The sequence below is a fragment of the Mustela putorius genome, unplaced genomic scaffold (assembly GCF_011764305.1).
Source record: "Mustela putorius furo isolate JIRA1106 unplaced genomic scaffold, ASM1176430v1.1 tig00003866_pilon_pilon_pilon, whole genome shotgun sequence".
Classification (NCBI taxonomy): domain Eukaryota; kingdom Metazoa; phylum Chordata; class Mammalia; order Carnivora; family Mustelidae; genus Mustela; species Mustela putorius.
This window is the reverse complement of record NW_025422018.1, coordinates 3,451,309-3,523,397: the sequence shown is the minus strand read 5'-3', so window position 1 is coordinate 3,523,397 and position 72,089 is coordinate 3,451,309. Positions and strand designations below refer to the sequence as shown.

At 35.7% G+C, this 72,089-nt stretch overlaps 1 pseudogene; it reads right to left on the bottom strand.

Annotated features, from left to right (window-relative positions):
* LOC106005367 overlaps positions 1–457 on the bottom strand; it is a 1,859-nt pseudogene extending 1,402 nt beyond the window's left edge.
* Between the last annotated feature and the right edge of the window lie 71,632 nt (positions 458–72,089).

The window sequence follows — 72,089 nt, the reverse complement described above, 5'->3', positions numbered from 1 at the left end:
TGCTACTTTATGTTGGACTTTTATGTTATGGAGACAGTTTCTTACCCTAAACCTCATGAACCAAGCTCTCCTGGCTTCATTATTTCTGCAGCTTCCTCACCTCTCAGCCTTCATAAAATTGAAGATAGCGAGAGTCTTATTCTGGATTAGGCTTTGGCTTACTGGAATGCTGTTGCTGGTTTGATCTTCTATCCAGATCACCAAAGTTTCCTCCATATCAGCAACAAGGTTATTTTATTTTCTTATTATTTGTGTAGTCACTGGAGTAGCACTTTCAATTTACTTCAAAAACTTTACTTTGCATTCACAGCTTGATTCACTGTTTGAGACAAAAGGCCCAGCTTTCATCCTGTCTTGCCTTTGAAACACTTTGTTCTCTGATCTTAATTATTTCTAGCTTTTGATTTAAAGTGAGAGACCTGTGATTCTTTCTTTAATTTGAACACTTAGAGGCCATTTGGGGTTATTAACTGACCTAATTTCAATATTTCTATGTCTTGGGGAACAGAGAGACCCAACAAGAAGGAGAGAGGTAGGGAAACAGCCAGTTAGTGAAACGTTCAGAACACATGACATTTACTGACTAAGTTCACCATCTTACATGGGCTTGGTTCATGGTACCCCAAAATAAATACAAAGTAACATCAAAAATCACTAGTTATGGGACACCTGGGTGGCTCAGTGGGTTAAGCCTCTGCCTTCAGCTCAGGTCATGATCTCAGGGTCCTGGGATCAAGCCCCGAATGGGGCTTTCTGCTCAGCAGGGAGCCTGCTTCCCCCTCTTCTCTCTGCCTGCCTCTCTGCCTACTTGTGATCTCTCTGTCAAATAAATAAGATCTTTAAAAAAAAAAAATCACTAGTTACAAATTACCATAACAAATACACTAATAGTTTAAGTTTTAAAAAAAATAGTTTTGTTTAAAAAAAAAAACCTCAATTTTTTTTAGTGCAATAAAATAAAACATGATAAATCAAGGTATGGTTTTATGTGTTCACTGTGGTGAAATTAGCTGAGAGAGGCTGGGACACTTCAGAATGTAGTTTATGTCCTGAAATTTTCATACCTCGGGGTTCTGGTCCAGTTCTAGAGCAGAAAATGCTCTTTCATTTCTTCATGAGTAATAACTAAGTGATTAGCAAAAAACATGAGATCCTTCTATTTAATAAAATCCTGGGCTTTTGAAAGATGTGGTGTTTATATATAATGATATACAATATTACTCAATGGTCATAAATAAGAATGAAACCTTGCCACTTTCAACAACATGGATGGATCTAGATATAATGCTAAATGAAATCAGTCAGAGAAAGATAAATACCATATGATTTCACTCATATTTGGAATTAAGAAACGGATGAAGAATACAAAGAAAAAAGGGACAAACAAAAAACAGATACTTAAATACAGAGAACAAACTGATAGTTACCACAGGAGACATGGATGGAGGGGATGGGTCAAAAAGGTGAAGGATATTAATAGCACATTTATCATGATGAGCACTAAGTAATGTATAGAATTGTTGAGCCACTGGGGGCACCTGGGTGGCTCAGTATGTTAAAGCCTCTGCCTTTGCCTCAGGTAATGGTCTCAGGACCTCATATCAGGCTCTCTGCTCAGCAGGGAGCCTGCATCCCCCCTCCCCACCAGTTCTGCTTGCTTCTCTGCCTACTTGTGATCTCTCTCTCTCTCTCTGTGTCAAACAAATAAATAAAATCTTTAAATAAAAAAAAGAATTGCTGAGCCACTATATTCTATACATGAAATTAACATAACATTGTATGTTAATTATACAGAAATTAACAAATAAAATCCTGAGCTTTTGCCTCACAAAGTTTATCTCTATCTGTTCAAAAAATAAATAAATAAATAAAAATTAAAAAAAGAAAAAGAAAACCTTCTCCATGTTCGTGAAACTTCTGGAAAAATAAGAACTTTAAAAAAAGTCATTTCTGCACCAATAATGATCCAGCTACTATAATTCTATAATGCATCTGACAGGGAAGAGAGAAGACTTTACCATCTCCTTGTAGACAAATTCTTAGGGAAGTGAATTGTAATGCATGACCAATTATGTATATGTCACTTTGTCAAAATTGGACACAGTTATTTCCCAATACATGAGAGTTCTGGCAATTACTATGTGGTATAAAAGCTATTTATTCATAGGTGTTTATCATTTTAATTCTGTCTTTTGAAAAGAAATTTAAATCTTGCCACAAGTGCTAAACTTGCAAATTGTTCATTAATTTTGGCCCTGGCTCTAACCTTATAGCACTAAATATTTTAATGCTTCTTGATAAATGAATGAATTCCTTTTTACACTCAAGTATATGAACTACAGATTTTCTTGAGTAAGCCAAAGAGAATAGTGTTAAATGTCAACATTAAAATTTTACTTATTTGTTACAATTGATCCTACATTTTTTGGGGGTAATAATTACGTACTAATCCATATTGCATACTTGATGTACAAATAGAACTTTCTCCACAAAGCTTTAAAATAATGCATGAATATAATGCATGAATCATAATTGTGGTGTTGATCATTTTAGACTTAATGAATGAATCAGTGTTTAATATGTGAATGTCATAAACTTTTCTCTAGAATTTCATTCTCATTAAATTATACCTGCAATTTTATCATTTTTTAATTTCAATACTTTTCAATCATTTCCTTTTCATTTTTGCCAATATTTCCTCTACAGCTCATCTTTCCAATAAAATAAAACATGAAGTTTTCTCTGTGTATGCTCCTCATTTTTCCCTATTTTTTTTCAGATCATTTTCCATTATAGCCAAATTCTTGTTAATACTGAATACAAATATTTTTATTATTCTCACTTTACTTATTACAGACTAGTGAACCATCTGCTCAATACAATAGTTTTTCATTGATCGGCCTCTATTCATCAGTTACTACTTTTAATTTTCTATCAGCTGGATTTACCCAATACATTTCTCATTCCGTCAAGGGTGACAGAAACTATTCTCTGGTTTCATATTTAATGGGGCTGACACGACTTTACCCAGAGTTTCTTTGGCTATAATGCCATATATATGGCATTATTATTATTTAACACTCTTATTTACAGTAATTTTAACACTTTTATTTATTTAATACTCTTTAACACTCTTATTTATACTAATTTATGTTATTTTAATTTGTATGAATGATACTACTTCATTCATTCCTCTCATTTTATCCCTATGTAGGATTTTATTTTTTCTTGTGACCAAGTAACATGGCCTAACCTCTATGCTTGCAACAAAGAGACATAAGTATGGAGATAATAAATATAAAATAATACCTTCTAAATTATATTCTTATTATATATTGTAATAAAATGATCTTAAATGTCTTCTTAGGCTAGGATTTATAGTCAACAGTCATAAACTCTCAAATTACATTCAAACTTGGGACTTGATAGATATCACCTGATATAATGGAAATAAGGCCACTAATGAGTAGTTCTTTTACTCTAATTCTCAAAAAAAAAAAAAAAAAAAAAGAATCCTTATCTTTTTGGGGTGGGGGGAGGAAAGTCAAGAATTATTTCACCTTTTATCTCAAAATATAATTAACAGTGTCTAGAAGTTAATTTAAAGAATTTCTCCTTTACTTACTATTAGCAGTCAATTATTATATCCAAGGCTTAGCCACTCAATAAAAACCTTGCATAGGTTCTTTGTGCAAACTCTTCACCATTTTGGGAAAAGAAAGAAACAAAACGTTCATGCTGTTTGCTTAAAAGCCCTAGGATGATTAGGGTACAAAATCCCACAAAGATAGACAGCATTCTGACAACTTCAGTTGGACATTTACCTCCTTTATTCCTTACAAGTTTTCCTTGTCATGACTGTAGCCAATTCAATTCCCAGCTTATACATTCCAATTTCTGATCATCTCCTATCTGCCTTACAAACTAAACATTCTGTCACAGAATAAAGTAATTTTCGGCATTCCTGAATCTTGACTTGAATTTTCTGCTCCTTAATTTTGACCTTTGGTGATTCTTACTAAGTGCGGTGGGACCTAATTCTGGTCAGTCTCTGAATACTGGCTCTTCTGCAACTTGGTTTTCTCATTTGGGATTCCTATACTGATATGTTAACTGGTTTCAACCTCCTTGAACATAGGTTGTATCTCCATATGGACTCAGAATTTGCTTACTCTATATTCGGAATTTTTTTTTTAATTGAATGAGGAAAATGACCAATAGGGGAGGGTGGAGAGAGTGTCCCTTATGTGTAAAAATAGGAAATAAAGAACTATTACCTTAGGGAATGATATAATTATATTCCTAGAAAATCTAGCTATATGCACAAAAATACATACTAAAACCAATAAGAGAGTTCCGTAAGATGACCTGATAAAATATCAACTTACAAAACCCAATAGCTTGTATACCACATCTCCTACACACTCCCTAATGACTAGAAACTACAGAAGAAAAGCAGATCTCATGAACAAAGTGTATAAAAAAAAAAAACATGAACTATAAAATACACATAAACCTTAAGAAATGTAAGTAGGTAAAGTGAGAAAATAAGTAAATGACTACCATTGTACTAAGATCCAAAAAGAAACCCTGAAATGATTAATTCCTGAAGTTCAGTAAAGTTGTTATATATCCACAAACAAATATATAAATTCAATGTGATCTCAGTGATCTCAATAAAAAACCCCAAAGGGATTTTCTAATGGAATTTGAAAAGTTAATTTTAAAGTTTATATTGAACAGAATGTATACAAACATAGACAAAGCAATTGTGAAAAAAATGAATAAAGCACTGAAAGAAGAACTTGTTCAATCAGAAATCAAAATATATTATAAATAATTAAAACATTTAGGTATGAGCACAATGATATAAATATAGGCTAGTAAACCATAATAAATTTATGTAAGAATTATGTAAGAATAATAAAGTGACATTAAAAATCAATTTATAAGGAGAATGAACTATGAAAAAACATGGATAGATTAGTCCTTGACTATATTTATTAAATAGTAACACTAAATTCATATCCCATAAGATAGAAATAAATGATCAATAGTCAGACAATGCATTATAAAAACATTAAAAGGAAATATAGGCAAATATTTTCAGAATATTGAAGTAGCATAGGCCTTCATAAGCAAAAACCAACACACAGAAATCATAAAGAAAAAGAGTAACAGCTTTGAGTGTACAAAAATTCTTTGAATTTCAATATTTCAAAAGATACTATCTTAGTTTTAATTACTGGGAAGCAAAGTCTGAGTCAAGAATTTCAAAGCTGGTAATTTATTTTGGGAGTGATCAAAGAGAATAAAAATGAGGAAGAGGGAGACAAGAAATGAGGAAAAGTGAATATAAAGATATGAAATTTTTGAGGCTGATATGATAAGCAATGGAGTCTCAATTTCCCATAATGCCTCTCTGAATATTTTATGAAAATGATAGGAGATTGGGCATTTAAATACTGTTTCCTGCCACACTTGGTTGATCACCCTCAGACACTAAATTCCCTGCACTCTGGTTTTCATCTGCACCCTTGCTGAGTTCCCAAGGCTTCAGAAGGAAGCAGAGAAAAACACAACTTATATTTAAGACAGTACTATGGTGATATGAGTCTGAATGTGCACAGAATACTCTAGCACGCTGTGGCTGAAATCAGATGTGGGCCAATGGGATATGACAGCACACAAAATATTGACTATAGTCTATCTTTTGCACCATCTTATCTGTTAATGTCCCACACTGAAACCATTCTGTCACTAATTTTTCAAATCGGTGACTAGCCAGTCTTCAAAAAAGGCTCAATATAAAAGAGGTAGTGGAGTAAGTTACAGTATTAAGAACTATAGGTTAGTGCGAGTCATATATTTCTCCTCTCTCTACACCCAATTTTAGAGTCTCCAGTCAAATCTTAACAACTCCTGTAAGGCCCTAAGAAGGGATATTATCAATTGTCTATTGATATCAATAGCTTCAGTTAAGATAGAACTCTTACTGTATCACTGGTAGAAGTTTGGGAAACAGAAGCTCTAATCCACAGAGCCCAGAGCTATGGGGACAAATGCCTAGAGTGGGTAACCGAAGTCATATTAGAAAGAATCAATCATAGCTACTTCTCCTCCTTGGCCCTGAATCCATGTATTCTGGCTATTGAAGGATATGGCTTCAAATAGTGGACATTTTGTCAAACCATATAATGCATCCTGAAGAACAGCAGTTAGACTTTGTAGGATATCAAGCCCAAGGACTCATAGCTGAGATTTAAATAGACTACTTCAGTGAGTGGCATATCCACATCAGATTGGTTGTGTGATGAATAGATACTATGGTCATGTTTAAAGATTTATTTTGATGGATCCCACAACAGTAAATCTGATGTTCTCCAAACTCTTGTGTAGTGGTGCTACCAAAGCAGTGGTGAACACTGCAGATAGAAAGTGGGAGTGGATGTCAGTTTCAGTAAGGGTGAATCACTGCCCCACTAAGCTGGAAAGAATCCTATATAAAAATCTGACACTAAGTAGAGAGCTGGTCAGCTCAGTGATGTATGATATCAACTCCTGGATAGATCAGCATGTAATTGATAGATCAGCATGTAATAGTGACAGTAACTACATCATCTTGAGTAAAATAAAAGCCCATGCTATTGGGTCCATGAATAGCCTTATCAGTACTACTGGCTATTCAAACTCATGGTTTCTTGGGACAAGCGATAGGGTGCCTATGGACAGAGGATGTCCTACATCTTCCGAGTCAATCATCTTTTCCACTGATTGGTCAACATCTCCTCTGCAATGGATTTTTTGTTTTCCTGGTTATTGATATGAGCCACAAAAGGTTTGCATCCATCCCCATGAATCCATTCACAATGTTCTTTTAAAAATACACTTGCCTAAAATATCCTAACCATTCTTTTCCCACATTATTGATTGGGGAATCTACAAACTTCTGTAATGGGACATATGATAAATATTTTAGATTTGGTGGGCCATAAAATCTCTGTTGCAGCTATTCAAGTCTCCCTTTGTGGTACAAAAATAACCATAAATGCTACCTAAATGAATGTATTATTGATTTCAATAAAATGTTATTTACGGACACTGAAATTTGAGTTTTATATAAATTTCACACATCATAAAAATTGTTAGTCTTCTAAAATTTTTTCTAGCTGTTTAAAAATATAGAAACAATTTTTAATTGACTGTCTATATAAAAACATACAGTGGACCATATTTGGCTTTCAGGACATAGTTTATGCCAACCCCTGCTTAGGACAAACAATCCAAACCACACACTATTACATGGAAACCACACATACTCTTACTTCAAGCCACTTTTCTCTCCATATAAAAAGAAAGAAAGAAACAAACAAACAAACAAACAAAAAAAAAACCTAGATACATTGTTCACAATTCTGCCCCAAAATTTCCTCCCATCAATCATTTCCAGCTACCCTTAAATGTGACTACAGTGCATCAGTATTTCATACTTGGCTCACACTAACATATTAAGTCAGCCAGCATATACACTGGGCCCAATTTCACCCTTACTCCAAGCTGAAAGGAATGTTACATGAGGTATAAGCTGAGGAAGAGACATCAGAGTGTCTGTTTTTTTAACCTATTTGGGCCCAATCCCCACTATACATCATGTGATAAATTGCTGTTGTACCTGCCAGACCTTATGACTTTGTGGATCTGACAAACTCTTCTCCTCCTGGGCTGCTCCAGTCTCATGGTTGTTTGATGCATTATGATAAGGCACTCAGTCATTACAAGGACTCATTAGTCTCCCAGAAGCTGCTTTTCAAATGCTGAATAGCTTGCTGCTGCTGGAGGCATCACTTTCCTCAATGTTCTTAGGGTAACGTGTGGCAACTCTCCCACTGGGGCTCTCCACAACTACAACCATTGAATCTGCTGGGCCATACAACTTCAGTTGCAAGACAGTTTATACAATATCCTAAACCTGGTTAAAAACAAAACAAAATAAAACAAACAAACAAACAACAAAAAAAAAACAACTCTTTTCCTCTGGACCTCATACAATACTGGCATTCTTTCAAATCATCAAATAGCCATTAGACAGAATATTTCTATATATGGTATACATTGTCTTCAAATTTAAATAAGCTCCAGTGTACCAAGCAAGCACTACGCATCTTCTTAAGAGTTGAAAGGTACAATAATTTGTCCTTTACCTGGAGGGGATATTTCACAAGCTCCCAAATCATTCCCCCAAATTTTATCAATTTGACAAGTCCTTGAATCTTTACAGTTCCATCTCCCATCTTCTCTTACACATGTATTTTAAAGCACCCAGGGTACTAACCACTACCTTTCCATCAGGTCTGATTAGCACAATATAATTGTCATGACAATTTTATACAATGTCAAAATTATCAAGGACCCTTTAGACTATACTGTAGCAGAGAACCATAGATATAATAGCCCTGGAGAAAGAAAGTGAATGTATACTGCTGTCCTTTCCATAAAACAACTGTTTTTGATCCTCTTTAATATACAGATTGAAAAGAACACATTTACCAGATCAATAGTTACATATCAAGTACCAGAATCTCTGTTTCTGTTCCAATAAAATATATCTGGTGCAGCAGCAGCAACTACTGATACAATTTGGTAAAACTGATAGCAGTGTACCTGTATGTGATTCAACTAATTTTGTATAAACCATAGAGGTAAACTAAATAGGATTATGTTAAAACCATCACTCTTATATCTTTTAAGTTTGAAGGGAGTGCTAATCTCTGAATTTTTTCTGGGATCTGGGGATAGGATAGCTTCTAGACTCCTTTGGATTTACTATCAATGAGTCCACTTATTACCTCTAACCAGCAGGGTATGATAGTGTTCTGGATTTCAAATACAACTTTATATACCACATCCCTCAAAAATCTATGAATCTCTCCTTCCCCCTGAATACAGTTCACCTGTAATTGCTACAGGTCTCACTGGAGAATAATAGGAGAATGTTTTTTTGTATATAATGTTAATTTTGTTACAATATTCTCCTCAAAAGGACTTGGCCTTTTTTCCAACTGATTATATCTGGGAGCGAGAACTGGCTCATTTTTTTAACTAAAGTAAGAAACTGGAGTTTCCATTGCACTAACAACAAACAGATTTCTTTTATCCAGCTATTTATTTTATTTTACTATCATGTTTTCTTTCTGTACTTCCAGTTACACTAGTCAAGAAATAGCCTAGTTGACTACTCATCTCTCTCACCCTAAGAGCATCACGGTCTAACATTCATTGCCAGAGATCCATGTAGGTTAAGGTAATCTAATTGCCTTACACTGTTGTCCATTATGATAACTACATCCCATTCACCTCTGATTTCTTTTTTTTTTTTAAAGATTTTATTTATTTATTTGACAGAGAGAGATCACAAGCAGATGGAGAGAGAGGCAGGCAGAGAGAGAGAGGGAAGCAGACTCCCTGCTGAGCAGAGAGCCCGATATGGGACTTGATCCCAGGACCCTGAGATCGTGACCTGAGCCGAAGGCAGCGGCTTAAACCACTGAGCCACCCAGTCACCTCTGATTTCTAAGAATGTCCTCCTAGCCTCTAACTTCCCACTAATCTATCACTGCCAACCCAGTTGCTTCCATTGGTAGTCTACTCCACAATCAACACTAGCCGCTAGAGAATAGCAATTGCTGTTTCTCAACATATTAGTGTTCCCCCTCACAAGTTCATTCTTCATTACTTCATTGAAGGAACTGCCCTCTGGAATTTCTCAGAGAACTAATGGGTTTTCTAATCTCACATAAAAAAATGCATTTCTAACATTCCATCCTTCCTCTTCTCTGACCCTTTCATCAATATACTAACAAGACGGTTACTGCATCTACAACTCTTTTACTAAAGATCAGCATCCTGTCTAGGCTTCAAGGAGTCCTACTACAACGTAGTCATGTAAATGGACTTCAAGTGTCCTGGTGAGAGAGAATGTTCCTATGCCAATAAATTCTCCTTTGTCCAACCTTTATCTTCCACAGCCCCAGCTCTGCCTGGTTCAATACTGTAAATCCACTCCTGTTCATGCTCTGCTGTTTTCTGCCTCTGGATATTAGCCAAGTCTTATGATTCTGTCAATGAATAAGCCATTTCATCTAGGAATTGGAAGCAGTCAGAATAAATTTCCCCTTAGGCTAGACTTTACTGTGACTCTAGTTACTGGCTAAACACAACAAGGGCACCCAGATGGAATCTTGAATAGAAAAAGGATCAACTTAAGTATCTGCCTCAGATGATATCTTTGTATGGTAAAGGTTAGGGCATGGTACTCTTCTCTAGAAAGGGAAGGAGCTGAATAAACACTAGCAGTGAATTCAAGAAGTATTTGAGAGTTCAGAGTTCTCAGGCACATCCATCCACTCTCCCTCCCCTGATCCTAGGGTCTCAAAACCATCATATTTGTTTTCTGCTTTAATGAAATTGACTTACTGAGGTTGGCATACAATCTTCAGACAACGTCCTTTGCAATGTTGCTACCCTCAACAGAATTAAGTCATATCTTATATTCCCTCTGGCTAAGAAGATCATGGTCTGCTTAGAGAGGGTAGCCCATCATTTTCTTTTTATCCTCCAAAATTCTGAGGTTGTTAACAAAACCAGCAAATCTATAATCCTCATAACTGCTATTGTCCCTATTTCATTCAACTGCTAGTGGCAATACATAGTTCAGTCCTTCAACTTCTACTTTTAACTCATCCCAATAAACCAAAATGAGAGATTATGAAATTGCATCCACCATCATTACCCCACTTATCAAAAGCATCATCTCACCATTACCATCCTATTGAATTACCATCCCACTTATCAAATACAGTACAGTAATTGTTGACAGGTGAGTGACTCAGTTCTACTATCACATTTGACAATCTGATTTATAGGACCAACTCCAATATCAATTGTCTTAATTTGGGCTCCCATTAAAGGGTATAAGGCTCGGAGACAGTTAATTTATTTGGGTAATGAGCCTAGAAAGCAGGAATAAGATACTTTAGAAAGTAAGGAAGAGAATGAGGAAATGTAAGCATAAAGGTATGTACAGTGGTAATGGAAACTCAATGACTCTCAAATATTTAAGAAGCACATGTAATATTTCCTAGAATTGTCTACTGAAAGGAAAGGAGTCTGGGAATTTATTCTCTGGCTCTGTTAGTCATTGGTTTAGCAGTGCCTTTGGTGACTGGATCACTCTTTGATTTTGGTCTGCAATTATATATTAGCTGGGACACTCAGGTCTTTAGACAAAGTCCTGAGAGATGTGATGCTTGTTTAAGGTGGGACATTGTCTATCATGACTGCAACTGAAATCAGAGTTAGACCAAAGGATTGTACACCAAAGTTGTTCTCTGTAGATATTATTAAAAACTTATAAGACTGGTAGGAGTCAAGATGACAGAGAAGTAGCAGGCTGAGACTACTTCAGGTAGCAGGAGATCAGCTAGATAGCTTATCTAAAGATTGCAAACAACCACAAATCCAATGGGAGATCGAGGAGAAGAAGAACAGCAATTCTAGAAATAGAAAATCAACCACTTTCTGAAAGGTAGGACTGGTGGAGAAGTGAATCCAAAATGACAGGAAGATAGACTGCAGGGGGAGGGGCTGGCTCCCGGCAAGCCGCGGAGCTATGGAGCACAAAATCGGGACTTTTAAAAGTCTGTTCTGCTGAGAGACATCACTCCAGAGGCTAAGCCCACATGGGGTTAGCATGGCCTCAGGTCCTGCAGGGTCACAGAAGGATCAGGGTGTGTGAGTATCACAGAGCTTGCAGGTATTAAAATGAGGAAGCTGGCTACAGAGACAGAGCTGAGGAGTGAGTGCTCAGTTCTGGGTTACCTTGAACCGGTCGCAGGCTCGGTGAACTCGGAGCACGGCCAGAGGCCAGAGAGATGGGAGTAATTGGGCGCTATTCTCTGAGGGCACACTGAGGAGTGGGGCCCTGAGCTCTTGGCTCCTCTGGGCCGGAAACTGGGAGGCTGCCATTTTCATTCCCGTCCTCCAGAACTCTACAGAAAGCATTCAGGGAACAAAAGCTCCTGAAAGCAAACCCAAGTTGATTATTTAGCCCAGCCCCTGGTGAGAGCGGTGCAATTCCGCCTGGGGCAAAGACACTTGAGAATCACTACAACAGGCCCCTCCCCCAGGAGTTCAACAAGAAATCCAGCCAGGACCAAGTTTAACTACCAAGGAGTGCAGGTTCGATACCAAAGAGAGCGGCAGAATTTCAGAGGAGGACAAAGCAAAGCACCAAAGTCCTGGCTTTCTCCCCATGATTCTTTAGTTTTCAGTTAATTTAATTTTTTTTCAATTATTTTTTTCTTCTTCTGCTAAAGTATTTTTTTAACTTTTACCCTTTTATTTTTTAATGTTTTTTAACTAGTTTATCTAATATATATATATACTTTCTTTATTCATTTTCTTTTTTTAATCCCTTTTTTTTTTTCTGAACCTCTTTTTATCCCCTTTCTCCCCTCCACAATTTAGGATCTCTTCTGATTTGGTTAAAGCGTATTTTCCAGGAGTCTTTGCCACCCTTTTTGTATTTTACTTGCTCCTTCATATACTCTTATCTGGAAAAAATGACAAGGTGGAAAAATTCACCACAAAAAAAGGAACTAGAGGTACCAAAGGCTAGGGACCTAATCAATACAGACATTGGTAATATGTCAGATCTAGAGTTCAGAATGATGATTCTCAAGATTCTAGGGGGGCTCAAAAAAGGCATGGAAGATATTAAAGAAACCCTCTGGGAGATATAAAAGTGCTCTGTGGGGAAATAAAAGAACTAAAATCTAACCAAGTTGAAATCAAAAAAGCTATTAATGAGGTGCAATCAAAAATGGAGGCTCTCACTGCTAGGATAAATGAGGCAGAAGAAAGAATTATTGATATAGAAGACCAAATGACAGAGAATAAAGAAGCTGAGCAAAAGAGGGACAAACAGCTACTGGACCACGAGGGGAGAATTCAAGAGATAAGTGACACCATAAGACGAAACAACATTAGAATAATTGGGATTCCAGAAGAAGAAGAAAGAGAGAGGGGAGCAGAAGGTATATTGGAGAGAATTTCCCTAATATGGCAAAGGGAACAAGCATCAAAATCCAGGAGGTGCAGAGAACCCCCATCAAAATCAACAAGAATAGGCCCACACCCTGTCACCTAATAGTAAAATTTACAAGTCTTAGTGACAAAGAGAAAATTCTGAAAGCAGCCCGGGAAAAGAAGTCTGTAACATACAATGGTAAAAATATTAGATTGGCTGTAGACTTATCCACAGAGACCTGGCAGGCCAGAAAGAGCTGGCATGATATATTCAAAGCACTAAACAAGAAAAACATGCAGCCAAGAATACTATATCCAGCTAGGCTATCATTGAAAATAGAAGGGGAGATAAAAAGCTTCCAGGACAAACAAAAACTGAAAGAATTTGCAAACACCAAACCAGCTCTACAGGAAATATTGAAAAGGGTCCTCTAAGCAAAGAAAGAGCCTACAGATCAGAAAGGAACAGAGACAATATACAGTAACAGTCACCTTACAGGCAATACAATGGCACTAAATTCATATCTCTCAATAGTTACCCTGAATGTTAACAGGCTAAATGCCCCGATCAAAAGACACAGGGTATCAGAATGGATAAAAAAAACAAAACCCATCTATACGTTGCCTCCAAGAAACTCATTTTAGACCCAAAGACACCTCCAGATTTAAAGTGAGGGGGTGGAAAACAATTTATCATGCTAATGGACATCAGAAGAAAGCAGGGTTGGCAATCCTTATATCAGATCAATTAGATTTTAAGCCGAAGACTATAATAAGAGATGAGGAAGGACAGTATATCATACTCAAAGGATCTGTCCAAACAAGAAGATCTAACAATTTTAAATATCTATGCCCCTAAAGTGGGAGCAGCCAACTATATAAGCCAATTAATAACAAAATCAAAGAAACACATCAACAATAATAAAATAATAGTAAGGGACGTTAAAACTCCCCTCACTGAAATGGACAGATCCTCAAAGCAAAAGATCAGCAAGAAAATAAAAGCCTTAAATGACACACTGGACTAGATGGACATCACAGATATATTCAGAACATTTCATCCCAAAGCAAAAGAATACACATTCTTCTCTAGTGTACATAGAACATTCTCCAGAATAGATCACATCCTCGGTCCTAAATCAGGTCTCAACTGGTATCAAAAGATATGGATCATTCCCTGCATATTTTCAGACCACAGTGCTCCAAAGCTAGAACTCAATCATAAGAGAAAATTTGGTAAGAACCCAAATACATGGAGACTAAACAGCATCCTTCTAAAGAATGAATGGGTCAACCAGGAAATTAAAGAAGAATTGAAAAGATTCATGGAAAAAAATGATAATGAAAACACAACGATTCAAAATCTGTGGGACACAACAAAGGCAGTCCTGTGAGGAAAATAGATAGCGGTATAAGCCTTTCTCAAAAAACAAGAAAGGTTCAAGTACACAACCTAACCCTACACCTAAAGGAGTTGGAGAAAGAACAAGAAAGAAACCCTAAACCCAGCAGGAGAAGAGAAATCAAAAAAAAATCAGAGCAAAAATCAATGAAATAGAAACAAAAAAACAATAGAACAAATCAACAAAACTAGGAGCTGGTTCTTTGAAAGAATTAATAAGATTGATAAACACCTGGCCAGACTTATCAAAAAGAAAAGAGAAAGAACCCAAATAAATACAATCATGAATGAAAGAGGAGAGATCACAACTAACACCAAAGAAATACAGACAATTATAAGAACATACTATGAGCAACACTATGCCAACAAATTTGACAATCTGGAAGAAATGGATGCATTCCCAGAGACATATAAACTACCACAACTGAACCAGGAAGAAATAGAAAGCCTGAACAGACCCATAACCAGTAAGGAGACTGAAACAATCATCAAAAATCTCCAAACATACAAAAGTCCAGGGCCAGATGGCTTCCCAGGGGAATTCTACCAAACATTTAAAGAACTAATTTCTATTCTCCTGAAACTGTTCCAAAAAGTAGAAATGGAAGGAAAACTTCCAAACTCATTTTATGAGGCCAGCATCACCTGGATACCAAAACCAGACAAGGATCCCATCAAAAAAGAGAACTACAGACCAATATCCTTGATGAAAACAGATGTGAAAATTCTCACCAAAATACTAGCCAATAGGATTCAACAGTACATTAAAAGGATTACTCACCACAACCAAGTGGGATTTATTCCAGGGCTGCAAGGTTGGTTCAAAATCCACAAATCAATCAATATGATACAACACATTAATAAAAGAAAGAACAAGAACCATATGATACTCTCAAGAGATGCTGAAAAAGCATTTGACAAAGTACAGCATCCCTTCCTGATCAAAACTCTTAAAAATGTAGGGATAGAGGGCACATACCTCAATATTATCAAAGCCATCTATGAAAAACCCACCGCAAATATCATTCTCAATGGAGAAAAACTGAAAGCTTTTCCGCTAAGGTCAGGAACACGGCAGGGATGTCCATTATCACCGCTGCTATTCAATATAGTACTAGAAGTCTTAGCCTCAGCAATCAGACAACAAAAGGAAATTAAAGTCATGCAAGTTGGCAAAGAAGAAGTCAAACTATCACTCTTCACAGATAATGTGATACTATATGTGGAAAACCCAAAAGACTGCACTCCAAAACTGCTAGAACTTATACAGGAATTCAGTAAAGTGTCAGGATATAAAATCAATGCCCAGAAATCAGTTGCATTTCTCTACACCAACAACAAGACAGAAGAAAGAGAAATTAAGGAGTCAATCCCATTTACAGTTGCACCCAAAACCATAAGATACCCAGGAATAAACCTAACCAAAGAGGCACAGAATCTATACTCAGAAAACTATAAAGTACTCATGAAAGAAATTGAGGAAGACACAATGAAATGGAAAAATGTTCCATGCTCCTGGATTGGAAGAATAAATATTGTGAAAATGTCTATGCTACCTAAAGCAATCTACACATTTTTTTTAATTTAATTTTTTTTAATATTTATTTTTTATTTATTTATTTTATTTTATTTTTTTAGAGACATTATATAATTTTTTATTTTTTATAAACATATATTTTTATCCCCAGGGGTACAGGTCTGTGAATCACCAGGTTTACACACTTCACAGCACTCACCAAAGCACATACCCTCCCCAATGTCCATAATCCCATCCCCTTCTCCCAAACCCCCTCCCCCCAGCAACCCTCAGTTTGTTTTGTGAGATTAAGAGTCACTTATGGTTTGTCTACCTCCCAATCCCATCTTGTTTCATTTATTCTTCTCGTACCCACTTAAGCCCCCATGTTGCATCACCACTTCCTCATATTTCTTTTTTTAAAAGATTTTATTTATTTATTGGGGCACCTGGTGGCTCATTTAAGCATCTGTCTTTGGCTCAGGTCATGATCCCAGGATCCTGAGATCAAGCCCCATGTTGTGCTCCCTGTCCAGGTGAAGTCTGCTTATCCATCTCCCTCTGCCACTCCCCTTGCTTGTGTGTTAGGTTTATTTCTCTCTATCTCTATAAAATAAATAAATAAAAGATTTTTTAATCTTTTTAAAATATTGTATTTATTTATTTTGAGGGAGAGAGAGCATGAACAAGGAGAGGGGAAGACAGAGAAGGAGAAGCAGACTCCCCAGTGAGCAGAGAGCCTGATTTGGGGCTCAATCCCAGGATCCCAGGATCATGACCTGAGCTGAAGGCAGATGCTTAACCAACTGAGCCAACCAGATGCCCCATAAATATTTCAATGTTTTTTATACTTAAATATATCCACAATATATAGGACTACCCAAAATAATAAGAATTAATTATAAAGGATAATAACTGGTGGCTAGAGAAAATAAATTAAGAGAGATATTCAAGTTATTATTAATAAAGTTATTATTAATTAATAAAGAGAGATATTCAAAGTTATTATTAATCAGTGAAGGCATATAAAAGAGCAATATACCTTTATTTTCATTGATCAGATATGACAAAGAAGATTGGTATTGTCCAATGTTAGTTTGAGTGCTTACTAAATGCCAGGTACTCTCATAAGTGTTTTACACATATTAATTTACTCAACTCTCACAATATCCCTTGAAGGAAGGATTATAATTTTCATTATTTATTTCTAGTGATCTGAAATCCATAACTAGAGAGGTAGTTGAATACATTACGACATGTTAATACTACTGAATGCAATGCAGCCATTTAAAATGTAGTAGCTTCATATGGGTTGTCATAGAAATATCTATAAAATATATCACTAAATGAAAAGTTAAAGTTAAAAAATAGGCCTGTATTATTATCCCATTTATGTGAGAGGAGGAGGAAGAAGAAAAAGAGGAGGGAAAAGGGGAGGGGGAGGAGAGATGTGTTTACATGCACAGGTAGAAACAGACCAATGCATTAGAAAAGAAACTAAAAGGCTTGTGCAGAGGTAAACTTGGAAAACAGTTGATGTTTGGGAAGGAAGAGGAGAAAGGTAACTTTCACATTCTACATACAAATTTTTATATTGTCTGCATCTTTTGAAAAGAAAGATGTGTACATGTACTGTTTTTACAACCAGATTATTGAAAATATCAGTGATAATACACCTGCTGAGAACAAGCCCAGAGAGGAAAACATAGAATGAAAACCAACATGGATTGACCTAAAGGGTATTAGGCTAAGTGAAATTAAGCAGTCAAAGACAATACCATTTGATTACACTCATAGGTGGAATTTAAGCAATAAAACAAATAAACAAGATACAAACAAACAAACAAAAATACACTCTTAACTATAGAGAAGAAACTGGTGGTTATCTGAGGACAGTGGGTAGGGGGATGGGTAAAATAGGTGATAGGAATTAAAAGCACACTTAGTGTGATGGGCACAGAGTAATGTATAGAAATATTAGGGAAAAATTTTTTTAATTAAATTAAAGCTGGTTCTTGTCTGCCTATTCTGCCTTAATTTTTCTTCTCTTAAGAAAGAAACTCATAATGTTTCTTTTTATTTTTCAGAAAATTTATTCCTATAAACATACCTTAGACTTTTTTTTTTTACTTTTTTGAGCAGTTTCACTATATTGATACATGCATACAATTGTATGCATACCTATACCTGTATTAGGTTAAACAATAGAAATTACCATTTTAATAGGTTAAAGCTAGTTAAACATAAGGTCTAACAGTAAAATATCAAACTAACATCAGCATTAATTAAAGTGATATCACTTCCAGGTCTTCATTTCTAATTAAAAAAAAAAAAAGTCCAGAAATCCTATTTCTTTTCCTAAAGATGCTAACAGAAATGTTCAGCCTTTACTCCTTTAATTCATATGCCATATTTTTAAAATTTCTACTTCTTTTTTGTCGAGGGCAGATGCTCCAGGGGCCCGGAGATCCATCAACCGCAGAGCTTTGCAAAATGGCGCCTGGCGATTTGCCAGAAGGTGTGTCTAGAGTGACTGATCATAAACAGGAAGTACTACCTATCGGCTGTTGAACTATTGCTATGCTGTGGGTACTTGGTAACAAGCTTAAGATTGGTGGATGCATATCGCTGTCTATGCTAATTGGCTTAGCTCCCCTATATAAGTGATGGCCATATGAAATAAAGGAGCCCCCTTTTTTGAAACCCAACCAGACGGAGGATTGTTATTATCGCTGCTGGACGGTGATACTTTTTAAAATTAGAAGTTGATGAAATCATAAAAAAGAAAGTCAAACTTCAAGATATGTTTGGCTCTTTTCTCAGCTCCTTGAACTCATCTAATTGTCTTGGTTTCCACCCTAATTTAACCACTCACTCCCATAGTTACACTGGAGGCAACCATCCTCTATCTTTCCAATTCATTCCCTTACATATCCTGACTCCTACATATCCAGTCTTTATAACAACTGAAATTTCCAATCCATTCATTCTCTTTATCTCATTTACTGGGTATGCCTCCTTCTCTCCTTTCTCTGCTTAAATTCTATAGACATTCACTATGTTCTTTTCCTTGAATTCTCACCAAATTGTCTTGGCCATTTCTCTCTTCCTTATACTCCATTAACTAAAGCACAATCCAAGCTGAACCCAATTTTCAGCCTATTTCATGCCTATATCCAAGCAGCTGAAAGTGACATGGGAAAAACACATAGCCATGCTGCCAACTGGCCCCACTTAAAACTCATGACCACAAACCATTAAGGTAGACCCTTAATGCTGCTTGTCTTTCACATGTGTTTCCCTGGTCCATTCACTTCCGAAGTAGTTCTTCTTCAAGAGTTATTTATACATATTTATTTTAGAAAATCCTTAAAATACAGATAAGTATAAAGCAAAGACATAAACAGGATAAAAACTGTCCGTAGATGGGCTTACTTGTTTGTTACTTAAGAAATTAATTTGTTTACTTAACATATTACTGGCATTTTCCCATGCCATTAAATATTTTTAAAACATTTTTAAAATAATATATTGTATATCTTTTGGGATGAGGTTGAGCCACATTAAAAATAATAATAGTAACAATGGCTTAAACAAAATATGCTTCTCTAATACAAAAATACTCCAGAGGCTGATAACTTGGGGTTGTAGAGCCATTTCATAAATTCAACATTCTGAGCCCCTTTGAGCTCACTTCTTTGTCATTTTTGAGATGTGGCCATCAGCCTTATCAACCAAGATGGCTCCTAGAACACAAATCATCACGTTTATACACCAGAAAATAAGTTGGCAAAAGGCCAGAAGAGTGGCATGACCCTTCCTTTTTTTAAAAACACTTCCCAGAACCATCACATAACACTTTGTTTACATCTCATTGACAAGAACTTAGTCATAACAACTTTTTAAAGAATCTGAGAGATGTAATCTATTTAGGCATTTGTATCCACTTAGAATCAGGATTCTGTTACAAAGAGAAAAGAAGGAATCAATATACGTAAAGAACTAATAGTCTGTGCCTCAATAACTTTTTTTTTCTTTCTTTTTTAAGCAACGTGGAGCTCAATGTGTGGCTTGAACTCATGACTGTGAAATCAAGACCTGAGATCAGATCAAGATTCAGATGCTTCAACTGACTGAGCCACAGAGGCACCCAAAAGTGCCTCAAAAAGTTTTATATATAAGGAGTAATTTATTTAACAAAAGCCCTTATTTTGTAATATGTTGTTTTCTTCTAATTTTTTATAATAAAAATCTTACTATATAACAAATCCAATTTTCAAAAATGTGTTTTCATCTCTAAACCACGTGGTAATCCTAACAATACCAAAACCCTCAAAATTCAGTATAATATTAAATTTGTAGAGAGTTATATTCACTTTTTTTATTATTTTATGGAAAATGTGTATCAAAATATAGAACCAAATACATATTCCATACTCGGTAGCACTAGAGATATTTTAATTCTCTAAAGAATTATGAAACAATGAGTAAATGTAAAATAAATTTCTGCCCAAAATTGTTGTATATACATGCTTTGATCATAACATGTGTAATTATTTTTTTTTTTTTAATTCCAAGCTGTTTCTTTCCCACCTAAGCAAACTGGTTGACATTTCTACAAGCAGCTATTCTAATCATCTTCAATTTTCAGACCAATTTCTCATTCAGATATATCTGCACAATATAATAGTAAAAATGATTCTTGCACTAGTACAAAATATTTCCCAAAGACTGCATGTTAATATATTTAAAGATAAAGAAAAACAAAAGCTAACTAAAACATCAGAGCAAAATAATCTACAGAGTAAAAATGAAAACTTATCTTCTCCAAGTTTTTTTTTTTAAAGATTTTATTTACTTATTCGACAAAGATCACAAGTAAGCAGAGAGGCAGGCAGAGAGAGAGAGGGGAGCAGACTCCCTGCTGAGCAGAGAGCCTGATGCGGGGCTCGATCCCAGGACCCTGAGATCATGACCTGAGCCGAAGGCAGAGGTTTAACCCACTGAGCCACCCACGCACCCCCTCCAAGTTTTTGAACAGAAAAAAACTAAGCACAAACAACCTCACTCCCTTGCATACTAAAGGACATAATGCCATTAGGGAAATACTCATATCAAAACTATTATTTTTACCCTGTTGATAATATGAAAAAAATTTTTTTGATTGTAATTCTGGTTTAGTAGCTGAAATATTAATTTAGAGCTCATAGGAAAATTCCGTTATTCAAACTTCATACAAATGCCTAAATGTAATTGGTATTTTCCGCAATTCATTATCTACTGGTACAGCCTGTCAGAACCTAAACTGTCCATTTCCATGATGTATTGTTTCTTTGAAGCAATGTTTGATGCTTAAGGATATATGACATGAGTCACTGCCTTGATTTTGACCTAGTTTGAAGAAATATTGAGTTCTCATTATGCTCCTTTCATAGGTGAAATAGTAAATTATATTACTACTAACTCAACATCGCTTCTCTCAAGAACTATGATTTTATATATACATTTAGAGATTGGAATTTCTGATGATAAACATGAAGTCAACATATCACTGTATTTCTTTAGTACTGGCCACTTGGGAAAGTTCTCATTACAGAATGACAGCCACAGGCCATTTTCCCTGTTATACTCAGATGAAAACTAAGCTACTTTGATCCAATCCTTTTGAAAAGATAAGACTGGTATTATGGTTAAAACTTCAGCTGACAGATTTCAAATAGGACCACAGTTTGAAGCTATGGGGTTTAAGAGAAAGAATAAAAAACTTCTGAATCTTCTTACAATGAAGCAGCTTGTTTAACTGTACAGAACCTACACTTTTCTTATCAAATGAGGCATCCTTTACTTTTACTGGACAGTCTTAATTGCTCAAGCCACTTTTTAGAATATTTTTCAGGCTAATTACCTGTCAGCTATCATTAGAAACATTAATGGCACTTTAAAAATCACCTATTCCTCAAAGCTCCCTTTGTGGACTCACAAAATGACATACAATTGCTGCCACAATAAAACACTGTGGGTAATTGTTGAGGGGTAGGGTTAGTGTAAGCCAGCCATGAGAATTATAAATACTCGATGTTATACAAAAATGTGTGGTTTGGATGTTAGTGATGTCTCAGGCTCCACCGCTCCTTTGTCTGGCTGATACCTCTCTCACTGTGTGTGGGAGGAAATGTAAACCCTTCAGGAAAGTTCTCACTCCTTTTCTCCAGCCAGGATCCCCAGTGCTCTGATGATCTCAGACTCTATAAATGGATTAATCATGAAGCTAATAAAGCTTAAGCTTTAGGGCTTCTGACCTAATGGTTACTCATGATTTTACATTATTTTTAACAGTTCCCCCCCATCATATAATCTTAAAGTCATGCAAAATCTGGATAGGCGTGGGGATTCACATGCATGAAATTAAAATAAAAACAAACTGAATGTTTTGCTCCTTTAAGTGAAGTATGGATTAAAGAGAGCCATGAGAAGTCTGATCCATATCCACACATCTACATAGTACATTTGTTTTTCTTCTTCCCCATTTGAAATGTTTTCCCAAATGGGAAAGGGTAAATTTTGTATATTTTTACCACTGAATTCCCAGCATCTAGTGTAACGGTCACTACTTAGGCTAAAGTGACCAGATGACTTATCATCTAAACAAGGATACTTTTGAGAATAACGTGGAGCATTATTAATAATTACACCAGGATATCAACTGTAGACTGTGTCAGTTTTAGGAAACTAGAACTAAAGCTCCTTGCACTAAGCTTACATTGAATTATTGGCCCTAAGCAGAAAGAAGTGGGAGAAAATGCCTTAATATCCAATAAGCCTTGCTTACTATTTTACCCTATGGTCTGGCCTAAATCACCTTGTTCTTCTAAGACTGGGAGGAAACTCTTTAATTGGGAAACTCCCTTAGTCCAAACTATTATTCCAATAAGTCAGTGCTCTTACTGGGGGGCCATTGACCCCTGCCACCACCTCAGTCTCTCGTGGGATATTTGTCAATATCTAAAGATGTTTTTGATTGTTACAACTGAAAGATGCCATAGGCATCAAATGGATAAAGGCCAAAGATGTCGCTAAACATCCACACAAGACAACCCCCAACTCCACCAGAGAATTATCCAACCCAAAATGTCAGTAGTGCTGAGGTCAAGAAACTGTGAAGTACCGAAGAAGAAATGACCCAAGAAAATAATTGGAAAATAATTGTTCTCATTCAGTACCATTTTCTATCCCATTTTTCTTCCCAATAGATATTCTACTCTTTAATACTGTTAGATAATTAAGGATTCTTGCAGTCTCTTTTCTGATCTAGACCCAGGTCAGAGGGGCTTTTTTTTTTTTTTTTTTTTTTTGCATAGACTGCTGAAAGAATGGCTGAAAGTAGTACGGAAAGAGTCATTTGCAAAGATGGGAAAGGTTAGGATTATATCAAATTCAGTTGATTTCTTCAAGGAAACTGGATGAACATTGAAGAGAGTGTGACCAACACGTACCATATCATACCATATCATACTGCTATTTACCCAAAAATGGAAATACAGCAATTTTACCAAATAAAAAACTCTGGAATATTTATTATGCTTCAGATTTTTTTACTGTGCAAAGTCCCATTTGATCCTCAAAGAAACATTCAGGTATTATGATTCTTTGTAAAAGGGAAGAAATTGATTGACAAAGAAGTGTGATTTGCCCAAGATCACTTAACTAGAAAGAGTCAAATCAATGTAATGACTCAAAGAAAAAGAAAGGGGTGAGGAGTATAGGAGAATAAGTTAAAAAAACTTAACTTTTATCTGGTTGGTATCCAGTTTGTGCTACCCATTTCATGTTAGTTTACTTAATCCTTAGAACAGTTATATATGAGGTATCATTATCTCCACTTTATGAACTGTGGCTTGCTTATCCTGACCAACGTTTTAAAAGCCATATCTCATATATTATATCTAAGGCTCATTCTAGAAAACTATTTAGGTGAACTTTTTTTCAATTTTTATTCATTTATTCACTTATTTAATTCAACATGTATTTATTTTTAGCATATCCACAAAAGGCAAGACACAATCCTAGGTCCAGGGGAAAAAATCTTGAACAAAACAAAGTGTCTGCCTTAAGGGAATTTAATTGCACTGAAAAACAAAACAAAAAACTTACTTAGACATTCATTTCCTTCTCCCTGGGAACTGAGCCATTACCCAGCCATTCACCCTGAGAACACCAGCTGGCACATGGTGTTGAGAGGTGTTGGGAAATTACTCTGTAACTCTTTACAAATTATTTTTGCAATGTTATGTTGTTTTGAAAATGTTATGATGTTAAAAAAGTGAGGTAAACCCTTTTAGAATTTTTCTATAGAATCAAACTGGCTTAGAAAACAAAGTTACTGACAGTGCTGCTTCTCTTTCTTTATGCAAAGTAAACTTTAAGAAAGCCCTGATCTGGAAGAATAAGAGGAGTGAGCCCATCTAGCTAATAAGTATGAATAATCAGGGTAGCCTAGAGAAAAATGATGGGAAAAGACATGGAAAAACAGTCTAAATTTTCAGCAAATAGAGGAAATATATAACTCTATGATGTAATCAGTTGTCCTTAGAAGTCAACATATCACCTGAAGAAGCATTATGGAAAAGTTTCCAGTCTTTTGCTTTGCTTGAGTTGAGGAGAGGGAAACAGAACAGGTTTTCTGAATTTGGACCATGAATCTAAATTCTAAGTTAGAATTCTGATTAAATTTATTTCTGTGCCTATTATGTACTAAATAAAGAAAAAATATATTATTTACATAAATAAAGAAATATATTATGGTTAAGAGATGATAAGTGCTATGAATTTAAGGTTGGTGGGACAGTGATGGAAGATTCCATTTTCAATGAGATACTAATGGGTGGACTCAGATAAAGTAACATTTGAACAGAGACTTAAAAGAGGAGTGGGCCATGTTAAAACATCTGGCAAAGGAGTATTCCCAGCAAAAAAAGAGCAGACCACGTAAAGGGTTCAAAGTAGGAGTTCTCATGGAATACTAAAGGAAAGCAAAGAGCTCAATGTGACTGGAGTACTCTTTGCCAAGAAGGAAGACAGAATGAGATAAGAAACCATCAAAGGATTTTGGAAACAGAGGTAATATGATCTGGTAAGCTACTGTAAAATAAATAAATAAATAAATAAATTACTCTGGTTGCTGTGCAGAAACAGGCTTTGTGGGATGTGTATAGAATCAGGAAACAAGTGAGCCTATTTTCCCTGGGTGAATGTGGTGAGCAGTGGCTGAGTTTTAGACATATATCAAATCAGGGCATTTAGGATTGAGATAGAATGTGGAATGTTTGAATCAAGCAACGGCTGAACTACATTTACTGAGACAGAACTGACTTCTGGAGGAGTAGGTTACAGAAGAAGCTAAAATATCCAGTTTTTAATGTGTTACATTTGAGATGACTACTTAGTATTTACTAAGTACAGTATCAAGTTGAAAATTTGAATAGGTGAGTCTATGCTTCAGGATTTAGTTTAGGGCTACACATATCAAACTAGGACTCACTAGGCAATAGAAGCTTTGTAAGCCCTGAGATGATAAGAACACATAGATAGGTAAGAAGTGGGACTGAGCCCTAGGATCCCCCATATTTAATGTTTGGGAAGTGTAGGAGCTCTACCAAAAGGGTAAAGAGCAGTCAGGTGTGAAGAGAACTAAGAGGTCAAACAAGAAAATGTTTCCAGTCAGAGCTCCCAAGTAAGATGTAGAGGCCACTGGATTTGGAATAAATGGGCTATTAGAGACATTGATAACAGCAGGTCCCTTTGAGTGGTAGAGACAAAGCCTCATGATAGTGGATTAATGGAACATAGAGAAGTGGAGAAAAATACAGACACTACTTTGAGGTATTTTTCTGAAAGAACAGCAATAGAAATGATATGAGAGCTGAGGGAGAGTGTTGGAGATAAAGAAGTTTGTTTTTTATGAGAATATTTCAGATAAAGATTGTGACTTCTAAATTTAAATTCAAAGTTTCTCAAACTGATTCCAAAATCTTTGCCACATAAACCTGTCCATCACTATGGGTGGCACCCCTGAGTGATTACTGGGAAATTGGAAAACTGACTATGAGCCCTGATGGCTGCCTCTCTTTCAATATCCAATTCATTTTAATCATTTAGTCATTCGTTCATGCAACAAGTTTTTATTGGACACTTATGACAGGCATTGTACTAGGCACTGAGGATAGGAATTGAGGAAAAAAAATATCATCCACATTAGTCAAACTATGGAAAGAGCCAAGATGTCTATCAACTGATGAATAGATAAAGAAGATAGATGATAGATAGACTCTATGTGATGTACACACACACACACACACACACTGGAATACTACTCAGCCATCAGAAGGGATGGAACATCAAAGTGGATGGAGGATAGAACTGGAGGGGATTATGCTAAATGAAATAAGTCAATCAGAGAAAGACAATTATATGGTTTCACTCATATGTGGACTATAAGAAACAGCACAGAGGGGAAAGGAGGGAAAACTGAATGGGAAGTCATCAGAGAGGGAGACAAACCATGAGAGGCTCTTAACTATAGGAAAAAAATCTGAGGGTTGCTGGAGGGGAGGTGGGTGGGGGATGGGGTAATTGGGTGATGGGCTTTAAAGAGGGTACGTGATGTAATGAGCACTGGGTGTTGTACGCAACTGATGAATTACTGAAATCTACATCTGAAACTAATGATGTATTACAGGTTGGCTAACTGAATTTAAATAACATAAATAAATAAAACTGATATTTGACTAAAAAAATACAGACAGGATTCTTGTCCTCATCGTATCTCTACTCTAGTATGGAATAATGACACTAAACAAGAGCAAAGCTAGTTAAGACAGAGAAACATAGGGGCTTATGTGCGAGCGGGGCAGCTAGTCATGCAAGGCCCTTCTAAGAAGGCCTGAAAAATGAGTCTGTGCTAACCAGATAAGAGGGAGAATGCAATGAAATTATTCTCAGCAGTGAAGGAAAGTACTTGTGGGAGGGAAAGAGAGAGAGCTGTTACCTCCTGGGGTAACTGAAGGAAGTCTCCTGTACCATGAATAAAAAGATCAAAGAGCCAAAGCAAGATGGAGACTAGGAAAAGTCACAGGCACAATCCTGAAAAGCTTTATTAGCCACATTAAGCACTTAATGCTTACCATTAAATGCTTACCACTCTAAGTAAAAGGCTTAAGTAGAGAGATTTGTTTAAATATTACTTCCCTAAAAACCTTGTGGAATGTTAGACCCACAATTCTTTTATTCAGAGCATACCTTTTGAAATATCAATCACAACTTGCTATCTATGACTTATTATCACATTTGTTATCTGCTTCTCCAATTTAACTGTAGTCTCTAAGAAGTCAAGGATCTGCATATTTTACTTACTACTATACCCTGAGCATTTGGCACCAAGTAAGCACTCAATAAATACCCTGAAGTGTGTGTGAATTTATTGGATCTAGTCATAGAAGAAGAAGGGAAAGTCAATGATGTTGCCAAACTTTCTGGTATGAACAACAAGAAAGAAAGAAGATATCAATGAAGAAGAAAGTTTTATAAGAAAGATGATATGAATTTTTAAGATATGGGACTTGAAGCTGCTGTGAGAAAAATGAGGGAGAACTGAGATGGAAGCAAAGACTTCACAGAGTCTTTGACATATAAATAAAAACAGTCATGAAAGTACATAAGCATTACCCACGGAAAGTATAAAGTGTGAGAACAGGAAATGGCCTAGACCAAATCAATATCTGAGAAGAAGTGAAATGTCTGGCAGATGGTGATAATAATTAGAGAAACAAACTAGGAAAATACTGTGGTGTGGGAAGATGATTTTTTGAATAGTAGGAAATGTTCAATAGTGGCTGATGCTCTGAAACTGCCCAACAAAGTAAAGGATCAAAGTATCCATTGGATTTGGGGACAAAGAAGTCTTCAGTAACCATTGCTGGGAGGAGGGAGGAGTTTGTGTGGACAGAGGCAGAATGCTGCTGTTAGAGCAGTCAGTAAGTGGCAGCGTAATCAAGTCCTTTAAGGTGGCAATTGTAAGAGTTTTGTGGGAGCAGTGAAAATTCTTGAGTTGGTGGATTGGTGGGCTGCCTTTTAAGACTGGCAAGAATAGAGCGTATGTAATTTCTCTTGGGAAAGAACTTAAAAAAGAGGAAGATGACAAAGATTCAGAATACTCAATGCCATAAGTCCCTTGACAAGATGGAGGGTATGAGGGCTAGAGGACAGGTGGACACAATTAGCCTTACATAGAAAAAGAGGTACTTATGTCACAGAAAAAAAGAGAGGAAAGAAAAAAATTAATCAATATAGAAGTAGTTTTATAGATCAAATGGTGGAAATTGAAGGAGTTGCTATGTGATGGCTTCTAATTTCTAGGTGAAGTCAGTATAAATATCTGCCAACCTCCTGACCTCTTACCTTGAACTACTATAAAAGTCTCCTAAGCCCTTATGCGTCGTCCCCACCACCGGTCTCCCTGCAAAGCAGTCGTCCCCACTGCCACTGAATTGTCTATAGAACTGGTTGTCATTCTTCCACCTCCCTCCTACTCCCTCTGTTTTGTGTGTGTCTCTAAAAATATAATGACCTTATCACATTGTATGTTAACTACCCTTGTTTTGTGGGAGATTAGCTTATTAATTTGACCCTTCTTAGTAATTAGTCAATACCTGACACATAATAGTTGCTCAGTAGAGGTTTCTTGAATATATTAACATGGAAGAAATACCACAAAATTAAACACTTAGTTGATTACTAGGTATCAACCTGCATTCTTATGTTTCTTTAAATTTTGTTCTAAATTATATTTATATCTGTCTTTATCATCTAAGAACTGCTTATGAAAGTTACACATTTATAGTTTAATAAATTGAGAAGGTAAAATATCTACTTATGTAGTAAATTATCTAGGTCAATCAAGCCTGTTAAAAAGAGATTTAAGATCATCTCAGTTACCCAGTGATAACATTGACACCTAGTGGTTATTCATCTGGGCTTTGGCTACTTATTTCATTCCCTCAAAGGATGAAGGTAGTTTAAAAACTTTTTTAAAGTACTATATAAACATTAGATATATAAACATTAGATATATAAACCACATATCCCAGGTTTTATTAGTCAAATTCAGGAAACTATATTTAGAGTATAGGGCACTTATATTATTTTCTATAAAGAAACACAGATTATGAATTTGGAATGTAAGTTAGCTGCCCAAGGTTCCTGACTGAGGGTCCAACTCATTAGCAGTTCCCAAAGTGTTTTCTATAGAAAATATCAGGTCTACAAGCCTTAGTAGGTATTGCTTATGTAAATAAATACTCTGTGGTCCAATAAATATTCAACTTGTCCACACTTCTTTACCTTCTCTCTCTCTCTCTCTCTCTTTTTCTCTTTCTCTTTTTAGTGTCCATAGCATTTAGCACTATCTGACTTAACTATTTTCTTCTTTGTTTATTGTCTGTGGCCCTCATTGGAATGTGAGCTCCACAGGGGCAAGGATGCAAGGATTTTTACATGTGTTTGTTTTTGTTTTTTCCTCAAAGAACCACAAATGAAGATTTTGTGATTGAATGAAATGAATTTGATAGATATTGTATAAAACAAAGTTAAATAAAATTACCTACTGTAGGAATTCTTAGGGTCACTAATATGCTAACATACATTACAAATTCCAAAGAGAGACACACGGCATTTCTCAAGTATCCTTCCTCCTTCCGACTGCACCCAGCCGCTTCACAATACAGGATTAATGTTCTACAGAACACATCTTAGCGAAGGCTGATCTGATTCATGGGCCTAAGACTTGAAATTCATTCACATTAAATTCTGTGGTTCCTGCCATCTCCTGTGGTACTCATATTTCAAATTAACTTACCATATAATACTGAGAATACACTAAACTGAAGAGAAAACAGAGAACAAATTGCCCCATTGACAGCAAGTCAAATAACACAGAGAGGAAATAAAATCTATTCCAGTGAATGGTCCATGACTGACTCTATTTAAATGATATTTATCTGAATTCCATCTCCTTCTGACCTCAAGGATTATCAAAATGGAAGTCTGAATTACATGGGAAAGAAAAGAAAGAGCTTGTCATGTGGAGAAATAAAGGTTGCATGGAAAAACATGGCTAAATAATTGCTCACTTTCATCACAGAAAACAGGGGCACGATATGCAAGAAAGGCAAGTCATTTCAACTGCTGCTTATTTAAAGCAGAAAAAACCCTGTATGTTAACCTTTAGGGATAAGCCTGCAAAAATATATAAAGAAGAATATATAAAGAAGACCATGACCTCTTAGCATCTGAGTCACATTTTCCTTTAGCAAAGCCCTTTCTGTTCTACCCCATTCTTATTTTAGTTGCTGCATTGGGAATAGAAAAGATTCATCCTGAAAACTGATTGCATGGCACTGTCATCACAGCATGCCTGCCATCTTTCATGGGGAGAGTAGGTCGTTCACACAGCCATGCACAGTTTGTTAAATCCTTAGGAAGGTTGAGAAATGCAACATAAAATCTAAGGTGGTACTATCCATTATAACACAGAACCAGAGTCTACACAGTCAAGTGAAATTCCCTGTCATCTTTTCACATATTGAGCCAGCCATACAGACTTTGCATTACTATTAAAAGCACTGTATATTTAACAGGCAATTTCTTTAAAATAGAAATAATTTTGAAAAAAGAGAACTACAAAAAAAAAGAAAAAGAAAGAAAAAGAAACTGCAGGAACTTCTGAAAAATGTCTGCTCGATTGGCAAGAATTAATCACCATCAGTCTGGGCTTGATTTCAAAATCTTCCCAGGAATCCTAGAAAACAGATTGACCAAAAACAGTTCTTCTCTTCCTTAGGACTCTCTTCTACTATAATTGGGTGCGTGGCAATATGTTCTCACAGAGAGGACATGCTTTCAAGATTAGATTTCTGGATACCTGTGCTGAAGTCCAAGGTCAGCCATTAACTAGCCGCACGTCCTGCCCAATTCCTGTAACCTTCCTGACCTGTATCCTCATACATAAAATGGGGATTGTAATTCTGGCCCTATTTTTTCACAGGGTTGTGAAATAATGGAGATAAAAGTCTCTTTTGAAACTACAGATACTGTCCAAAGTTCTGTAATGATGAGAGGATAGAAAGGAAAGAGAGCCTGTTGTGGAGGAGAATATTAGCCTGGCTGCACAGGGATTGGGTACAGGGCTTCCTAACGGTATATGGCCGTTGGCCATTTCGAATTAATCTGTGAGCAGTCGCAACCGCTCTTAGAACTTTCCAATAGGAAGCTCATATCCCACCTGGAAAAATTAGTAGCTTAAATAAGTAACCAATGTTAATAAATGCACCTTAAGTTTTTCTCCCATCTCCGAATTATTAGCACACCTACCAACAATATTAGGGCATTGGTTTAAGGACTATCGAGCATGAAGCTACTCAATAATCTGGTTTCTAATTCACTGACAAAGCTAATTAGGTTCCTTGGGAAAATATTTAAAAAGAGAATGGCTATAACCTGAGCACATTTCAAGAACAAGGAAAATGTTCTCTTCTTATGACCTACTCTTCTTCATTCATCTTGCTCATTTGCAGAGAGCTCACCTCTTCCCCACCTAACACCAACTCCTTTCCCTTTCACACTAATCTTGAGTAAAAGAGACATACCACCTTTCCTCTATCGCTGTGCACAGAGATCCGGTTTGCCCTTACTCTTCCCTGCAATCTTGGTCGGATGGTATCTCTTGTCCTTGGCTTTCTGCAGCATTTCTGACTACGTGGAATTGCATTTGTTAGCTTCCAAAGCACTCTCCTTCTAACCACTTCCACATCTGGCTCACTGTCATGAAAGAATTTTCTCTGAGAAGCTCCACGTTGTCTTGAACTTCATGGCAATCTGCTCTTCTGTTTGCTGTTGGCAAACGTGCAGTGTTCCTGCTACACACAGACTCCTCCTCACAAAAGCAAACAACTGGTCAAAAGGAAAACCCTTTGCTTGGCATTTTTTCAATTCTCCTAAGGCCAATAGGGGTCTGGATGAGGGTGACCACGTGTGGGCGTCAGGGCTGTGGGTGACACAGAGCCATGGAGATCTCTGACAAGATTGTTCCTGGCGACTGCTTGTTGTGAGAAAGGACTGCAGTCAGTGGAAGTGTGGCAGCTCTCAGCAGGGGCTCAGTGTACTCAAGCCTCCATCATTCTTCTCTACCATCCTCATAATACCATTCCAATTGGGAGCAATATTAATATTTAATATGGATACCTGGCTTTTTTTTATCTTCCATACAGTAGAGTTCAAGGCAACCCTTAAAAACGGTTGCTACTTTTATTAATAAGCCAAATAAAAAAGAGTGGGCTTGCTCTGTGAAAACAGTTCCAAAACTTCAAACCAATTCTAATTTCCCTACTCCCCTAAATACATCCTGCCAAGTCCATTCTATCTATATATTCATTCTGGAGGTCCCTGTTGATACAGAACTAGCTGCAGAGGCGACCCTCAAGCTTTGACGAAGAATTGAGATAACCTTTCACTTTGTGTGGTGTGAGCAAGGTGTCGGGGATGTGATGCGTGCAGGAAAGATGTGACTTTACCTGCACTTGAAGCCAAGGTAACAAGTAGAAAAGCCATCAGGATGCCTTTCTCAGGTGTGACCATGCCAGCTCTCTGAATTCCCATCAAGAGAGGTGCAGATCAATCTCCGGGGCCCCCAGGTACCTTTCATATAAAAGAATAGAGGTTTTTTTCCTAAAATATAACAGTTGATGTATTAAAAGCTCAGTGAGTTTAGTCACTTTTTATCTTTCCCTTTAAATCTGAATGATTGTACTGAGCTTTTAAGGTCTGTGCCAGCTAACTAGGGCATTTTAGTAATCTATTTTTAATATGTACCAACTTCTGTTCTTTTTAGTTCTGCCTTAAGACATACTTTTATCTTTACTGGTATGCAGAGATCATCAAAAAATATAAGTTCTCTATTACATGACAACTCATAATGAGTCTTAATGAAGCTTGGGAACAGCTGTTTAAAAACTCCCGTTGAATAGCTTCCTAAGCAGCATTCACTTACGATAGCCTTTCTGCTGCAGCATTGCCTGAATCTCAGAACTCACCACACAGATGAGAAGGGTGAGAATAAAATCTTCCTCTAGTTTCATTAAGTATTTTATTTTAATCAGAATGCTAATACACTATTATGAATTGTGCGTTATGAACCATCAGCTCAATGCCTTTCACCCTGTTAATTATATTCCCTCATGGAGCAGAAAAGAAAGTAAATGTTACTATGCAAATTTTTAAAGAATTCATGTCCTCAGTGAAAATGAGGGTGGGAGAGAGACCACAGAACAAACTTACTTTTTAATTATATTGGAAACATGTTGCAACTGCAAATTGTTGAAAATTCAGCTAAGCCCAGATGATTTCAAATAAGATCCACAGTCTGAAATTTAAAAAATTTTAATTTCGCTGTGTAGGTTAATATGTGTGAAGAACAACTAAAACAAACTTCCAGTATACCTAATCTCGTTCTTTTTTTCATTTACACTTTCAAATGAACTCATCAAGTTATCCTAATTTTTCTCCCTCCATGTCAAGAACCTGAGAAGAAAAATTAATGGTCAGGATAGTTTCACTATCTTATTTACTCCCATGATCCTCATTACATCAAAGAGCCAGTTTTCCTGGATATGTGTGTTGGGTTTTTTTTTCTCTTTTCTTTCTTTCTTTCTTTCTTTTTTTTTTTTTTTTTAACATTTCACTTCAACTGATTCATTTTGTATCAGTTACATCTCTGGTTGAAACCATTTCCTCTTGCCTATGGTATACCAAAATGTAATGGTTTGCTTGATGTTAAGTATAGGAATAAACTGGCACCTAACACAGTGCCATATATAAATTAAATATGTGTGTGTGTGTGTGTACATACTGCTGATTTATTGAATAGGTCTCTTTATCTCTGATCTTTAGAATAGTCAAGTACTTGATCCTTCTGGTCGCTCAAGTCAGATGTGGAGTTTAATTAACCAACCACGCAGGGCTCTGAGGAATTGGCCCTGGTGTACAATCACGATGGTTCTGTGTCCTTGTTAGCCATTCATGAGGCAGTCTAGTGAGAATTTACTATTCATTCACAGATAGACAACTTGCACTTTTATTTCTATCATCTTTAATATTTTACTTCACTATCTTTATTCTAAAACTTTTCTGGCAACATATTGCAAAATAAGAACACAGGATTTTTATTAAAAGGGTAGATGCTTCATTTTAAATTTGGGACTAACATAGATGTTTTCCTCTTCTCCTTGGATCAATCAGAAAAATACAACTATGAGAACAAGAAACCCAATGTCCACCTTTGATGGAACTAAATGACATTTGTAAGTCAAATGAAAATATACGAGTAAAATCGGAAAAATGTGGGGAAAAAAATCAAAAGGAAATTTAGGGACAATCCATGAGAATATACCCATAGTTGCAGGTCTCAAAGAAAGGCATCAGAGCACTATCTTCCAAAGCAAATTCAACAATCGTTCATATGTATAAATGAAAATGGTATCTGTGCTGATAGCAGAATACTTCCCTGACCAATTTAGGCATTCTTTCTAGAAGCAGGAACTAGAGGGCTAAATGATAAATCCCACCCACACACACAAACGCACACGAACACACACACAGGGCCATACTTGAAGAAAACAGACTGTTTCTCAGGCAAACTAAAGAAGAGAGATTGGTGGTGAGGGCTTCTTTGCAGTGCTATCTCAGTTTTCTGAAATAAATAAAAGCTAACAAATTCATTAACACATTATTTTGTTTCATTAAAAAGAACTGCTGTTAGCATGAAACAGGGATTGCCAGGGGTTTTCTGTAATGGTCCAGGTAATAGTCTATGCTTTGTGGGCCACATGTAGTATCTGTGACATCTTCCTGCCCTCTTCCTCCTCCTTCTTCTTCCAGTCCATTAAAAATGTAAAAACTTTCTTAGTTCACAAGCTATTTGAAAAGCATATGGGCTATATTAGACCTACTGCTGGTTTGTAGACCCTGGATTAGAACATGGATCTGGTATCTCTCTCACTACTCCCACCCTCAAAAAATCATGTAAATACTTGATCTAGAAGGAATTAATGTTACTTAGAGATGAGCAATAACAGGACCTATAATAGACATTTTCATAAGATTGTACTATCAAAAATTTAAAAATAAAGGCAGAAAACAGGAAAAAACTGTACTCAAAAGAATAATTTTTTATGGATTGGATAAAAATATTTGATTGAATTTTGAATTCAATGAAGTAGCCACTTATATAAAACAGAATCACAGCAGAGATACAAAAACCAATTCTAATATAAACTCTACAAGAGAAAAAATTTTTGTCTCCTTTTATACTTCTGTATCATTAACACTGAGAATAATGCCTGGCACCTATCAAGTGCTTCATATATATTTTTGATTGACTACTAAAGAGAAAAAAATATAAGCTTGCACAATTTAGAAAAGAGGTTAATCAAAAACTATGTTTATGACAGAAATGAAGGCCACTTTGAGAGCAGCAGGAAAGATGTTATCTGTAAAATTAGTAGAAGACATAGAAGAGGCAAAAGATTAAGAAAATAATAAAAAAGAATATAAAAAATGAAATGTGGAGAAATAGGAAAAGATATAAAATAAAATATTTTAAATGGTAAAATGGACAAAAATAAAATCCAGGTAATTTTCTGAAGGAAAGGGGATTTAAATGTACAGGTTCAAAGAGTACGCCCTGTCAAAGTAAAAATAAACAAACAAGCAAATAAATAAATAATACAGAAGGATTTATTTAACATCAAAGACAAATAAACTTCCAACATTCAAAATTAAAGATTAAGTCAGTTAGGGTCAGAAATAAGTAAGGCTGATCCTTTCTTTATGACATTATTCAATGCCAAATCCCAGGGAGCAATTAAATCAGGAGAGAGGCAGAGTGTGATCCAATAATTTAATCACCATTCACACTATTATTCAAATATAAAGGTAAGAAGTAAATGAAATGAATGTACAATACCTCAGAGAATAGTTCTCAAGATGACTTCTCTTTTTTTTTTTCAAGATGACGTCTTGAAGAAATTTTTAGAGTAGCAACATCAGCCCACTACATTATGAGTGAAGAAACAATGGCAAAAAGATTTATGGTGACTTCCAAATCTGCTTAAATATAAGACTAAGATGAGAGCAAATGAGGGGTTATTATTACAGAAGAGAATTAAATATTATAAATTCAGTTTTGGGTAATGTTATAAATAACAAAAGCTGGAAAAGAGAGAAGAAGGTAGAAACTGTTGTAAACATACTAACTATATAGCTAGAGATACAAAAACTATAAGACACACATACAAAAATATTCAGTGCTACATTATTTGTAATGCAAAATATTGACAGCAACATAAACGAGCCAGTTGAAAACTGGCTGAAAGCATATCTACAAAAGAGAATACTGTACCCATTGAAAGAATGAGGTGACTTTATATACTGATAAACAATTCAGAGACATATGTTAAGCCAAACAAAAACAAGTTGCAGACTGCCATGTAGATAATGCTACCATAGATAGATGATGATGATGATAGATGATAGATAGATAGATAGATGATAGATGATAGATAAATAGATAGTCTCTAGAAAATTACACATGTAAGTCATGTCAATGACATATTAGTCTATAACAGAAACTATCCTAGTAGGGGAAATATGGGCAATTAGATTATAGGAATAAGAGAAAGTTATGTTCTTCATGTACACATTTAGATGCCCCTTTTAAAATCTGCATTAAATATGCATGGATTAGCTAGTAAAAAATGCATTAAATATCAAATAATGTTACATGTTTTGGCTTGCCTCAGATTAGGTGGACTAGAGGGTGACAAAGGTAACCCAGAGGTCCTCCCTGAACATAATAAGGTTCAAGGAGTCCTATTTGGATAAAATTGCATATTGGGGAGGAAGGGAATATGTAGACGTCCATGTTAGGACAACATGAAAAAGGTCAAGTTAATTTATCAGACAAATATAAGGCAAGAACAAAATCCGAAGGGACATAGTCAGAAGGTTTCTGACTCTAGGGTTTAGTGGGTAAACTGGCCAATTAAATATCTTGTTTCATTCTGTACACAGAGCCCAGGTGTGGAACTGAACAGCTTGAAGATAACTATGGAAAACTAAAGGTCAGGGGCATCTCTGATACTAAAATGAGAACTTTTTCTACTTTCATATATTTTCTGTTGGGAAATAACAATGGAAACCCATTCTGGTCAGGCAATCACAACTAGTCAAAGACAAATTCATTCAAATCTATTTGTTGTTTCCTTACAACAAACCTAACGACATTTCTCTGCTGTAAGAGGTATCTGAGTACTCTGGAACCCAGAAGGGATATCTCCCCTTTCCTGTTTTGATTGCTGTAATACAGTAAATGGTTTTTGCTTTAAGGGCTTCTGTGTCAAATATTTAATTTGACTGCCCCCCTAAAGGTTAGAATAAAACAATAAATGGGATTCAGTGCTAAATGCTTTAAGTTATTTTAGTAACTCAGACCTCACTAGCCATCTGTTGGAATTGCTGTAGTCATTTGGGCCCACTCCATCTTTAGAGGGCTGTCTGATTCAGGATTTTATGAAGATATGGTAGTGATTGAAATCCTTTTATGAAATGAAAACTATGTATAGTTTATTTTACACTTAGCCACTTAACTTTAGTATAATTACATACAACTAAATATAATGAATATGGAGTTATAAAAAAAATCCTATCTGTATTCATACAAACCTAATGAAACTCCTTAGTTTGGCTAGGGAATGGTCTTTTCTTTGGTTTGGTCTTGATTCTTTCACTGATACTTCTTTTCATGTTGTTTCTCAATATCTTTTTGTCCGATTTTTACCTATACTAGTATGTCATTTCACTAGTATACTACTGACCTTATTACTTTAAAAAATCCTTTTTCCAAAGATAATTGTTTGTATTCCACTTTAGGGTTTTAGTTTTTATCAACTGTATTTCTAAGGAGATTTTGGTTTCCTTCTTTCTGCTCTCAAAAATGACTGCTGCTAGTTACTAGTGACCAATACGTGACCTTGAAGCTTACTTCCTAGGCTACACTAGACTAGGCTACACATTCCACATGCATGCTACTTGTTTTGCTCTAGATGTAAAGAAATGAAATATTATGAGTCCAGAACAGAGCTGTCTAACTGAAGTCTGAACTAAAACATATTCCCCATAGAGATGAATCCCTGATTCCATGAGACTTGCTGTGTAAAAGTATGAAATGTCTTCACTGAGTAGTCAACATAAAGTATAATCTACTTATTTGTGGAGCATAACAAATAGTATGGAGGATATGGGGAAATAGAGAGGAGAAGGGAGTTGGGGGAAATTGGAAGGGGAGGTGAACATGAGAAACTAGGGACTCTGAAAAACAATCTGAGGGTTTTGAAGGGGCAGGGGGTGGGAGGTCAGGGTACCAGGTGGTGGGTATTATAGAGGGCACGGATTGCATGGAGCACTGGGTGTGGTACAAAAACAATGAATACTGTTATGCTGAAAATAAATAAATTTTTTTAAATTATAATCTATAAAAAGATACTATGACCATTCCTATTTAGTTATGCGTTATTTTTGCTTTAAAAATTTTTATTAAAATACCCATTTTAGTGTCGTAGTTGTGCATTTTACTCTATATAGATAGCTACCACACTAGTGAAGAACTTAACTTATGTATGTGCTAGGTAGTATATCATCTCAAAGAAAACCTTCAGTAACATATACTACATAAATACCAGGTACATACATATATTTACACATGTGTGCATGTGTATGTGTATTAGAAGCCAAACTAGGAAACTCATTTTAATTTTTGGTTATCGATAACTCTATACCATTATGGTTTCTATTTAGAAAGGATAAAATGGAAACTCAGAATGGAGATGGAAAACTCCACCCCACATTTAAGCAAGGTTACTAAGTTCCCTCAATGTACCCTTCACTTTAAAAAAGTTATCATAGAAATTACTCTCCCCATCTTCAATCTTTTAGTTGCAGGGAATAGTGGTCGTTTAAAAAAAAGAAAGAAAAGACCAAACATGTTCAAGCCTAGTTGCAAATTAAAACGTCTTCATGTCTTCTCATACTTAAAAAGAGCAAATTACTTCTGGGATGAAAGCACTGAATAATTCCTATATAACATGTTCAATCTTTGTGGTAACTTCTTAATATAAATCATACATTTGAAAATGTTACCTTAAATTTCTATGCTTTCTTTTATTCATTCGTGCTTGTTTTGTACAGTATAAGAAAAATATTTAGTTATAATAGTATATCTCACTGTAAATTATTGACATGATCAGCGTTCTTTACCATTTCAGTGTTCAAAAGTACGGCAGAGGAATGTTTGTGTGTGTGTGTATGTGTGTGTGTGAAAGAAATTTTAACTATTAATGTACAAAAAATATAAGATATCTTTAAAATCAAAATTCTACTGAAATTTAAATCTACTTTGAATTCTAAGAAAATTCCTTGAATGTCTTCAAAAAGGAATAGAAACACAAGAGTACAGTTTTCAGCCTCTACAAGGAAAATACAGATTGTGTTATTTCCATCATAAACCTATAGTTTTTTATAGCATCATTCACATTGGTATCTTTCCATAAGCAGTGTCTTGCACCTAATAGTCACAAAATATTTGGTAAATAGAACTAAATCTAAAATCTCTGATTCTAGAAGCAATCATTAAGGCAAACTCAGAAGAGTCTTTGCCTTTCTTTTTCTAATTCTAGTGACAATGACCACAAATATACTGACTCCCAAGAGAAGGAAGAAAAAAAAAAAAAAACAAAAAAGAGAGAGAGAAGGAAAATTACAAAACTATATAGAAAACTAAATCAGTGTAGGAGGGTGCCCCTTTCTCCACATCCTCGCCAGCATCTGTCATTTCCTGACTTGTTAGTTTTAGCCATTCTGACTGGTGTGAGGTGATATCTCATTGTGGTTTTGATTTGTATTTCCCTGATGCCGAGTGATATGGAGCACTTTTGCATGTGTCTGTTGGCCATCTGGATGTCTTCTTTGCAGAAATGTCTGTTCATGTCCTCTGCCCATTTCTTAATTGGATTATTTGTTCTTTGGGTGTTGAGTTTGCTAAGTTCTTTATAGATTTTGGACACTAGTCCTTTATCTGATATGTCATTTGCAAATATCTTCTCCCATTCTGTCAGTTGTCTTTTGATTTTGTTAACTGTTTCCTTTGCTGTGCAAAAGCTTTTGATCTTGATGAAATCCCATTAGTTCATTTTTGGCCTTGGTTCCCTTGCCTTTGGCGATGTTCCCAGGAAGATGTTGCTGCGGCTGAGGTCAAAGAGGTTGCTGCCTGTGTTCTCCTCAAGGATTTTGATGGATTCTTATCTCACATTGAGGTCCTTCATCCATTTTGAGTCTATTTTTGTGTGTGGTGTAAGGAAATGGTCCAATTTCATTTTTCTGCATGTGGCTGTGCAATTTTCCCAACACCATTTATTGAAGAGGCTGTCTTTTTTCCATTGGACATTCTTTCCTGCTTTGTCGAAGATTAGTATGGAAAGAACCTAGATGTCCATCAACAGATGAATGGATCAAGAAGATGTGGTATATATACACAATGGAATACTATGCAGCCATCAAAAGAAATGAAATCTTGCCATTTGCTACAACATGGATGGAACTAGAGTGTATCATGCTTAGCGAAATAAGTCAAGCAGAGAAAGACAACTATCACATGATCTCTCTGATATGAGGAAGTGGTGATGCAACATGGGGGCTTAAGTGGGTACGAGAAGAATAAATGAAACAAGATGGGATTGGGAGGGAGACAAACCATAAGTGACTCTTAATCTCACAAAACAAACTGAGGGTTGTTGGGGGGAGGGGGCTTGGGAGAACAGGGGTGGGGTTATGGACATTGTGCTTTGGTGAGTGCTGTGGGGTGTGTGGACCTGGCGATTCAAGGACCTGTACCCCTGGGGATAAAAATATATGTCTCTAAAAAAAAATTTAAAAAAAAAGAAAACTAAATCAGAAAGCAACTCCTAGAAGAAAATATTAATAGAAAAAAAGAAAATATTTTTAAAAAATATTAATAGAATCATAAGGATTAAACTTTAAAAGGTCACAAATGGATAAACAGAACAATAATAGCCATTACCAGTCATTTCAATGATTTGAGAAAAATATAAGGTTACTGTGTGTATTAAAGGAAAACAAAAATTATTAATAAAGCAATATAAAGACAACCTCTATTACAAAGGGAGTGTTCATTGGTTAAGACAAAAAAATGAGTCAACTCTGTGAGTATTAAAAATAAAATCAGAATTCAGAACCTTGTTGAGTTCTGCAATTTCATCATAGGCACAGAAAAAACTGACATTATCACATCCATGTGAGACCAGTTTGGCTCCCATACTTCTTGTAAAGGAGGCATAAGCTAATAGAAGTGACAATGAATAGACACTGTTGTTTACAAATTAAAATTTTTATAATTTTCAGCAATGTTTCTCCTTTCTTTTTCCAAATAATTGCATATTACAATGATGTACTCTGTACATATGTGTACACGTGTGCATGCACACACACACACAACCTGCCTTTGTGCATGTGTAGGAATGTTTCTAATTGTAGATACCATCATATTGTTGGGCAAAGAGAAAAGTAACAATGAATAATAAATTTATCTTTCTAACATGAAAGAACAGTCCTTGGAACAGTGGAGATTATTAGAAAACATCTGAAATTTTCTTTGTGCCTTCAGATTCTACTGAGGAATAATCTAAGGACCAGAAAACTAAGTTCCCATTAAGTCATTGTGCAACATTGAACCTCACCTCTTTACATTTCATCTTTGCTAAAATTGTGTGTTATACCCAAAAATTCTCCAAATATACTGGTATTATACAACTTTCACTACATAAATTCAGAGATGTGGAAATTACAGTAATCCTCCATGTGATCTGATTCGTGTAGTCCACCTGTCTAGGTGACCTGGATGAACATAATAACTCTTCTAATCTAAATAGAATTTTTAAATACCTGGGTTAGCCATTTATTTCTTGAAATTATCTTTTCAACTAATGCTAGGTATACAGCATTAGACACAGAGCTGTTCACCCCTTCAAGAGATTAAGCTCCTGTCCTGCCTGCAATGGTTAGAGAAATCTTTTTTTATAAATGTCTGGATTATGTGTCTTGTGGTATCTACAGTCTTAGCATTATACCCTACCCCAAATTGTTTACTCTTGCCATTGAAGTCAATGTGGAAATGATTATCTTCTATATGAATCATAATATGCCCAAACATGCATGATTCTCTCAAAAATAGAAATTTCATCTGTAAAAAATGCCCAAAGGAAAAACAAGCACCTGTCTTTGGTGAGTTCATTGCTAATTTTATGTTTAACACAGTGACAGAGAATGCATATATCTGTGAAAGTGAAAATAATTTAAAAAAAAAAAGAGCCATATATAATTCCTAGTTATAAAATGGAGTCTTAGCCATTCAATTAATTTTTTATCTGAACTGTGATTTACAAATGGTAGACTCTGGAAGTAATTTCAGTTTATCTGGAATAATTAAATGATATATCCACATAGGTTTTTTTATTCCTCAGCCCAAGAAAATTTCAAAGTGGAGGTAGGAAGTTACTGGAGCAACAGTGACAAGCCAAGTAAAAGAATATATTCTTGTCCAAGAGGCAAAGATGAAACTAGTGAATGTGTCTGAGCTAAATGGTCCATACCCTTACTCTTCGATGCCCAATAGAAATATAATGCAAGTCACACACACACAATTTTAAATTATCTAATATGGGAAAAAAAGATGAAACTACTTCTAACAATATATTTTATAAACCAATATATCCAACATATTATCATTTCAACATGTAATCAATATTTTAAAAATTGAGATAGTTTATACTTTTGTACACTTTGAAATCTCATGTACATTTTATACGCAGAGCGTATTTCCAGTTGGGTTAGATACCTATAAAGGACTCAACAGCCACAAGTGGCTAGCAGCAATTATAATGGACAGCAGAGGCCTAGATACCAAAGTCAAGATTACAAATACTAATTATACTCCCCCCTTATGGAACTATTACACACACATATTGTTCCTACCTCCACCACCAAACAAAGATATAATTTCAGGGATTTCTGTGTGTATAAGATAAATACATAGTTGAATTTGTAAAGATAGTTGTATTGTTGTTATATCTTCCTGAAGTAAATGGATTTTTTCCCAACAGTAAGTGGACAAAGATGCAAAAAAGTTTTCTGACTTCATTCACTAGCCCTGTCTTACTTTTGATACATAAAGGTAGTTTTATGACTCAATAGTATTATTTCACTACACAGCAGATAGTAAATTTCGAGCCACCAACTCAGATATAAAAAAAAATAATAGTATTTTTATTTTTATTTAATTCAGGTCTCTGTTTGTATAATCTCATTATTCCCACATCATTTGCTTCAAAAAGTATATACTGGGCACCTACTAAATGCTAGATTTTGTTATAAGTAATAGGAATTGTTGAAAATTCCCCACCCTCCAGGTCCTGGGTGGCTCAGTCAGTAGAGCCTTTGACTCTTGGTTTCAACTCAGATCATGAGCTCAGAGTCCTAAGATCAAGCCCGTTATGGGACTCTGTGCTCAGCATGGGGCTGGCTTGAGATTTTCTCCCTCACCTTCTCCCTTTGCCCCTCCCTCCACTTGTATGTGCTCTCTCTTGCTCTCTCTAAAAAATAAACAAATCTTTTAAAAATTCGTCACTCTCTTGGAGCACATATTCTAGTGGAAGGGACACAGATAATAGGAAACAAATATGTGCAATATATAGTATGCTGTGTGACGGAAAATTAATTCCTTCTGTCTAGGATGGCCTCAGAAGGCTTAAGTAAAGTCAGGCACTTTCTGACAGTGTCTAGGACAGTGCCTAGAACCTAGTAGGCACTAAATACATGTTTTCTGAATGAATAAATAATAATAGGGGGAGGCAGCTCATCCCCTATCAACACCTATCTGCAGAGCATCTACTGAAACATAACCTTTATCTCATCTGGATGTCTTCTGTTGTCATCCCTCTCTTCCCCATTGGCATCCACTAAGACACCTGCATCTCTGTCTACTCCCTGGCTATAAGGTCCATGTGACCATCCACCACCAAAACCCTATCTATGACAGCAGTCATCCACTTCTGGTCTACTGCCTCTCACTCAGTTTTAGCTTTCCTGGAGCACATGCATAGTTAGGTGTCCTTTCATGGTTATTTGAGGTCACAAGATATGACAGGGCACTTGAGTTGTCTTGAGACAACTCTACCCCCATGGTCACATATCTTGATCCCTAGGTTTCTAAGTGGAAACTGGAATACAGAACATTATTATTTGCGTAGCCACAGATAGAGTTGGGGTCACCTCTTTCTCTCTTCTCATGAGTATACCAGAAAGGGAGGGAGTACCAGAGCACAGATCTTCTTAGAAACCTCAACCATGTGTAATTTCTCGCCTTCCCATCTCACCTGGTGAAGATTTGTATCTCATCTTCCACGGGGTATGAAAGCAGGAATTATTGATAAGTGAATTGTGGAATGAAATATTTCAAACTTCTTTAAATGAAGCATGAACTTCTTATACAACCAATCACATTTACCTTGGAGAATCTTTTCCAATTAAAAATATTAAATAAATTAATCCAAATAAGATAAATAAATAAATATAAAAGAGCCTTAGATATTGAGGGGAAATCAAATTAATAAAACCTTTGCAAGAAATGAGAGCATGTGACCGCTCCAAAGGAACGATCTAATTCAAAAATCAATTAACTAATTTAATTAATTAAATTTAATTCTAATTCAAAAGAATTCTAAGAGAATCCATGGTGTGCACAATTAAAGACAAGTGATCATAACTGCAGTGAGAGATGGTTACACCATAGCTATCATTTTTTCTAAGGAGGACTAAAGTGGACTTGCAAAAGATTGAGGGTGTAGTAGACCATAATCCACAGAAATGGACTACCCAGCATCTAGTCTCAATCTGCAGGCACAAGAAACAGTCATGTGTATCAATTCTAGGCACATGATCTTTGCCTTCATAATTATGTTCTTCCTTCCATTTCTTCAGAACACCTCAAATATCACATTTCACCACACTCATTCATACCAAGCAAACTTAATGTATTTTCTTTTGCAAAATGAATTGCAACACTTAACTGTATTTACTGTAATACTATTGTATTTATTTGGAACCTAAGTAAGATGTGATTAGGATTTTATGTTTTTTAAAGCTTAAAGTGAGTAAAATGTCATAGGACTTTATGTTTTTTCAAGTCTATTTTCTATAAAATTAAATAGGACGAGTTCTATCCCAATGCTATATTTATAGCATGAAATTCTATAATATAATTAAATAATACACATACTACATGTTGGGAAAAATGACTCTATATTTAAAATTCCATTATATTTTTAATGATTTCCATTTTTTCAGCAGTATTCCCTTCAGTTCTATTCTGTTGGATTATTAAGTCATTTGTCAGTCTAAGGTAAAACTGCACAGTAAAACTGTGTTGTTTAAATAACAATCACCTCAGAAAATTCAGTTTGTATCAATAGGACACATGAAATATAGGCTTCAAAATGCTGGCTGTGCAGGGTGCCTGGGTGGCTCAGTTGGTTAAGTGCCCCTTCCTGTCCCTTGGCTCAGGTCATGATCTCAGGTCATGAGATACAGCTTTTAGAGGGGCTCTTCACTCAGAGCTCAGAGCCGAGTCTGGCTGTACCTCTTCTTCCCTTTCTGCCCCTTCCCCTTTGACTTTCCCAATAAATAACTTAATTCATTAATTAATTAAAAATAAATTTAATAAATAAAAGCTTTTTTTTAAATGTTGGGTATAGAACATTGAGAATCTATTCTTATTAATCTTTGTACCTTTATCTTTGTATCTACTCTGAAATGAGTCCCAAAGTTCTTGACGATGAAGAGACACATAAAGACTTTCCTAAAATCTTGAGGTTGTTGATACCATGAAAACTGGACTTAATCATGCAGTACCTCCACTATGGAGAGGTGATATAAAATAGGCAAGAAGAATGTGGAGGGAAAAGTAATAGTCATGGAGTGAGAAGAATAAGAAAAAAGTATCTGCAACAGTAAGAACAGAGATTATCACTGTTACCTAGCCAGAGCTGTTATCTACGTGAAGCATTAGCAAACTGGGAGAAACAATGGCGACTCCCATCAACTAAGTAATATATAAGCTAGTGTGTGAATATCATGTTAAAGTTTACAAAGTTTATTTGACACCCATCATCTGCTATAATCCTTCCTTAATTAGATATTATCATCATCCCCAATTCACTGATAAGGGTACTTGGTGAAGTTCACACAGGCCACACATGTCAAACAGGACTAACCCACATCCATGGACTCCAACCCATGTGCCTTCCCACACTATACTTTTAAATGGATATCAGTTGACTGACTATGAATTCTGTTCCATTATGAGTTACAGAGGACACTCCAGGAAAGCAAACAATATCTGAAGTCTAAGAACTTGAGTGGTAACTGACTTGGCTTGTTGCTCATTTTTTTCCAGAATTTTTTATGTAATATAAACTACTTTTTCTGCTGAGAAACTCTGCTATTCCCTTCATTCCAAATAAAGCAAGTGTTCTTTCAAACTAAGAGACACATAACCAGAACTTGGGGGCAGGGGGGAATACACACCTCAAATTACAATGTAAGAACTCCATCAGTGAAAAAAAAAAAAAAAAAAGATATATTCCTAAAATCTTTACTACCCTTTCTACTTAATGAAAGATATACAAATATGTATGTTAATTCAGTTTGTGCAGTTAATTCAGCTTTTTAGTTTTCATCCAGATATTTGGTATTGGCAAGGTTTACATATAACAAAACAGTTGATTCAGCCAACTCAGTAGCAAAAATAAGAAGTCACATCGGTCATGAGTTATGCACATGAAATAACTAATTTGAATTTTGCTAATCAACCAATTGTCAAGGAGCCTTGAAAATACAGCCTAATCAGCACACAGCAAAGTTCCTATATCATAGATGCACTTGCCTATTTCAAAGAATTCTATAGCAATTGTAGGAAAGAGAAGTCTATTTTTGAACTCTAGCATGTATTGGAAAAAAATCCAGAATGATTAAGTCTTCTGGCATGTATTTTAGCTATTACAGCTGTTTGCAATATATATGTGCTACATCTATATTTGAAATCTCTGCTGTTGCCATTCACCATCTGCCCAAAGATGGGTGAAAATGCCTATGTTTTTTGTTCATTGCTTATGAAACTGCACATAGCAATTTGCCAAACCTGTATTATTTTTCCTAGTCTTTTTCAAGCATCTAATCAATATCCTAGAAACATTAAAGTAAAAACCACAGTCTTGTAAAGCCACAAATGTAACTTGCTTTTTAAATTACAAGACGTGTAAAACAGCTCTTATAATAATTTTACCTATCTAATTATTATCAACTTCTTAATAATATTCTGATTATCCAGAAAATGGACTTCCAGATCCCAAACCTCTAGGAAAAAGTGGGGGGAAGGGTCTAGAAACACTAAGAATAACAAGTCCCATAGGACAAAATTCCTATGATCATTGCTACTTTTCTCCTAAGACAAAATTCTCACACTGTTGCTTCCCTGATATCTAGACTTCAGTAGACATCGGAAAGTCAGACAGAAAGGGAATGGTATTATCCTAGAGGAAAACATAATGATACAAGGGGACATGGCCAACCCATGATATTTCAGCAAACAGGGAGACTGAAAAGTTAAAAAAGATGTTATGAATTTTGCTGAGTATTATAACACCATATAATACTAAACCCTTATAACAATGTCCCCCAAACATTTATAAAGTTATTATATTCAAGAACTCTATTTAAAAATGAAAAAACAAATTATTTTAATGTAAATTTATTTCCATCAATATTGTTCAAAATTTATAAATGTGGGGGCATTTAAAGGTTAAACTCCAGTTAACAGTAAAATCATTCATTTATGTAAAAAGTGACCATTAAGGGTATAATATTAAAAGTCACTCTTATATTAATTCCGTAAAATAACCCATTATATCATTAATATCTACAATTTAAAACCATGTAGACTGAATAAGAGTCTAAAACTCCAATATCAAATAAAAATTCCCTACCCATGATCTAAAACAAAGTTCCACTCCACAAAATATGGCTCATATGTACTTTACATAAATCATATATTTTTTAAAATTTTTTGTTTATTTATTTGTGAGAGAGAGAGAGAGTTATGAGCAGCAGGGAGGGGCAGAGAGAGAGCAAGAAGCAGACTCACTGCTGAGCAGGGAAACCCAGGTAGGACTCAATCCCAGGACCTTGAGACCATGACCTGAGCCAAAGGCAAACTGAGCCACACAGGTGCCCCACAAATCATACCTTTATGAGACAGCTGAATACAAGTGAAATTTAAAAATTAGAATTTTGACTACTTAGCTTCTTATGTCTCTGTATAATTTTTTCTGACTAAATGTGGCAATGGCATAATTGCTCTACAACATCTTAAGTTGATTCTATATTCAGGATTACTTTCTTTCACAGCAGATGAATCATTCTTAAGAACCACTGGCAGATTGATCAGTAAACCTTTTTTCTATTTATCCTGTAATTATTATCCCCTTATTTAGATATTCCCATTCTCAGGTAACTTACAACCATAAATATTTCTTAGGTCTGCATTTGAAAAGAAATGCCAAGACTTGTAACTAAAGAGTCAATATGATTCGATTTAATTTTGTAAGTAGACAAGTGTCTTCCTGAGCATTATAAGCAGATAGTCATAAATTCCACCTCGCCTACAGTCAGAGATATAATCACACCTTCCAAAAGAAGAAAATCAACACTACAGACACATTTTTCTTCCTTGCCAATTTTTTGATGGTGGAAGGGCTTACTTGGCAATCCATTTACTGGCACCTATATCCATCTGATAAAATATATTAAAGCTTGTCCTCCGTTTCAAAATTGAAGGACTTTTTTCAAGGGTCAAAATATAGTTACCTTTAAATTTGCATTTGTTTGTAACCATATGGTATTTATGAACCTTTGTTTTGGAACTTTTCAAGATTTGACCAATAAATAAGAGAAAGTAAAAATACCACAATATTTTATTTAAGTGTGCATCAAGTCAAGTTAATAAAGAGTTTAGTTTCCTCATTCATATTCTAGTTGGGTCTTGCTAGATAACATATTAAAAGATTTGAGTCTCTCCTCTACAATAACTCAATGTTTATTATAGACCTCTAAGTCACTTAGCATATGATGTGGTGATGCTTGGTACAGTGACCACTTCACTAAAATGGCAACATAAATCTTCACTGGACTAAACTGAAACAAACTGTGATACACAGGTAAACAAATCAATGATAATACAGCATAATAACTGGTGAAATAAAGGTCAAATAGATTGTTATGGGGAAATAGAGGATGTGGCAACTCGTGCTGAATGGGGAGGTAAGAAGCTTTCACCAAAGAAGTTGCACTTGAACACATTCATAAAACAATTATATAGAACCTGTAGGAATTTTTTTTTTACCTTTGTAAAATACAATTTTCAGCTGGCACTGTGGGATTTCTTTTACTTTACTTCTTTTAAGTTCCTGATTATCTTTTTGAAATGCTTTTGAACTTGTAGCTTTACTTGGTATGGCTAGAATCATAATTATCATTTTAACCCAAACGTTGTTCAGTGAGAGTCTAAGAAACAAGATGAGGGCAAGAAAAGCCTCTACAAATATTGCACAAGCTTATGCACCTATACTTCTACAAAGCCTGTTCACCTTTTAAGCTCAATGGCCAACTACAGATTGGGAGCAAATCTCATAACTGACGGCACAGAATTCATCAATGTGCTGCCATTGCTTGCATTAAAACCCAAAGTCCTGAACAGGGCTTAAAGAACCAAGGATGAAATGACACTTGCCTCCCCTGCAGCCTCTTTGTTTATGTCTCCCCACTTACAAAACTCCAGAAATAACAACTTTCTTCCCGTTTCCCTTTCCTTCTGCCTCTCAAGTTTTCCTTTTTTTTTTTTTTTTTTTTTTTTTTTTTCCGGTAAGCCATTTAATTTTGAAAAATGGTGCTATATTGTTGCTGAGTTGTGGTTTTCAGTTACATAATATCTGATAAGTGTAGAAGTAACATGAGCGTTACATGACATGAGAAATGGTATATAATTAAGATATTTTTAAAAGTACAGATAAATACAAATTTGTAAACATAGCATTATGGAGGAATAAAAATAAATGATAGCTACACACTCTAAAGTGAATAAATCTTGGAAAGTTAATAGAGAAGTAAAGCAAGGACAGTGCAAAAAGTATGGTACATTTTTATGAAGTTCAAACAAATTCTGTGAAACCGTAGATGGACTTAAAGATACTATTATGTATCAAATATTGTAAAAATTATGCAAGGAAATAGCAAACATATAATAACCAAAGCATACAAACTTAAGTTTTCCTTTTTAGAAATATCCTAGAGCAGAGTTAAGAGCCCTAGAACCAACTTGCCTGGTTGGAAACTTCATTTTATCACTCCCTACATGTGAAACCCCTAAACATTTATAGAAACATTCTGGGTTGAAGTTTTCCCCCTCATATGATGGAATCTCCTATGATTGCTATGAGGGTAAAATGAGATAATACATGTAAAGTACTTAAATTATTACCTGCCCACAAAAGGAAGCATTTTACAGAGGTTAGCTGTTTGATTTTAGAAGGTAATCAAAAACATCTGTACCCCAATGTTTATAGCAGCAATGGCCACGGTCGCCAAACTATGGAAAGAACCAAGATGCCCTTCAACGTACGAATGGATAAGGAAGATGTGGTCCATATACACTATGGAGTATTATGCCTCCATCAGAAAGGATGAATACACAACTTTTGTAGCAACATGGACGGGACTGGAAGAGATTATGCTGAGTGAAATCAGTCAAGCAGAGAGAGTCAATTATCATATGGTTTCACGTATTTGTGGAGCATAACAAATAGCATGGAGGACAAGGGGTGTTAGAGAGGAGAAGGGACTTGGGGTAAATTGGAAGGGGAGGTGAACATGAGAAACTAGGGACTCTGAAAAACAATCTGAGGGTTTTGAAGGGGCAGGGGGTGGGAGGTCAGGGTACCAGGTGGTGGGTATTATAGAGGGCACGGATTGCATGGAGCACTGGGTGTGGTAAAAAAATAATGAATACTGTTTTTCTGAAAATAAATAAATTGAAAAAATTATAAAAAAAAATTAAGATAAAAAAATATTTGTTGAGTAAATGAATCCAATTACTAGTTAAAAGATGTGCTGGCATTCTAAAAGGGTATGGGTTTTAGGTTTCAAAACCTGGATTTGAATAGTAGCTTGCATTCCCCCCTCCATCTCTCTTATACATGCCCACACACACATGTTTGTACACACATATACACACCAAAAAACCTAAAACATAAACGTCTGAAGCCATATAGAATAGAGTTAGGTGTCCTTCATCAACTCTTATGACCCTAAACATGTAAAAAAAAAAAAAAAGTAGGTAGTATTTGTGACCCAAAGTTGCATAACATTCTGTATTCTCAGTAGAAGGCAGCATTAGAATGAGTCACACATTCTGGAACCCCATACAAATGAGTTTCAAATGAATATATTTCAGAATATTAAGCAGTAAGCTAGGCCACCTTATTGACATGGAGCATTTCTATCACCTCCTGTGCTGTACAGCTTTCCATAAATTGTCAGACCTTTTCTGTGCTTCTGCTGCAGTCATGAAAACATTTCCCATGAAATATACACACACACAAAGCCTTTCTCCTCTCCTCCTCCAGCCCCTCCAGTCTGCCTTCTAGCCAAACCTGTCTACCAATTCTGGTATCAGTAAGCTCATCGATTTCTATAAATTGATGAATCCAATGGATTTACATATCCCATCCTTACCTCACAAGACCTTCCAGAAGGATTTCTAAGTTTTGAAACCCTCCAACCTCTTGACTTCTTTCTTCTCACCATAGTCTTTAGGGTTTCTCCCAAGCCAACCTGACTTTTTTCTCTTCTACCCAGTTCTCTGTTCCTAAAAACATGTGAATACTGCTGTTCTCAAAATTTGGCGTTGGCTCTCTTCTTTCCTCTTTTCTCTCTCTGTATTCTCTCCCAAAGTGGTCTCATTAATTCTCATGAAATAAAAGACCATGTATATGCTGATGTTTCCCAAATGTGTATCTTCAGGTCAACCAACAAGTCTGTTGGCTGTATGAGAAATATGGCAAATCTACCATGTCCAAAAACAAATTCTTGATTCCTTCTCCAAGAAATGTTCTCCTCCTCTAGGCTCTCCTTCTATACAAATGATATCAGCATTCTTTCATTGCTTATTCCAGAAATCTAGAAGTAATTCTTGTTTCTTTAGCATTCCCTACATTTTCCCACTGTAAGCAACACTCAGCAACACTTATATAGTCTACCTTTAAAATATTTCTTTAATCTAATTCATTCTCTCTGTCTTCATTTCCAGTCATTCTGGTTCAAGACAAAGTCATGTCTCACTAGAATTATTGTGATAACTTTGTTTTTCAACATTTTTAAGCAGTTTTATCAAGTGTAACTGATATACAAAAATACTGGACAAATTGAATGTTTATAATTTGACCTATCTGTTCCTGCCTTTGAATCCTTCCTCTCCATCCTCCACACAATAGTCAAGGTGATCTTAATGTGTATTTTAAGTTTACCTAAACTTTTCTTACTAATGGCTTCTCCACACTAATGAAGTAACAATGACATTACAATTTTTTTCTAGTTATTTCCATTTTTCTTCTTGAAATATCTACATTATTTCTAAATATTCATAATACATTCACAGTTTTCCTTGGAGGTCATTAAAATACTGACTAAATTAGCAGTGATATTTCAAATTAAGCTTCCCAAAAGAAACTTTGATTTAATAGGACAACTATTATTTTACTATTCAAAAATAGAATCCAATAATGGTTGCTAAGATATAATAATGTATTTTGTTTATTTATATTGGATGAGTTAACATAAAGGAAATATAACGACATATTTGTTTTCCCTTAGTAAGTTCTAAATAACTTCTTACTGTTTAAGTGAAAGACACATTTAGAAAAAAAATTCTCATAATATGAGTTCTTACTGAGAGATGCTCTTTTCTCTTCTGCTTTGAATAACTCATATTTTAGCTCATATAAAATCGATATATGTAAAAAAAAAAACAGGTTAACTAATAGGAGCATTTGTGGTGTATTATATCATCAAAAGATAAAGATAGTTATTTTGGTTTCTGACAGGCCCTGACTCTATTTAGGTGACATTTATGAAAGATAAGGATGATTCTGACTCAGCAGCACATTGTTATGAGTGTGCATGAAAGTCTGTAAGACTCCTTTCAAACATACATGCACCTGAATAAAAAATATATAATTTTTTATAAATTATAAAAAATGTTATATATTGATATATATAAATGGATAAATCAAGGGGGAAAATAAATCACATTATTTGACATTTCATAGGAATAAAATTGTAACTTTATTCTCTGTGTTATAGCTTGATATAAGAATTGTGTTTAGTAGATACTGTGAAATGGAAATAGTGACCTGAGATAATAACAAGCAAATTATTTTACTTCTGCATACTCTAAAAATGTAGCCTAATCAACAGTTGCTATATATAGTCATCATCTTCATCATGTATTTACAAAGTAACACATAAATTACCTAAATAATTTCAAACAAATTGCAGGTGACTATTTTTCACCTGATTTCTCTTGTTAGTCAAGCATATTACTGAATTCATCAGATATTTGCCAGTTTTCCTATTCTTTGTACACATAGTAACAAGTACAGAAGTCACTTAATTTGTCTCTCTTTCTTAAGCAACATGGTGTGACCTGGTGCTTTGTGGAAGTAAAGTAAGAATTAATCAAAATGGTGGCAAGTTCAAGAAATTAGAGTGCAGCTTTGAGGGAAAAAAAAGAATTTTATTTACTAATAGGGTCAGCAGGAAATCAAGAGTGGAATGAGTTGTTGGTAACCATATAATTTATCATTCAAACCATGACACTTCTGAAAATGAAAGAACATTGTTAGCAATTATGTCAAGACAACAGAAATAAAGTGAAACTGTCCCACACAAAACAAGATGTAAGGTCACCCTAGTGTAGTTTTACCCTAAGGAGATAGAAAGTCAAGATCAAGATAAGAATGTTATAGGACAAATGAGTATTTCTAAACTGCTATCAGATAACAGAGACAGAAATGATGGTCTCTAGTGATAAATGTGACAGGAGATGCCATTCAGTAGTAAGGTTGCCAGAAAATATACAGAACTCAAGTTAAATCTGAATTTCCAATAATCAGCAAACAATTTCTTATAAGTATGTCTCAAGCAATATTTGGGATATATTTGATACTTAGAAAGATTCTCATCTACCTGAAATTCAAACTTAATTGTGAGTCTTGAATTTTTATTTGCTAAATTTGACAGCACTACTGGAGGCCCAAGATCTGTGTTCCTAGAAAACTTTCTGTGCTTGAAGAGATCACCCAGCAGGGCTCATGTAGCTCTAAACTCAAGATCTTCGCAAGAACTACACTTTTTACCAAAACTGGTTTAATAACTTGGCAAAATAGGAGGGACACTCTGAAGTGCTCAGCACAAGTCTCAGAGTCTAGAACCGCTGGTCAAAAGATAGGGGACAGTAAATGCCTAGGGAGTGACTGAAGGATTCTTTCTGAGCCAGTATCAGGATTCCAGAGGGGAAAACATGATTTGTAAGTGCACTGAAATCATAGGAGAAAACCTCAAGAGAAGATGGCCAAGGCAAGACCCAATACAAACTAGGTTAAATTCTGATGGGCTAAATGGATAAGGATTGGGTCTCCAAGTTCATTCAAGCAACGAGTCCAGAAAGCAGGTTCTAAGATGAAAACGGACACAAAGCTCAAGGTTAAGAATCAAATAAATAAATAAATAAATAAATAAAAGCATGTTCGGAATGACCAGGTAGAGAACAGGCAGGTCAAGATGATGTCATCCATTAGGATTAAAATATCTATAGTTTGTTCATATCCATCACTGAGTGCAAGAAGCATCAGTTTTTCTGAATGGTCTTTATTTATCTTCCATTCAATATACTATGGTTAGACTCTGGAAAACAGCATGGAGGTTCCTCAAAAAGTTGAAAATAGAGTTACCTTACAACCCAGCAATTGCATTACTGGGTATTTACCTTAAAGATACAAATGTAGTGATCCAAAGGGGCATGTGCACTCCAGTGTTTATAGCAGCAATGTGCAAAATAACCAAACAATGGAAAGAGTCTAGATGTCCATCAACAGATGAATGGATAAAGAAAAAGTGGGATATATATGCAATGGAATACTATGCAGCCATGAAAAGAAATGAAATCTTGCCATTTGCCATGACAGAGATGAAACTAGAGGGTATTGTGCTGAATGAAATAAGTCAGTCAGAGAAAAACAATTATCATATAATCTTCCTGATATGAGGAAGTTGAGAGGCAAAGTGGGGAGCTCGGGGGCTAGGGAAAGAAAAATGAAACAAGATGGGATCAAAATAAGAGACTCAATCTCACAAAACAAACTGAGGGTTGCCAGGGGTTGGGGGATAGGGAGAGGGTGGTTGGGTTATGGACATTGGGGATGGTACGTGCTACAGTGAGTGCTATGAAGTGTGTAAACCTGGTGATTCACAGACCTGTACCCCTGGGGCTAATAATACATTATAAGATAATAAAAAAATTTTAAAAATTAAAAAGGGAAAAAATATACTATGGTTAGAATTTTTTTATGAAAGGAATGTCCAACTTTAATAGTAAGTCAATAATAATAATAATAGTTGTAATAGCAAACTGGTATTAAGCTCTTACTATGTATTATAAATAAACTAAGATTTTTTCTTGGATTACTTTATTTAATCATCACAATCTTGTGATGTAAATAACATTGTTAACTTCACCTTACTGTAAATTATTTTAAGGCTTTCTAGGTAAGTTCTTCTAGGACCAGGACAAAGATGAAAACTGCAAATGTGAACAACATCTGTAAGAATCATTATGCACTGCTCACATCTCTGCCATAGAAATTACCTGGAGGCCCACTATCTAGGTTGGAATTTTTCTTAGTTCCACTGTTTTCCAGTATTAAAGTTCTGGGAAGGGGTGCCTGGGTGTCTCAGTGGGTTAAAGCCTTTGCCTTCAGCTCAGGGCATGATCTCAGGGTCCTGGGATCGAATCCCGCATGGGGCTCTCTGCTTGGCAGGGAGCCTGCTTTCTCCCTCTCTCTCTGCCTGCCTCTCTGCCTACTTGTGATCTCTGTCTGTCAAATAAATAAATAAAATCTTTTTAAAAAAAATAAAGTTCTGGGGAAATTCCCTCATCCTTCTAAGTCTTCCTTTTATTCTCTTCGGAAAGGGGTAAATAATGTTACAGTGTTATAAAAGTCATTATACCATTATACTGGCAGGCAATAAATATGTAATAACCACTAACAAATGTCATAATTTAGGGAAGATTTGGTATTAAAAGAGATGGAAAAGAAACACAATTTCTTGTTATTAGAGTTTTTACATTGATTGGTTTTCTCCATCATTTTTTATTTCAATATTGAATGAGATCTAGTTTATGTGTGCCCAGAGATTTCCTCCTTCGCATTTGCAATCTATAACCTCTGATACTTGTTCAGTGGAAAGTCCTCACTACTGCCACCCCAAAGATAGAAACTGAAGTAACTAAATCTGGGTTCTGGCCTGGCCTTATTGTTCCCCTGCTTGGAAGGAAGCAGAGCAGCTGCAATGTCCATGTCCAATCTGAATAAATCCAAGGAGGATTTACTTGCTTACCCCACTTCTGGACTCAATTGAAGAGCCATAACACCTGGCATTAAATCTCTCTGACTTCCCAAAAGGGATGTAGAACATAATTTAAAAGTGTAGGAAAATTGATAAACTGAAAGATAAATTAATGTCATGAAGACACGATGTGATAAAAACCAGAAGCCCACAGATCCAAGAGCCTCAATGAACTCGAAACAGCATAAATATAGATACTTTACCCTCAAGAGGTAAAGCGTAATTCTCTACTCCTTAAGTGGACACAGCACATGGTAACAAAGTACAGCATGGAAATGCAGGCTGGGAAAAGAGTATCTTTGCACTGGAGAAATTGACAAGCAGTAATTCAGCCAGGTGATCAAGGTCAACCATGATGAGTTATGCTGATAGCAGGTACCCTTAATCTGACATGATAAAAATGAACTTTAGCTCTGTGGTCTTCTCCCAAAAGTGCATACCCCAATTTAATCCCTAGGAAACATCAGACAAATCTCAATCAAGGGACATTCTACAAAATAAATGAACTATACTCTTCAGAACTGTCGGGGGGGGGGGCCGAGAAGAAAGAAAGAAAGTCTGAGAAACAAGAGCCTATGAAGACATGATGGTTAAATATAATATGGTATCCCAGAGCCCCCTAAAAGGACATTAAGTAAAAAGTAAGGAAATCTGAATAGAGTATAGGCTTTAATTATTACTACTATATCAACATTGCTTCACTAATTGTGACAATGCACTGTACTGATCTAAGATGTTAATAGTAAGTGAAATTAGATGTGTGGTATATAGGAACTCTGTACAATCTTCACAACTTTTCTACAAATTTGAAACTATCTTAAAATCAAAAGTCTGCTTAAAGGAAAAGGCATTATTCATGAATCTTTGTCATAAAATGTCTCATTTGTTCAAACTTTATAAATAGTTGTCCTGTATGTCAGATTTAAAACTAATGATGACTCATGAAAGAAATTGAGGAAGACATAAAGAAATGGAAAAATGTTCCATGCTCCTGGATTGGAAGAATAAATATTGTGAATATGTCTATGCTACCTAAAGCAATCTATACATTTAATGCAATTCCTATCAAAGTACCATCCATCTTTTTCAAAGAAATGGAACAAATAATTCTAAAATTTATATGGAACCTGAAAAGACATCGAATAGCCAAAGGGATATGGAAAAAGAAAGCCAACGTTGCTGGCATCACAATTCCGGACTTTAAGCTCTATTACAAAGCTGTCATCATCAAGACAGCATGGTACTGGCACAAAAACAGACACATAGATCAATGGAACAGAATAGAGAGCCCAGAAATAGACCCTCAACTCTACAGTCAACTAATCTTTGACAAAGCAGGAAAGAATGTCCAATGGAAAAAAGACAGCCTCTTCAATAAATGGTGCTGGGAAAATTGGACAGCCACATGCAGAAAAATGAAATTGGACCATTTCCTTACACCACACACAAAAATAGACTCAAAATGGATGAAGGACCTCAATGTGAGAAAGGAATCCATCAAAATCCTTGAGGAGAACACAGGCAGCAACCTCTTCGACCTCAGCCGCAGCAACATCTTCCTAGGAACAACGCAAAAGGCAAGGAAAGCAAGGGCAAAAATGAACTATTGGGATTTCATCAAGATCAAAAGCTTTTGCACAGCAAAGGAAACAGTTAACAAAATCAAAAGACAACTGACAGAATGGGAGAAGATATTTGCAAACGACATATCAGATAAAGGACTAGTGTCCAGAATCTATAAAGAACTTAGCAAACTCAACACCCAAAGAACAAATAATCCAATCAAGAAATGGGCAGAGGACATGAACAGACATTTCTGCAAAGAAGACATCCAGATGGCCAACAGACACATGCAAAAGTGATCCACTTTTGGCATCACTCGGCAAGTGATCCACTCGGCATCAGGGAAATACAAATCAAAACCACAATGAGATATCACCTCACACCAGTCAGAATGGCTAAAATCAACAAGTCAGGAAATGACAGATGCTGGCGAGGATGCGGAGAAAGGGGAACCCTCCTACACTGTTGGTGGGAATGCAAGCTGGTGCAACCTCTCTGGAAAACAGCATGGAGGTTCCTCAAAATGTTGAAAATAGAACTGCCCTATGACCCAGCAATTGCACTACTGGGTATTTACCCTAAATATACAAACGTAGTGATCCAAAGGGGCACGTGTACCCGAATGTTTATAGCAGCAATGTCCACAATAGTCAAACTATGGAAAGAACCTAGATGTCCATCAACAGATGAATGGATCAAGAAGATGTGGTATATATACACAATGGAATACTATGCAGCTATCAAAAGAAATGAAATCTTGCCATTTGCGACAACATGGATGGAACTAGAGTGTATCATGCTTAGCGAAATAAGTCAATTAGAGAAAGACAACTATCATATGATCTCCCTGATATGAGGAAGTGGTGATCCAACATGGGGGCTTAAGTGGGTACGAGAAGAATAAATGAAAGAAAATGGGATTGGGAGGGAGACAAACCATAAGTGACTCTTAATCTCACAAAACAAACTGAGGGTTGCTGGCGGAAGGGGGTTTGGAGAAAGGGGTGGGATTATGGACATTGGGGAGGGTATGTGCTTTGGTGAGTGCTGTGAAGTGTGTAAACCTGGTGATTCACAGACCTGTACCCCTGGGGATAAAAATATATGTTTATAAAAAATAAAAAATTATATATAAAAAAATAATAATAAAATAAAATAAAAAAGAAAAAAAAACTAATGATGAACTCTTTATACGCTTTTGGAATGCATTTGTCGTGCCACACCTACACATCCACTAGCTCACAGCCACTCAGAAAGAATCCTTCCATAGCATCATTACCCATCCTTTGAAGTTTTCGGAAAATGAACCCCATGTTATTATTAACTGCTTGGCTTCGCTCTGGGCATAAATTATTTTAAACAAAAGGGAGAAACAAAATCTGCATTTAAAACTTAAATTGTTCTCTCTCTGCAGTAACTCCTAGATATTTTTGCTACTTCCATAAGGTCGATGAGGTAACGAATAGAATACTAAATTCTTCTTTCTGTTTATTCTAGACTGAAGTTGATGACTTTACCACTGAAGCTCTGCCATTTACGACTCTATCATGATCATCAGGAGTACATCTATCATACCACTATAGCTCTTTAGTGGTGGCCTAGTGTTCTGTGATAAATCTTCATTCATTCATTAGACAAATATTTCTTTAGAGCCTATGCTAATAATCTCTATGCTGGACTGTGGAGACAAAAAAGATATCTCCATTTTCACAGAGCTCACTTATACTTTAGAACATACACATGCATAACTAGATTATTAAGTGTGAATTCAATAGATGTAGAAACCGTTTTCAAAGAATGCCTTTGTTCAAATCTGTTCTATCTGCATGTGCCATTCAATGACCAGAAATTCTTAATTGAAATTTACATCTGTGAAGCTAAGAATATAACCTTACTAAAGGGAGGCATGGTCTTTGCCTCATTTGAGAGGTTATCTCTAGGAAGAGTATCTTTGTTTACCTGGGGGCCTTGACCACCAGACCATTTAACAATGTGATTTATGAGGGCAGCTTTGGGCCACAGAATAACCGTTCTATCTCCACAAGGAATAGAGACTAAAGGTCACACATGTGGGCAGTAAACCACAGCACCCCAATTAACATTCTGAACAAGTTTCAGGGACACTCCACAGTTCATGTCACATACTGATGCCACATAAGTAATGCCATTCATGACTCCATGGAGAGAGGGCAATAAAATCTCCATTTTTGGTACTTTCCCTCTTCTCTTGGCTGGTTCTAATCTGTATTATTTAACTAGGAAAAACTATAACTGCGACTGTAACATATTTCAGTGATATATCTGTGAGTCCCTTTAACGAATTATTGAACCTGAGGGTGCCTTGGGGAAATCTTCAAATTTGCAATTGGTACCAAAAGTGAGGGTTGTTTTGTGTGGATTGTGTCCCTTAACTTCACAGTTGGATAACCTCATGGCATCCAATATAAAATAACTCTCCTCCAATCCTACAGCTGGGACAGACCTGACTTTAGCAAGCAGACCATGAGGGTGAAAGGTATTTTCCTCTCCCCTCTCTTCATGGTACTTCTGGCTCATTCAATTTGTGAGAGTAAAAAGGGGAAAAGAAAAAAATGTTTAATATGACACTGTTGTGATTTACTCCTGTATGGCAGGCATCCTATGTGTTAGACATTCTAAGTTGTACAGGTGTAGATTGAGGGACCACAAGGGGATCTGTGCCCTGATAGTATGTCCCATCATCTCTGTTTAGATCCTCTTATCTCATCAGTTCACTCACTTGGGAAGGGTATCTTCAAGACAGCTCTCAAGCCTGTGTCTTCACAGTGCATATAGGACCATAGGAACCTCATGCATCCTTGACACACCAAATGGGAGGACTTCATTCTGTAACACTGCTGCCATACCTCCTCCTCTTGCCATAGTGGATTGCTCCAATCAACATCCTACCTTCAGAATGCTCCAGGCAATCAGTAGGCATTAGTCTTTTGTTCATCAATGGCCCAAATCTCCAAGAACTATATCACATCCTCACCTAAAGCCCTCTCACACTGTGCTTCACTCTGTTGCTTTTGGGGTGAGTTTACATGTAAAACTCAGCAAATATTTAGACAGCAAATGAAATGTCAATCTTCCATATTCACAAATACACCCAAACTCTTAATAGCTCTCTTTATTAGTCAGGGTTCTCCAGAACCAACAGGAGATTGATTGATTGCTAGACCAATCAATAGACAGATATCTTAATTAATTGCCTCAGGTGATTATGGAGTTTGGTAAGTCTAAAAATCTGCAGGGTAGACCAGCAGACTAGCGACCCAGCAATGCTAATGCTACAATTCCATTCCAAAAGGCCTACAGGCTAAACACCCAGAAAAGTTGATGCTGTATTTCAAGTCTAAAGACTGTCTGATGACAGAATTTCCTCTTGCTTCAGGGAGGTCAGCCTTTTCTTCTATTCAGGCCTTCAACTGATTCAGCAAGGTCCACCACATTGTTAAGGAACAATATGCTTTATTCAAAATCCATTGATTTAAATGTTAATCTCATCAGAAAAAAATAAGAAACAAAGAAAGAAAGAGAGAAGAGAAAGAGGAGAGAGAGAATGAAAGAAAGGATTTGTCATGCATCTGTCATGCCACACCTACACATACACTAGCTCAAATACACACAGAATAATGTCTGAACACATATCTGGCAATGTAGCCACCCAAAGTGACACATGAAATCAATAGCCACACCCTCTTAATTGGTTTAAAGAGAGCAAGAGTGGCACCTGGGTGGCTCAGGGGGTTGAGGTCTCTGCCTTCGGCTCAGGTCATTATCCCAGGTCTTGGGATCGAGCTCCACATCAGGCTCTCTGCTTGGTGGGGAGCCTGCTTCCCCCTTTCTCTCTGCCTGCCTCTCTGCCTACTTGTGATCTCTGTCTGTCAAATAAATAAACAAAATCTTAAAAAAAAAAAAAGTCTGTTAAAGAGAGCAAGAGTGCTCTTCTACTTCTCTCCCAAACAAAAGATAAAAACCCAAAGCACTTTCTTGAAGTCTATATCACACTACCTCTCATGGACTTTTCTGTTCCAACCAATACCTCTGGAATTTCTAGACTCTTCTTGATATAGTTTGGTGAAGGGTGAGTGGGGGGTGAGAGTGAAGATTATAGGAAAGTTTATAAAGCATGATAAATGTGAGAACAGATTTCTGGCACCTTAACAAAGCAAATATGACAATTATCTTCAAGTTTAGAAATTTAGTTGATATCCCTGCATAAAGAAGTCCTATCAAACATGCTGTGATGCAATTAAGCAGGCAATAGTAACACACAATGTTAAATACTATGATAAAGGTAGGAGAGGATGTATTGGGAGCATTAGGAAGATTCCTAAGTCAGTCTAGAGGACTTGGTAAAGCATGAAGAAAAAACAATAATTAAGCTGAGAACAGAAACATAAATAAGGAAAAGACATCAGAAAACAGGGATGAAACAATAGAAGAGTGCTCAGAATTAAGAAGTCATCTACCTGCCAACACCCAGAGGTGAGATACAGTGTGAGACTTGGGCAGAACTGCAAATCATTAAGTCAGGAGAAACAAAAAGATTGAAGGATCTTATTAAGAGGCAAGAGATGAAGTTAGAAAGGTAAACAATGATCAAAATTTAAAGTTCCAAGTGAGCCATATTAAAGAAATTGGATTTTATCCCGAGGGCAATGAGGAGATACTAAAATAATTTTTAGTAATGAGGAGATTTACTCTTTATATACAAAAAAAAATGGCCATAGTCTTAGAATGGATTAAAAGAATAAAGAATGTCACTGTGCCACTAAGTTAATTTCTGGGAAATTAAAATAAGCAAAGTACTGTTCCCAATCCCCCAAAGCTCACAATCCAATAACAAAAATTAGGTACTATCATATATTGGGAGAATCAAGAAATACTACAATTGCATTTGGGCTTTACTTTTACAATATGTATGACTCAAAGTATGTTTGGGGATTTATTGTCAAAAACAAACACAAATTTAGCCATGCTTATAGATACATTTTTCCACACATTTATACACATTGATACTTGATAATCTTTTGTTCAATGAATGAAAATCTAAAGGACAGCATTTGCTCAAGAAAACATAATTCACCCTAGGTATCTTAAACAGAAGGAAGTAAATAGAGGGAAATGGTTAAGTTGAAAAGGTTGGAAGACAAAAAGGAGGAGGACATGGAAAATCAGGACCAACTAACACTTCTAGGCTTGAACCTGCTACTCTACTTCAGAGATACCACTGCAGTCAGTTCCACCTCTGTCAAATATGCAAAACCTGGACCTGAGTAGGAACTGCTGAAAAGGTGTTTTTTCTATCCAGGATCACCTCACCTGCTACAGAAACTCCCAGAAAACTCCAGGGACTGCCAGTAGTTGCAATGTCACTGAAGTCCAAAGCAGGAAGTCCTCCAATTTCTAGCATTCTGATTTTCAAACAGTATCCCCTATTGATAGAACATAGCATAAGTCAGCTGACAAGGGAATACAGAAAATGTAGATTCAAATCTGAGCCATGCTTGTACAAATAGAACAGTTTACCAGGAGTGATGTTGAGAAACCACAGATAAATAATCAGCTCATAGACTATTATATTGCAGTTCCCTGATTTTTAGTTATTTCTACTAAAAGTTTTAATGACAGAAATGCTCTTAGATCCACCTTTTTTCCTCAGAAAGAAATGCATGGGACCCAAGTTGTCCTTTACCAAAACTAAGAGTTCAGTATCTACTGAAAAAAATCAGGTGATAAATAGTTGAGATATCTGTCTTGTAATTTCACTGGTTGTCAGTGGCTATTTAACAAGCATTGGGCCAAACACAGTACTTAAAGGATTCACTTGCATGAAACTAAGTAAACTTGAAGCTATGATCTATGGGCTAGAATTTATTATAATATTGATTAAGATGAAAGAAGAGTAGCACATGTCAGGTCACTTGGCAAAACCCCTCAAACTGAATTACATTTCCATGGAAGTAACTAAGTATCATTGGTCAATAATCAAAGGTTTGTCTGAACTAGCCTAAAATAAGAACTTAATTTTTGTAGACCTCAGTTTGAAATGACCTGAAGGGGTCTAAATTGTATCAGAAAGTGCAACATCCATCATTGCCAACCCTGCACACCAATTAGCACCAATAATGAAATAATCAAAGATAACCGTGTTAGAAAAAATTAAGTTTATTTTTCAGCAATTTGCCAATAGTGTCCTGTCTTAGCTCAGGGTTCCTTACAATCAGTTGGGCATTGTTTTGGGCACTGTGCTAAGTACTCGTGGTATAGAGATATAATGGTCCCTGACTTCAAAGAGGTTATTGTTTAGTTATGGAGAAAGACACACATCAAAACTAAATACAATTACAAACTAGGTTGTAAGGATGGCACATGCTACTGAAGATGCCATGAAATTGTTAGAAAATTGTCAAGATTTATTATGTTTCTCATTAATCTTAATGCCATTCCTTGTTCCACAAGAGCAATCAGTCCAGTTGAATTTTTAATACTAGCAAGGACTATATCTTTAAAAAAAGAAAAAAACTTAATAAAAATTTAAAAAATAAACTGAATGTCCTCTGCACACAAGAGAACAAGATCATTAAAAAAAAAAAAAAAAAAAAAGGAGGCTCTGGTGTGGCACTCCCAACAGAGCATGCAGATATTCACAACCCCAGAGCCAGCAGCAGCCACTATGAGTAGAACGTAGGGAAAATTTTGCTACTTTCAGTGGAAAACATGTGACATTACCAGTTATGATGATTGTGTACTTGGGATCTGGATTTATTGCCACTTTCTTTATTTTTTTAAAAGATTTTCTTTATTCGGGTGCCTGGGTGGCTCAGTGGGTTAAGCCGCTGCCTTCGGCTCAGGTCATGATCTCAGGGTCCTGGGATCGAGTCCCGCATCGGGCTCTCTGCTCAGCAGGGAGCCTGCTTCCGTGTCTCTCTCTCTCTGCCTGCCTCTCCGACTACTTGTGATTTCTCTCTGTCAAATAAATAAATAAAATCTTTAAAAAAAAAAAAAAAGATTTTCTTTATTCATTTGAGAGAGAGAATGAGAGGAGAGAGCATGAGAAGGGAGAGGGGAGAGGTCAGAGGGAGAAGCAGATTCTTTGATGAGCAGGGAGCCCAATGTGGGACTAGATCCTGGGACTCTAGGATCATGACCTGAGCTGAAGGCTGTTGCTTAACCAACTGAACCACTCAGGTGCCCCGCCCATTTTTTTATAGTGAGACATCCACTGCTTAAGAAATAAGGACCTTTTCATTCATCTACGATATAGATATGAAGAGGAGAAACATTTTAAAAGGTGCAATCTTTCTGAAAAATATATCAAATTCTTGAACTCAGCATACTAAATATGTTTGTAAATAAATTTGTGGCATGAATCTTTCAGCCTTTTTCTCTGAAAGAAAAATGAATTAAGCACATCAGAAACTACCTAAACTGTTCCTTCTCTTTGTAACAAATGACTTACTGCTAGGAAGTATAAAGTTCATGCAAGATGACTAAGTTAGACTTACTTCAGTGAGATTAAATTGGGCTAAGTCAAAGACATAGAAATTTCAGGATGTAGATGTTAGTGAGGTATTATTCCCTCAACTAACTCAGGATGCCTCTCTTTACTAAGCATCTTTACTACAGCAGAACCACTGGAATCACAACTTAAGATTTAATTCATATTTATTTCTTACCTATACTACCCAAGGACACAATAAGTCCTCAAAGACTGACTTCTCTTTAATGGCTAACAATACTCAAAAGTCATTAAAAAAAAAAAAACCTGAACTAAACCTTCACTAGTATGTAGAAAATCATGTCATTTTCTGATTTCTTAGAAAATTATAACCTAAATAGATGTTCTCTCCACCCATTCTATAATGTGCTTTTATTATATTATTATATTACATTTATAATACTATCATCCTCCTCAACGTCATGCTTTACTTCTACACACATACACATACACAAACTGTGAATATAACTTGTAGTAACTGTGGTTTGCTACAAAAATGTGACTTACTAATTGGAATGGCTAAAAATAATTTAATTCATCCATTCATCCATCCATTCATTCATTCAAAAAACATTGAATGAGTACCTAATGTCGTCCCAGGTTCTGTGAGTAGAACAGTAGATGTTCTTATATGTAAACACGTGCCTGCCTTCGGGAACTCCCAGTGTAATGGGGGAATAGACAAGGAGATGGACAATGTCAATAGTGCAAATAGTGCCAAGATTAGAGTTAAGCCTAAAATACTAAAAAAGCACTTCAATTTTTTTTTTAATTTTTACTGTGGATCAAGAGATTTGACTTTTCACAGCTTAAGTAATACCATTATTATTTCACCCATAGCTATCCCAAAGTAAGCAGGATTTTTGCATGTATAAATGTAGCTGTCTAAATACAGTGCAATCACTCCCCACCCCCCTTATCCACAAGTTCATTTTCTATTATTTCAGTTACCCACAGGCAACTGCAGTGAGGAAACAGATATTCTTCTGATCTATTGTCAGAAAGTCATGTGTAGCCCAATACTACATCACAATGCCTATATCGTTCACCTTACTTCATCTCATCATGTAGATGTTTTATCATCTCATAAGAAGTAGGGTGATGGAGTGCCTGGGTGGCTCAGTTGCTGAAGTGCCCATCTTCAGCTCAGGTCATGATCCTAGGGTCCTGGGATCGAGGCCGGCCTTGGGCTCCATGCTCAAGGGAGGCCTGCTTCTCCCTCTCCCACTGCCCCTGCTTATGTTCTCTCTCTCGCTCCATCTCTCTGTCAAATAAATAAAATCTTAGAAAAAAAAAAGAAGTGGGTTGAGAACAGTAAAATAAGATATTTTGAAAAAGAACACATCCACATAACTTTTATACAGTATATTTTTATAATTGTTTCTATTTTATTATTGTTATTACTAACCTCTTACTGTGCCTAATTTATAAATAAAACTTTATTACAGGTATGTATTTATAGGAAAAACATAGTATATAATACAGGTTTAATACTATCCACAGTGACAGGCATCCACTGAGGTTCTTGGAACATGTCCCTCATGGATTAGTGGGGGACTACTGTATAACAAATAGCTTTCCATTGGTATTCTTCATAGTGGCAACAGAGAGAAGGAACAACCTGAAATTGTTCACGAAGTCTAAAGGATCTGCTATAATCCTCTAGCAAAAATAAAGAGCAAAAGAACAGAAAATAGTTTAGATGGTATAAACCCACAAAAATAAATTGTTTATACATGATCTCAAAGTAGTCTTATTCAAATAGTTCAAAATTGTCTCTAAAGAATGATCAAGACATAAATGTAGCAAAACAAGAATAGTGTAAATCAAACATTTTTGCAAGATTTTAAAAATTAATACTGTATTTTAATGAGCTTACAAGACTCAAATAATAAAAGCACGTCAAAACTTAAAAAAAGAAATCATAACTCCTCTCAAATCTTAGTTCAGTAAAATCAATATAATAAAAATTTCCTTCTTGGCTTTTTACAAAGACATTGTTAATTCAAATTGAAATGTCATAAGTTTTTAGCTTTATTTCTAATTATGACTCTAAGAAATGAATTTTTTAAATCTTACTGTTCTGTTTTCAATGGACATATTAATGCAGCAACAAAGATACAGATGAAATTTAAAACAACCCAGGACATCTCATGGTGTTTTAAAAGAAGCAGACATTTGGTATCCATTTCTGATTTTATTGGACATCTGAAAAGGACATGAAATTTTTTTTTAACTTACTGCCATGTGTCAAAAGTACCCAGAAGTGGGTCAGTCATGGACTAAATCACATAGGTAGCCACTCATCTATTCAAATTTTAGATTCAGAGAAAAATACTTCCTTCCAAAATATCTCTCCCTTAAACATGTTGTTTTGCCCTTGCTTGAATCTGCTTGTCAGTTCTTCAACATAAAGCAGAATCCCAAAGGAGCACAATACTGGAGGCTGGGACATAAGAAGTGGATACAGCCTCCATACACAGAAAACTTCCAGAATGGTAAGCTCTGGATAGGAGGAAACAGCATGAGGCGCTTGAGAATCCTAGAGTAGCAGGAAGGTAAATGTCCCTTGGAGTAGAAGTAAGATGGTACTTCATTATTTGTCCAAGGCTGGCTCCAACAGGAGGTGCACCTATCTACCAAAAAAAGGAACCCAATACAGACATTAAGCAAGTGAGTTCAGGAGCCAGGTTCTTATATTCAGATTCCAGCTCTGGCACTTTCAAGTTGTGTGACCAACCAATCGTTCCTTAATTTTCTTGTGCCTCACTTTCCTCCCCTATGAAATGGAAAATTACAATGTCCATTACATAGTTTTTACAAAGACTAAATGTTTTATTGAGTAAAGTACTTAGAAGAGTGCCTGGCACACAATAAAATTCAGTATTAGTTACACTAGGATTATCAGAATCTCAGAAACTCAGTATATTGATAATGGAATTTAGGTTGGGTCACCTAAATTTCACCTCATTGCTTCAGAGACATAAAAACTAAGGCTTAAAAGCAGTAAATGACTTGTTCAAAGTCACAGCGGTGGTTAAGTGGAAACGGGCAAGACGGCTTAAACTGGTGTTCTGTATGATCAGAACTACAGATCCAACAAGACACAAAAGCTTTCCATACATACTGATGGGGGGAAAAAGGAATATGATACATTGGAGCATTTATTTAGTAAACAAAAATATCCGATTTAAACAGCTACTCAAATGAACTACGATCCTAACATAAGGAAATTGCAAAAATAGATATAAATATCTGGAGTTGCAGAAATTGCTCATGCTCAGATTTTATGCGAAAGACAGAGGAAAAGAGGTCTGACAAAAGCAGATATACTAGTCTGATACAATAGTCTAAAAATATATATAATTTGCAGACATTTTAATGAGCTCTTTTGGCACCATAGAGGAAGGCACTATAATATTTCTTCTGTATTGAATAAAAAAAAGAAGAAAGAAAGAAACAGAAGGTGAGGTGAATTTTTCCAGACCACAGCATGTACTGTCTCTTCCCAAATCATTAGAGACCTTTAATCTACTGGCATATAACACACAGCTCCATTTGGTACATAAGACACCCATCTTTATTTGGAGGACTCTAGCCAAGTATCTACAAAGTAAAGATATTCCAAATATTTCAAATTATAACTAAATGGTATTAGTCCCTTTTTTCATACTGAGACTTAACTTGAAAATATAGTCCAATTTTTGCTTCTATCTTCTTCGCTCTCCCCATGCAGTCATATCATTTGCACGATTATAGATGCAGTTAAGTTGTGTCAGCAATTTCCTTTATGCAGCCAGCTTTGCAAATGTTTATAAAACTAGTTTTTTGTGGGGGAAAAATATGTTTTAAGCTGAAACACAGCAAGTAAAAATCCCATCACTTGAGAGCAATTTCTTTTATCTACCTTGCAAAAATGTGATGTGAATATATAAAAAGATACTAGCTAATTTAAGGTGTATGACAAGATAGTATAGTAAATGAGAATAGAGGGATGGGTAAAATAGAAATGGACTCCAGAGGAAAATTTCTTTGAAATATGAGGTTCATACTGTATATTTAAAAAATAATAATGTACACATTATATTTGGGGACATTAAATTTGACAGCATACACACTAAAAGAGTGAACATAATATTTTGGGTCCACAGAAAGAAAGAAGCCTATAGCATAATGTCCTTTAATAAGCAGACAATTAATTGAGGTTGATACAAGAACTGCTAGAAATCCGTCCACATGGCCTAATGTCTATTCACAAAACTTCCCCACAAGCAAAGACAAAGATCCAAACAGTATCTCCACACTACACATATTTCTTACCCCGGCATATATTACCATTCCACGTATCTGTTCAGAAAAGCGTGTGTAAATGCAATGGTGCATCCCCAGTTAGTTTAAGCACAATCTGAGAAAATTTATGGGAATTTGTTTTTCAAGGTTGATCAGATTTAGGTATAGGAAAAAGGGGAACTACTATGCTACAAATTTCTGAGAATTCTGCAACTGAGACAACAAATAGTTCAAAAATATTAGGACAATGGTCTGAGATTCTAAATGAAAAAATATTTCAAAAAAGCTGACTCAAAATCAAGATTTCAATTAAGTCAGAACATGTTGGCTTAATTATGAAGAAAAGTTGAAGGTGCCTTAATAAACCACTAAATCCTCCCAATTGGTCTTCTTTAATGCGATCAGATATTTTCAAAATATATAAAAGGAAGTAAGGTATAACCAAGGCAAGTATGCAGACCTGCTAGTTAGACTGTGTAGAAGATGGAATTAATCAATGATCTCCAAAAATGTCCACATCCTAATCTCTGGAACCTATGATTAAGTTAACCTTTTATGGCAAAAGGGATTTGCAGATGTCATTAAATTGAGATGGGGATGTTATCCTGGATTATCAAGGTGAACTCAATCTGATCACATGAAGACACAGAGAACTTTTCCCTGTTGTGATCACAATCCTATGTGGTTACAAAAGATATAGGTCAAAGAGATGTGATGTGAATAGTAACAATCTGCTATTGTTAATGGTGAGGATGGAGTAAGGGAGCCAAAGAATATGGGTGGCTTCAAGAAGCTGAAAAAGACAAAGATTCTTCACTGGTACTTCCAAAATGAAATGTGAGTTTGTCTATACCTTGATCTAAGTCCAGTGGGGTCAGTGTTGAACTTCTGAACTATAGAACCATAAATGATAAACCTGTGTTATTTCAAGCCCAAAAGTCTGTGATAATTTGTTACAGAAGTAATAAAAACTAATATAGACTATAATGAAATAAAATTAGATTTAAGGAAAATTCTTAAAAAAAAAAAAAGAGGAAAATTTACAGTGTGTCTGCATATGAAAAAAAAGGGAAGAAGTAATGCCAAAATTTAAAAAACAAGAAAAGACAGAAGAGGAGAAGGAAGAAGGGGAGAAATGGCACAGGAAGCAAAATTAATTGAGGAAATGTATGGTAACATGTTTGGTACAATGCAAAGTACAAATATTAGCTGATGATTCCACAGATTGGGAACTCATAGAGATCTATAAGTAAGTCATATTTGTCTAATAAGGACAACTGTGAACACAAATTAGACACTTTTTTGTTAATGAAATGTTCATCTTGTATTTTAGTCCTGACCCCTCTAGCAGACAAAATAAGGAGTGGAGATGGAGTGGAAATCACTTGAAAAACCATTGTCAAAGGAACTTTGTCAAATATCTAAATGAGTCTATAGTTTCTGGCATGGCTAATTGCCTGGCAGGATGTTTGGGGGTTAATCTTAAAAGATCTAAACAGAGTATGAGAAAGGAGCTAGGTAGCTAGAAAAGGACAAAATGAGTTTAGATCATAAAAAAAGAAAGTGAAGGTGACTTATACATTATAAACTGATGAGATTAAGATTAATAATAGAAATGATTTGAGATAACCACTAAAAATATTTTTAAGGGATAAAAATTATAAAATTTAATTATAAGA